A 71,930-nucleotide genomic window follows, 5' to 3' on the forward strand; every position below is an offset into this window, starting at 1 on the left:
CATCATCTTCCCTTCACCTCATCTTCCCTCTTTTCATCATATTTTACACTTTCCAGCGCCTCAGACCTCCCCTTTTCACCTTCAACATCTCCCCTGTCTCCATCCCTTCTCCCTTTTATACTCCTCTTCTCCCTCCCCCTGTCCTACGCCTCTCCCTCTTCCTTCTCCCCCTTTCCTCCTCTCCCCCTCTCCCTCCCCCTTTCCTCCTCCCCCTCTCCTCACCCAGACCGATCTTCTCCCCCGATTGGGCTGGCAGTAGGAACACCAGCAGTGTCAAGGAGGAGATGAGAACACAGGGGACAAGGAGGTTGAGAGCGTAGAACAGAGTTCTCCGCCGTAGGGTCACAACAAAGGTCACATCAGAGTAGGGCTCTGTACAGCACTCATAAAATATCTCATGACGATCACCTGGTACACCTACAAGAGGGGGGAGGAAAGAGGGAGTGAGAGATTAGAAAGTAATATGAAGGAGAGAGAGATACAAGAGGGATGGAAAAGAAAAGGGGTCAAGGAGGAGGGACAACCAGGGTCAGGGGCAGACAGAGCTCTCTCACCCAGCAGTTCCCACTCTCCATTGGACATGTATCCTGACAGGTCAGCCTCCTGCATCTGGAGGTCCAGCAGCCAGCCGTCAAACGTCCACGAGCCAAACTTCAGCTCACAGTGCTGGACGTCAAAGGGAAACCAACGCACATCCACTTCACACGCACTGCTGAAAATACCTGGGACAGGAAGAGAGGGGGGTTGTGAGAGATGTGGGGGAGAGGGAGTGAGAGAAGGGAAAGGGGGAGAAAATAAAAGAGAGATTGAGAGAGAAGTGCATTACCAGTAGGGGAGAGTGGGGTAAGTTGAGCCATTTGTTACATTCAGCTTTAAAGGAAACATAGTATTCTTTCTAATAAAGATATCTACATATTTTTCAGGATGTTGTGTATCGCTGGAAATAATCAGAATTCATGTAAACACTACAGTTTTGAAAACACAGCTTGTCCAAAAAAAGGCTCAACTTAGCGCATGGCCATTGGCCCGACTTACATTTGGATTATATTAGCTCACACAGCTACAAGGGTACCCTTTCATGCTCGGTTTAGGACCTCATATTGAAGGTTATAGACACCCCAACGGATGTATAGAACAATCTTTAAATGTCCTACTTTGGTTTAGATATAAGCATCATGAAACCTCTAACACAATACATTTGTTTGACTTGGTGAAAATACTTTTTTTGGACCTAACTTGCTTACCACTTTTTCCATGTAGTTTCTTCCTTCACAGACTCCTTGAAACGACATATTCCTAAATATTTGATCAAATTATAAATGTTGTGTATGATTTATTAGAAACCAGTGTGGCTCAACTTACTCCTTGTCTCAACTTACCCCACTCTCCCCTATATCTATGTTAAACTATGATGAGAGAGGGGAAGGTCAGGGAAGAATAAAAAGAGAGAAAGGTTGATCTGTAGTCTTACCTGGAGGTAGGTACTCACAGAATCCACTGGAGTTGACCAGCACATAGCTCTTAAAGGTGGCATCAAACTTATCATGGGCACTGAGAAGGCCAAAAAAGAAAGATCAGCAAGATCAGTGTGTGTGTGTGTGTGTGTGTGTGTGTGTGTGTGTGTGTGTGTGTGTGTGTGTGTGTGTGTGTGTGTGTGTGTGTGTGTGTGTGTGTGTGTGTGTGTGTGTGTGTGGGTGTGGGTGTGTGTGTGGGTGTGTGTGGGTGTGTGTGGGTGTGTGTGGGTGTGTGTGTGTGTCCGTCCTACACACCTGTTGTACAGTAGTATATCAGGTATCCAGACCTGGTCAGTAGTGAAGCGAAGGGTTTTCACTCCTGGGTACTCTGACTGGTTCCACTGAAGGTAGTGGTCAAACCATTGCTATACAAATCCAGTCAATAAATGATTAAGGTTACAGAGGCTGTGTTTACACAGGCAGACCAATTCTGATATTTTTCCACTAATTGGTATATTTTTCCACAATCACATCAGATCTTTTCACATCAGATCTTTTTCAGAGCAAAATACCAATAAGTGAAGGAAATATCACAATTGTGCAGCCTGTCTAAACGCAGTCAGGGAGCCACACACACACGCACACACGCACACACACACACACTAGCGGGCATGGACACACATGCAGGGTCATCCTCACCATCTGAAGCCAGGCATTAGTGGTGAGGATCTGGTTTTTCTCATCCTGGAATAAGATGAAGACAGTTAAATTAGTGTGTGTGTGTGTGTGTGTGTGTGTGTGTGTGTGTGTGTGTGTGTGTGTGTGTGTGTGTGTGTGTGTGTGTGTGTGTGTGTGTGTGTGTGTGTGTGTGTGTGTGTGTGTTAGAGAACATGGTAGCGTACCACATTCATGACTTGTAAGAGAGTGTAGGAGAATCGGACAGTGAGTGGTAGAGAGTCGTTGGCAACAGGTCTCTCCATACGGTTATAGTCCCTCAGTAGCTCCCTCAATAGATTACGCTGGTGGGGACCCTGCTCAGACACTAAGAGAGGGGGAGGGAGAGAGAGGGGGAGGGGGATAAGGAGTAGAAAGGAGGGAAAGGGATGAGGATGAGGGAGGAGAGTGGGAGAGAGAGAGGGCAATGACGAGAGGGGAAAAATAGGAAGACAGAGGAGACAAAATTGACAGTTACAAAGAGACAGCTACATTCCTGCAGACAGAATGGACAGTTACAAAGAGACAGCTACATTCCTGCAGACAGAATGGACAGTTACAAAGAAACAGCTACATTCCTGCAGACAGAATGGACAGTTACAAAGAGACAGCTACATTCCTGCAGACAGAATGGACAGTTACAAAGAGACAGCTACATTCCTGCAGACAGAATGGACAGTTACAAAGAGACAGCTACATTCCTGCAGACAGAATGGACAGTTACAAAGAGACAGCTACATTCCTGCAGACAGAATGGACAGTTACAAAGAGACAGCTACATTCCTGCAGACAGAATGGACAGTTACAAAGAGACAGCTACATTCCTGCAGACAGAATGGACAGTTACAAAGAGACAGCTACATTCCTGCAGACAGAATGGACAGTTACAAAGAGACAGCTACATTCCTGCAGACAGAATGGACAGTTACAACGAGACAGCTACATTCCTGCAGACAGAATGGACAGTTACAAAGAGACAGCTACATTCCTGCAGACAGAATGGACAGTTACAACGAGACAGCTACATTCCTGCAGACAGAATGGACAGTTACAAAGAGACAGCTACATTCCTGCAGACAGAATGGACAGTTACAAAGAGACAGCTACATTCCTGCAGACAGAATGGACAGTTACAAAGAGACAGCTACAATCCTGCAGACAGAATGGACAGTTACAAAGAGACAGCTACATTCCTGCAGACAGAATGGACAGTTACAAAGAGACAGCTACATTCCTGCAGACAGAATGGACAGTTACAACGAGACAGCTACATTCCTGCAGACAGAATGGACAGTTACAAAGAGACAGCTACAATCCTGCAGACAGAATGGACAGTTACAAAGAGACAGCTACATTCCTGCAGACAGAATGGACAGTTACAAAGAGACAGCTACATTCCTGCAGACAGAAGGAAAAATGCAGGGGTGAAACTTTGGTGGGGGGGACTTTGGAATGAGATGTTCAACAAGCAGGTGTCCACATACTCTTGGTCATGTAGTGTATATATACTGTATATAAGTCGGAAGTTTACATACACTTTGGTTGGAATCATTAAAACTTGTTTTTCAACCACTCCACAAATTTCTGGTTAACAAACTATAGTTTTGGCAAGTCGGTTAGGACATCTACTTTGTGCATGACACAAGTCATTTTTCCAACAATTGTTTACAGACAGATTATTTCACTTATAATTCACTGTATCACAATTCCAGTTAGTCAGAAGTTTACATACACTAAGTTCACTGTGCCTTTAAACAGCTTGGAAAATTCCATAAAATTATGTCATGGCTTTAGAAGCTTCTGATTGGCTAATTTACATAATTTGAGTCAATTGGAGGTGTACCTGTGGATGTTTTTCAAGGCCTACCTTCAAACTCAGTGCCTCTTTGCTTGACATCATGGGAAAATCAAAAGAAATCAGCCAAGACCTCAGAATTTTTTTCTTTAGACCTCCGCAAGTCTGATTTATCCTTGGGAGCAATTTCCAAATGGCTGAGGGTACCACGTTCATCTGTACAAACAATAGTACGGAAGTATTAACACCATGGGACCACGCAGCCGCCATACTGCTCAGGAAGAAGGCGCATTCTGTCTCCTAGAGATGAACGCACTTTGGTGCGAAAAGTGAAAACCAATCCCAGAACAACATCAAAGGACCTTGTGAAGATGCTGGAGGAAACAGGTACAAAAGTATCTATATCCACAGTAAAACAAGTCCTATATCAACATAACCTGAAAGGCCGCTCAGCAAGGAAGAAGCCACTGCTCCAAAACCGCCATAAAAAAGCCAGACTACGGTTTGCAACTACACATGGGGACAAAGATCGTACTTTTTGGAGAAATGTCCTCTGGTCTGATGAAACAAAAATATATATTTTTGGCCATAATGACCATCGTTATGTTTGGAGGAAAAAGGTGGAGGCTTGCAAGCCGAAGAACACCATCTAAACTGTGAAGCACGGAGCTGGCCGCATCATGTTGTGGGGGTGCTTTACTGCAGGAGGGACTGGTGCACTTCACAAAATAGATGGCATCATGAGGAAGGGAAAATTATGTGGATATATTGAAGCAACAGCTCAAGACCTCAGTCAGGAAGTTAAAGCTTGGTCGCAAATGGGTCTTCCAAATGGACAATGACCCCAAGCATACTTCCAATGTTGTGACAAAATGGCCTCACGACAACAAAGTCAAGGTTTTGGGGTGGCCATCTGACCTCATCCTATAGAAAATTTGGGGGGCAGAACTGAAAAGGCGTGTACGAGCAAGGAGGCCTACAACCCTGACTCAGTTACACCAGCTCTGTCAGGGGGAATGGGACACAATTCACCCAACTTATTGTGGGAAGCTTGTGGAAGGCTACCCGAAACGTTTGACCCAAGTTAAACAATTTAAAGGCAATGCTACCAAATACTAATTGAGTGTATGCAAACTTCTGACCCACTGGGAATGTGATGAAAGAAATAAAAGCTGAAATAACTCAATCTCTCTACTATCATTCTGACATTTCACATTCTCAAAATAAAGTGGTGATCCTAACTGACCTAATACAGGAATTTTTTACTAAGATTAAATGTCAGGAGTTGTGAAAAACTGAGTTTAAATGTATTTGGCTAACGTGTATGTACACTTCCGACTTCTACTGTACATAAGTCAAGAGTAAAGAGTAGCCAGTTTCTGCTCTGCTTGCTTTTACAACTCGGAGAAAGAGCGCAACACATATGGACTGACAGCATCTGCCTCTGTTCAACTTTCCCGTGCTGGTCCATCCAGCCTTTCAGAAGCTTGGCCTTCACACAGCCTGTCCGCCTGCTCTGTAGTGTCCGTGTGGTCCTAAATCCAGCTGTCTTAAACCTACAAACAGCCTACCCAACTGCTCTAAGGTGTCCGCATAGTCCTAAAGCACACAGATGCTGTTTTTCGTATTACAGTGCAATGATAAAACTGGGGGGGACAAAAATACATTTTCAGAATGTGGGGGTGTCATTACCCCTCCGTCCCCAGTGAAAGTTGCACCCCTGGAAAAATGAGAGAGAGAAATATATAGAGAAAGGAGTAGAACGAAAGTGATATGATTGCACAGATAGAGAGGAAGAATATCTAAAACGGGGAAGAGATGAGCTGTAGGAGAAGAAAATGTGAATCCAGAAGCGAGTGAGAATAATAAAAACATGATGAGAAGAAATACACAAAAAAAAGAAGAGATCATCTGAATGGAACGGTTTCAAATCGTTTTAAACAAAGCTGCTTTGAAAACGAGAACAGAGATTTATAGATGACTGGAGGAGGCAGGGGGCGTGGGCGGGGACGTGAAAGAGGAGAATCAAGAGGAGAGAGTGAAGAGAGGGAGAAAGATGAGGCGAGAGAAGGAGAATGAGGAGAATCAAGAAGAGAGAGACTGAAGAGAGGGAGAAAGAGGATAATCAAGAGGAGAGAGACTGAAGAGAGGGAGAAAGATTAATAATCAAGAGGAGAGAGACTGAAGAGAGGGAGAAAGAGGATAATCAAGAGGAGATAGACTGAAGAGAGGGAGAAAGAGGATAATCAAGAGGAGAGAGACTGAAGAGAGGGAGAAAGAGGATAATCAAGAGGAGAGAGACTGAAGAGAGGGAGATAGTATCCAGACAGGCCCATTAATTGTTCAAGGTAGAGTCAGCAATATGACGTAGCTGAACAAAGTAAACAGGATCGTGGGTCAATTTCCGCAACAACTAAGAATGTTGAAGAGTGAGGCTAAACCCCTCTTTTGGTCCAGTGGCTACCACATTGTAATAGCGTGAAGCAAACCTGTGCACAAAAGCAGATACTGTGTGTGACTGTGTGAGAGCAAAGTCTTGCATCTTGCTCATCGTAATATCTGCGGTGCTGCTTGTGCAACGTCATTCCGCTGACTCTACCTTTAAAGGGATTGACTAGTCTTTCTGTGGCCGTTAAAACGTCTGATCTATTCCACACTGGAAATAGTGACGCATTAAACACTAAAACCCTCCACTCAGACAAACACACACAGACAGACAGACAGACAGACAGACAGACAGACAGACAGACAGACAGACAGACAGACAGACAGACAGACAGGAGGACAGACAGACAGACAGACAGGAGGACAGACAGACAGGAGGACAGACAGACAGACAGACAGACAGACAGACAGACAGACAGGAGGACAGACAGACAGACAGACAGACAGACAGACAGACAGACAGACAGACAGACAGACAGACAGACGGACGGACAGGAGGACAGGAGGACAGGAGGACCAGGAACCTCATTTCTAGCAGCTCCATCGTGGACTGACTTCACTCATTCCTGTTTCACAACTGTATCAGACTTAATGTATCTGTGCAGTTGATGAAATTCGGTAGCAATGTCTAACGAAAAATCGAAACAAATTAAATGTTATTGGTCACATACACATATTTAGCAAATATTATTGCAGGTGTAGTGTGTAGTGCAGTAGTATCTAACAATTCACAACAATACACACAAATCTAAAAGTAAAAGAAAGGAATTAAAAAAGTTATAAAACTACTGAATGTAATGTAGACCCACATACAGTAGAGTACAGTCTTTATAACAGCATGTTGCATTTGTATGTAATATGCTATTATGTACCACAATGCTTGTAAACAGCCTTTGTGGAGATTCATTTGTTGTGTTGTATTGCAATGTACTACTCTGGTGAATATCACCCCACAGAAAGAGCATTCCAGGTGGTACCATATCAATATGCAGTCACAGGATGTTAGTCATCTAAGACACTGCTGCTGGTGCAGAGAGGAACAGATCAACCAACACGGATGAAAACAGACAGGAGGGTTGGGTTCTACAACTGTGATGAACAGCATCCTAACCTGTAAGCTCTGTGATCATTCCTCTCCCTTGTCTCTCTTTATTCCTGCTTCTCTTCTCTCCTCCCTCTCTGTTCCTTTCCCTCTCCTCTCTTCTCTCTCTGCTATGCAGCTGGGACTGTGCAGTTGAGTTCTCAAATATCAATGGACTTGCACATATTGTACGTACACGTAGAGACACATACACAACACTCACACACATACAGAGAGAGAGAACATGAAAGTCACTCACCGTGGAGCAGAGCTGAGAGTCCAAACAGACAGATAGCCACAGACTGCCTCATGTTGCACCACTGAACATAGAGAGCAGAGAAAGAGATGGGGAACAACAAAGATGGAGAGAGAGAGAGGCAGGGTAGAGTGGAATAGAGAGGGAGGGAGGCAGAGCAAGTCAGGAGCAAGCCAGGCAGCAACAGACGGGGGGAAGAGAGAGAGAGACAAGGAAGAGAAGGAGGGTAGGGAGGCAGAGGCAAGAAGAAAAACAAGCTGAGTGCATAGGAAGACAGAGAGGGAGAGAAGCTGGCAGCAACACAGGAAGAGAGGTACAGGGAGGGAGAGAGGGAGTGAGAAAGAGGAGAAGAGGCCGTAGTTACTCTTAGTAAAAAGGGTTCCAAAAGGGTTCTTCGGCTGTCCCCATAGGAGAACCCTTTTGTTTCCAGGTAGAACTACACTATATATACAAAAGTATGTGGACACCCCTTCAAATTAGTGGATTCAGATATTTCAGCCACACCCATTGCTGACAGGTGTGGAAAATGGAGCCCATAGCCATGCACTCTCCATAGACAAACATTGACAGTAGAATAGCCTTATTGACAAGCTGAGTGACTTTCAACGTGGCACCGTCATAGGATGCCACCTTTCCAACAAGTCAGTTCGTCACCTGCACACATTTCTGCCCCGGTCAACTGTAAGTGCTGTTATTGTGAACCGGTAACATCTAAGAGCAACAACGGCTCAGACGCGAAGTGATAGGACACACAAGCTCACAGAACAGGACCGGCGAGTGCGGAAAAATCGTCTGTCCTCGGTTGCAAAACACACACTACCGAGTTCCAAACTGCCTCTGGACGCAACGTCGTTGCAAGAACTGTTCGTCGGGAGCTTCATGAAATTAGTTTCCATGGCCGAGCAGCCGCACACAAACCTAAGAGCAGCATGCACAATGCCAAGCGTCAGCTGGAGTGGTGTAAAGCTCGCCGCCATTGGACTCTGGAGCAGTGGAAACATGTTATCTGGAGTGATGAATCACGCTTCACCATCTCACGGATGCCAGAAGAACGCTACCTGCCCGAATGCACAGGGCCAACTGTAAAGTTTGGTGGAGGAGGAATAATGCTCTGGAGCTGTTTTCCATGGTTCGGGCTAGGCCACATAGTTCCAGTGAAGGGATATCTTAACGCTGCAGCATACAATGAATGATATTCTAGACGATTCTGTGCTTCCAACTTTGTGGCAACAGTTTGGGCCCTTTCCTGTTTCAGCATGATAATGTCCCCGTGCACAAAGTGAGGTCCAGAGAGAAATGGTTTGTAAAGATCGGTGTGAAAAAAATTGGCTGGACTGAACCAAAAGGGGTTCTTCAAAGGGTTCTCCTATGTGGACAGCCGAAGAACCTTTTTAAGTTTTAGATAGCACCTTTATTTTCTAAGAGTGTAGAGAGAGGTAGTGAGCCAGGTGTTAGCAGCAACGGTGAATGAGAGGGCAGAGAGGAAAGGGGAAGAGAGGAAGGAAAGCAATAAGCCGTTTTGATACAAATGGAGAGACTATGTTCTGGATGGAAAGACTGTGTGAAAGAGGGAGAATTGCCCTGATACATTTGGTAATTTCCTTGCTAAATTACCCATGAGCACCAACAAGTGAAGTTCATAGGAACATGTCAAATTGGGTGTCAAATGAAAACTATGAGTCTATATTTTTTAGGAATTAAAGCATATATACATTTTTCAACTATTTTCCATCCTAAAAATGTGGAATAAACAAAGGCTTTGATTTCTTGTCTAAAAGATGGAAAAGAAGTCTTAGAAAACTTCTACCAGAAAAAGTCTTAAGACCCCTGCCAACTAATATCAACATTTATATTTAATTTAGGATCATTTCTACCTTCAGTAAGTTTAAGAAACAATGCCCTTGTGCCTTGATATTCCATTACCAAAAACCCACGTATTTTTCAGATATTGTATTATTTCTCTCCCTCGGGAGGATAATAAAAGTTCACAGAAGTAACAAGTAAAGGTAGACCTATCGATGAATTATAGTGTTTTTACTGATATCAAGTTTGTTTATGAATTATTAAGTGACTAAAACTCGAAATTCTATTACTAAATTGGAAAAATCTGTAAAGAAAAGTTGAGTATTGTTCATTGTAGTACAGTAAAGAAAAGTAGAGTATAGTTCAGTAAAGTACATTCCTGTACTGTACTGTACAGTAGAGTATAATAGAGTGGAGTAGAGTACAGTACACAGTACAGCACACTAGAGTTGACTACACTATAATGTACTGTACTGAGCTATACTCTACTTTACTGCACTGTACTGAACTATACTCTACTTGACTATACTCTCCTGCAGTGGTTCCCAACCAGGGGTACTAGGAAGTTCATAAAATAGTTTGCAAGTGCAATTACTCAACAATATCTTAAGAATGAATGATTTTCTTACGATCTCCTCAAATATCTTCTTATGAATCTTCTTAAGATGTTTGTTGCTAGGCAACCAATTTATCTAGTTATCTAGCAAGCGATGGCAATCATGTAAGCATATTTCCTACTGAGATTACTGTTCTAAAACATGGTATTGGGTTTAAAATAATCTATACTGAAACTTTCATATTAAGTTTTAGTGAATTAAACATGTTCAATTTCTTTCATGGGCTTATTCTTTCACTACCCAGAGTTTAAGACAAGGGTTTAGCTATCTTGGAATTAAGAACAAATCCAATAACTTTATTTTCAAGAATCTAATTTCTTCTTAAATGTTTGCTTAAGGAGAAACATAAGAAATTGCACAAGAACATAAACCTTTTGGAGGAATAGGAAACGAATGGCAGTGAAGGGCCCTGAGCTCTACTGTGCTTTTGATGTCCTAACATGTGAAACATTTACATCTATGATTGGTTCAGATGTAGTCCGGTCCAGACAACCAAATATGGTCTTGTTTGGTGGCAGAGCTTATTAAAATAATATCTAGTGTGTAAAATAATAACCAAATATGCAAAGGAAGATATTATATATTTCTATCTTTGTGTACCTATTAAGGATATATCACCATGAAGAGAATGGCATTCATATCCATAATTATTACTCTTGTTATTAAACTGTATATTGTGATGTCACTTTACCCTGCCTTTATTTACATACAGTAAATGTATCTACATGTAATACCTCGTACCCCTGCACAGTGATCTGGTACTGGTACTCCCTGTATATAACTCCACATTGATATGGTACTGGTACTCCCTGTATATAACTCCACAGTGATCTGGTACTGGTACTCCCTGTATATAACTCCACATTGATATGGTACGGGTACTCCCTGTATATAACTCCACAGTGATCTGGTACTGGTACTCCCTGTATATAACTCCACAGTGATCTGGTACTGGTACTCCCTGTATATAGCTCCACAGTGATCTGGTACTGGTTCTCCCTGTATATAGCTCCACAGTGATCTGGTACGGGTACTCCCTGTATATAGCTCCACAGTGATCTGGTACTGGTACTCCCTGTATATAACTTCACAGAGATCTGGTACTGGTACTCCCTGTATATAACTCCACATTGATATGGTACTGGTACTCCCTGTATATAACTCCACAGTGATCTGGTACTGGTACTCCCTGTATATAGCTCCACAGTGATCTGGTACTGGTACTCCCTGTATATAGATTCCACATTGATCTGGTACTGGTACTCCCTGTATATAACTCCACAGTGATCTGGTACTGGTACTCCCTGTATATAACTCCACATTGATCTGGTACTGGTACTCCCTGTATATAGCGCCACATTGATCTGGTACTGGTACTCCCTGTATATAACTCCACAGCGATCTGGTACTGGTACTCCATGTATATAACTCCACAGTGATCTGGTACTGGTACTCCCTGTATATAACTTAATTCTTGTGTATTTTATTCCCCTTGGGTTTTAATAAATGTTTCTGTTTTACTCTGCATTGTTGGGAAGGGCTCATAAGCAAGCATTTCAAGGCAAGGTCTATCTATACCTGTTGTATTCGGTGCATGTGACAAATACAATTTGATTTGGTTTATTCATTTCTGTGTAGTTCAGATCACGGACCCAATATGAAATTCTGTTACTGCAATTATGTTACTGTGTGTACATCCACTTCACTTACTGTTGTTTAATAACCTAAATAGAGGTTTTCAAACTCAAGGTGCCATGTCATAGCTGACACCCCATTTCATCTGCAGACGTCTTTCAATCTTAATTCTGAAAAAATAATTAAGAGTTTGTGGAAAACGTGGTCACATAAAAAAATTGATTTACCTAAATTCTGTTACCAAACTTTGCATCTGCACAGTTCTTCCAGCAAATGTGTTTTTGTAAAATGTTCAGTATAAATTGTTAAAAGTGGTCCTTATGCATATAGTTGGTTCAACTTTTAAAACATTTTATTTGTTTGGCATACATTTTAAGTGAAAGAATTGGAGCCCGTTACCATGGAATTGCCCATTCCCAATACACTACCCATCTCACTCTCTTTACACCCACCTTTCTCCCTATCTTTTGACTCGTCTCACTTTCTCTGTCTCTATCCCTCTCTCCTTCCCCCTCCCCTATTTCACATCGTCTTCAGTTTCCATTGAGAAGGGGAGCAATGAAGTGTGGTGGCTAGCATGAGCGGGGAGAGGGGGATTAAAAAGTAACATATAGAAAATAGTTAGTGAAGGATGGTGGGAAAAGAGAGAGGGCCAAAAAACTAAGGCAGCAGTATTGAACACTGCTCTGATGAAGGTTGGCACAACACTACCTCTCTCTCACACATTATAACTTATAATTACTGTTGTCTAAGGCGCTGTGCCACTAGAGATCCTGGTTCGAGTCCAGGCTCTGTCGCAGTCGGCCGCGACTGGGAGACCCATGGGGCGGCGCACAATTGGCCCAGTGTCGTCCGGGTTAGGGGAGGGTTTGTCCTGCAGGGATGTTCTTGTCCCATCGCGCTCTAGCGACTCCTGTGGCGGGTCAGGCGCAATGCACGCTGACACGGTCGCCAGGTGTATGGTGTTTCCTCCCACACATTTGTGCGGCTGGGCCCCGGGTTAAGCGGGCATTGAGTCAAGAAGCAGAGCGGCTGCTGGGTTGTGTTTCGGAGGACGCATGACTCTCCACCTTCGTCTCTCCCGAGTCCGTAACTACCAATTGGATACCACGAAAAAGGGGTAAAAACAAATAAATAAAAAAGAACTTCTAATTACAGTAAGGAAGTGACACTTTGAACGTAAGCTGTATACTGAACCATAGCTTCTACTTTAGAATCTCATTATACCAACTACCAATATCCAACACACCTGCTAGAGACTCAGTTTGTTAACATATAACTCAACCAGTATCACAAAACACATGCATATATACAGTAGTTATATCATGAACAAGCACCAAACAACAACTGGATTGTCCATTACCAAACCTCCAGTAGGCATGTTTCTAGCGGTAGAGTCTGGGTTTGTTTGAAAATGCCCGTTTGTTTCTATACTTGACTGAAAGACTTCTGATAATATGATGCACTGACTGTAGCCTACTGGACATTACAGTGATGTATTTCAGTTTGATCCGCTGTGACTTTGAGCAGGACAGGGGACCCGAGTTTATGTTTCATGTTTTTTACGTTTACATTTAGTCATTTATGCTCTTATCCACAGCGACTTACGATTTGTGTTTTTTTGTATGACGTCTATGTGGACTTTTGTCTGTGTTCTGTTTCTATATTGTCTATTGCTGGCAGCACATTCTCACTAAGTCAAATTCCAGTTATGAGTAAATGTACTTGGTGAATAAAGTTGATTCTGATACTAAATGGCGTGGTGCTGACACCTACTGGGGGATGTAATAAGTGCAATTTGCAGGAAAGTTTGAACATGGATCCAGTCTGACCCATTGATTGGTGGATAGTATAGCAGCCTATAGCTCTATGGGTTGGTGAGCGTCCAGGCACTGCAGTAGGCTGTGATGTGATGTGCTGATCTGCTCCCACAGCCTCTGTGTATCATGCTGTAAATAGTTCACTAACGTGTTCATTACAAGATACAGGGCTCATGTTTGTATTTTGTTGGATTCCCCCTGCAATATATGGGGCCTTTTTTCTCCACCGCCTTCTCTCACCTCTATCCAGCCAGCCATGCTTTGGGTCTTGAGTCTGGTTCCTCTCAAGGTTTCTTATAGAAAGTAAATCCTTATCAGATGTACTAGCTCTTTGCAGGGTTCATGCCCACTAGGCCGTGTTTGTGGCAAATGGATTTGTGGAAGGTTCTGTAGCATTCTTATATTACATTTGATAGTTTTTTTTATTTGAGACCTGATTAATCCAGTCCCAATCCTAAACAAGGGAATGCAATAGCAGTGGCTTGGAGGTACTGCTATTCTACCATGTCCTATTCACCTGCCTAAATGAATCCAATCGATCTGCCGCAGCAAAGGTATTCCACCTTGTCTGATGTTCTTTTTGGGGGGGACCGCACTCTGCAGTAAAACGGGCGGCGTCACTCCAAATGCGCCAGGTAACTGTCGCAAACTAGTGATGTCATCATGCGCCCCCCTAACCCCGTTGTTTCTTTGTCGACACTGTCGCTATCAAGCAGGAACTCGGACTGATACAAAGCTTCAATCGCAAACCCAGGTAAATTAATTACATTTTGAACTCTATTTTTACCTTTCGTGTTAGTTCAATTGAGATCTATATTTGGTTTCGCGCTAACTGCATCGCTTACAAATGCGACTATGGTTGTTTGCACGCTTGTGCCGCAGTGATGCTCAATCAATGCTAACGTTAGCTAGAAAGCTATATAGCTAGCTAGTCAATCCGCGCTATGCATAATTGTCATTATTTTCACTGCATTTGACGTCGCGTTGCATAGTTGTTTACACTTGGGAGTTGATTGGGAAAGTGTTTCTGGAACAAATCGACAGTTGTGCATGTTATTTGCGATACACAAACGCGGTTCTACGTTACCTAGCTAGTGAACCCGCTTGGAGCCTCCATCTGCGCAATATCTTGTTCGGAACATGCGTGCGCAGTATTAACGACAACCAGTTGAGTTGATCTCTGCGGCGGGTTGCTGAGAGAAATTAAATATTTACCAGGGTATTCAATGTGTAGCGTCAGTTAAAACCAGGATAGCTTAGCTAATTTCAGGTTATATTCATGGAGGACTTCAGTCAGGGGATAAACACCTGTGTGAGAGCGACAGTAAGAAGGGAATTGAGGATTAAGGGGGATTTACTGAAAAACGGCTGTAAAATGACCAATTGGATCCTATGTCCATCCAGCGACAGACATCGTTGGGGGTCGGAGGCGGGATGAAATTGCACACTGATAGTTGATCCTCCTACTGTCCTCCTAGCTAACTAGTTGTGCGGGGTTCACTTTGACTGGGGAGATTGAAAATTGTGTACATCAGAACCGTCCCATAGAAAAAATAAACATGGGAAGGTTATTCAGGGGCGTCCTTAGTTCTACACTCAAGCTGATGGCAGCAGTGATTATTAGTTAAGTTTTATAAACATTTTCAACCGCGCCAGAGATAATTAACAGACATGCTCTCGCGTGGCTGTGTTTGATTGACCATTGAATGCATGCATGCGTATCCCTGCGTGATGGAATTGGGTTTGATGCTGCGTTCATAACTGGGAACTCTGAAATCTCATACCTCAGTGCGTTCAGAGACAACTGGGAACTCGGGGGGGAAAAAAGAGCTCCGACTAGGAAAAAATAGTTTTGAACGGTCATCCAAGTCGGAAACACGGGCATCTTTCTAGAGCTCCGACCTCAAGATTACTGACGTCATTATTTGACCTCGTTTTTTTTTTACCCCTGAGTTTCCAGTTGTCTTGAAAGCACTAATGTCTGGGTACAGTGGCCACGAGCTATATCCGGCAGCTGCTGCTTGTCTCAATTAAACTGTTCTGCTTGTGTTTTTGTCACAACAATAGTTTCACGCAACAGCAGTTGTGAGACATGACAACTAAGAGGCGATCTTGAATGATCATATTTTGTTACTTTTTTTTAGGGGGGGGGGGGGGGGGTTGAATGTTTTGGAGTTTGCCTATGCATATATAGGCATCATTTCTGAAGGCTTTCTTGTCCAGATTGATATTTTCTAAAATGTAATTGTAATTGTCTGTCTGGAGGTGATGCATTTTATAATAAATATTGGCTTACTGGATAATAAATAGAAATAACGATTGCCTCCGCATTTCAATCAATATACTGTATCCTCTAACAAGAAATACATCCTGTTTGACAGAACACTACGGCACATTTTCATTCACATGACAAGGACCGATTATTTTTTAATAATTTGACATAATTATATTATAAAATCCACATGTTGTGATAAAAATAAATTTGATGTACATCCAAGTATTCAAACAGCCTAGGCCTTGGTACCTTGATCTTGCACCAGTTTTGGCTACATTCTTACTCTAGCTAGTGAAACCTATGATAAACTATTGCATCACGTGACTCGCCCAGACTTGCTACAGAGCGTGTCTAGAGAAAGGAAAACGAAACTATTCTGCCCCTTCGTGCTGTTTCTCGTGTTAAGAAACTGTAAATGCAGACTTTCTATGCGTTTATAATAGGCCTATCCATAATTTCACATTGTAACGTCTGGTATAAGTATCTTGAATGGTAGGTACTAGATGTCCCTTTGAAATTGAGAAGCGCTCGTGCGGTATGTAAAAAAACAGTTTTTGGGGGATGGTAAAATACATAGAATTTTGAGAAATATAGCCAACTAGTTGAATTACTTTTGTATTTTGATAGAACGTAACTGTTTATCTCTAGACTGTTTGAAGTGTAGTCAACTTCTGACCCCGGTAGCACGCGCGCAGACCTCAAGATCTCTGCCATTCAAAAGTGACTGAAACCTACTCGCCTTTCAGCCGCCTTCAGGCCAGGTGTTAAGTCTGTGTTTTATCCCTCAAACTTTCAGGTACGTTCATTGAATTAGTTAAAGGCTTTCTACTGTCATGGAGTCGTTTATGCAACCCACTAAGCATGAACTTGATTTATAACACTTTGACCAGGGCGTATACCCTAATTCTGTAATTCAAATAGAAATGACTCATCAATAATCCAGGAACGGGAACATACCGAAAACAAGGCCAAACTGTCTGGTCCATGGGCGAAAGACGTACTAATATTTAATGCGCAGCTCTGAATATTCATATTGCCCATGGAAGGAGCAGAGGCAACTGAATTGAGCCATGCTGGGTTGTTATTTTGGCCGTCAGTTGCCGGCTTGCATTAGGGTCCGCCAGATCCCGCTTTGACCCGGGGGCACCGGACCCAGTGCTGCTGCTGCTGTCCGTTAACATTGCGGTGAAATAACTCGCTCCCGCTCGTCGTTATATTATTATTAATATGGTGGCATTCATAGCAATCGTTTCGGGAGCAGCATGACAGACAAGTTTATGTTGACTAGCACCATGCCTGGCAGGGCTGAAATCTGAGGAGCAGGGTTGAGTGTCTTCCTGTGGTCAGTGACAGATATCATCGAGTGCAGGGAAGAAGCTTTGTGGTACGGCATTTTGAATCAAAATACCCCCCCATCATATTCTATGCCCTACAGATTTATATGTAATTGGCATGAAATTACTAGTGCGTATTAATTATTTTAGCCGAGAAAATAATCAGCAAATTAATGTTTTTTATTGAATGTCAGGTTTGCTGTACTAGAAGGTGCCCATAATATGAAAAGGTATTTAAAATATTCCTGTATGTTCTATGGCAAGAAGTCGGTGCTCAACCAACGTGATCAGAGGTGCAACCTGTGTAGACATCATTGGACTCTCATTAGCACCACCAGCTGAAGAGATTCCCCTAATTGTCTTCCCCATGCCCTACACAAACTTGTCCATTCCCGTTGCGATTATTCTCAAGAAGGCCATTGAAGGCTGAAACGTCAATCTTTTAAAGTTGTCTAATAAAACAACTTATTTTTAATGGTGAGCGAGCGTTACTCCTTTTCCGCTCCAATGTGTGTTCTATAGCCAACCTTTTATCAGGTTCAACATCTATTACTTATTTGCTGTGTGTTTAGTCAGTCAAAAGTTAGTGGAGCAACTCCTGTCCTTCACTGACCACCTTGAATCTTTTCTTTCCTTCTGCCTTTCACTTTCCCTTCCTATGTGAAGCTGCAAATCATCCTTAAACCACAAATACAACACTTAAGCCACAACCATGAATTATAAATTTCTGACCTTTTATACATGGATCTCTTTGCGGCCAATTGGGTCCAACAGCATGTGACAGGATGAAGTACAGTGAGACTGTGTAGTGTGTAAAAACATATATATATTTGTCATAAGCCCTTGATCTACTCTTTCTGTGTTTTTCTCCTGCCCTTTTTCCATTTCCATCAGGATTTTCCACAAGATTTTGACCAGTCTTATGTCCCTAGTTTCTTCTTCATATTGCTTTATATTTGGCTCTTTATTTTTTATTTCATGGCTCTTTTCCTCACCCACTCAGTCACTTTTGCTTTCGCTCACACCCATCTCGTCCTCTCTCTCAGGTGCTGACTGCCACTTTGCAATCATCGCCCACCCGGCTATTCTGCCAGGCTGTGTTGCCTCAGTATCCAACACAGAGACGCATCCTCCTATCTGCTGCGTAACAGGCGGCCCTGGTCCCCCCTCAACCTGCCCCCTGCGCTATGAGCAGAGGACGAGGAGGGCCCCCCATAGAGCATTACCACCGACCCCCTCTTCCCCAACTGCAGGCTAAGCAACAATACTACAGAGCTGGACCCCTGGGATTTCACCCCAGAGCCCCTCCACAACAGGCCCCACACCCAAACGTCCATTCATACCTAGGCCCAGTCCCCCCTCTAGTACCACCCAGTGCCCACTCTCAGCCTCTCTACCCCTCCGCCCCTCCCCCACCCGGTCACAGCCCAGCCCTGAGTCAGCAGAGCTCTTGTCCCAGTGGTCCTAACTCCTTCAGGCAGCAGCAGGTCCACTTCCTGAGGGGACAGAACACTGAGGCTCCCCAGTTTAGGGTGAGCCCCAGAGGGGCGCAGAGCTTGGGTCGAGGGGGACCGAACGGACTCTATAACGAATCAAACCAGGCCCAGGCAGGGTACAGCAGATACTCCCAAAACAGCTCTAGGGGGAGAGGGGGATACAGCAGCGAGCGAGGCAGAGGGAACGGTAGGGACTTCGGGTACCCACCCAGTCGAGGACCAACCGGCCCTAGATTCTGGAACCAGAAGCAGACTTCAAACCAAAAGCAAGGCTTTAACAGACAGTGGAGCCTTCATGCAGACTGTGCTGACAGGCCGTCTTTCTCAGAAGGCTTTCAGAGTTTATCCTTAGACAGGGAGAGGTCCTACAGAGGAAGAGTTGACAGAGGCGACAGCTTTGACAAAGCTTCTGTCTGTAGTAGTAATAATTCAAACAACAAGAGTGCCCCTACGTTTCAGCCACCCGACATCCGAGAGCAAGTTTTGCAAGCCTTGGCAGATTTGAGCCCCGGTGAGAAGCTACAAGCAAAGTGTTTGGCCAAAACGCTGCGGTGCCCCAAAAAGTTTATCAACCAGGCCCTTTACGGTCTCGAGCGTGATAAGAAAGCTTCAAAACACGGTGAAAGTCCTCCAGAGTGGACTGTCTACGTAGAACCACAGGAAGAACCGGAAAGTAGAGATTCTGATCCGGAAAGCCCACGTTCCCTACCGAGGGAACATTCTGTGGAGTCACAGGAAAGGCCTTCAGAAGAAGATTGCTCTCACTTCCTGTCTGTGAAGGAGGAGGACGTTGTCATCGCGGCTGAGATCCAGCAAGTTGAAGCGAAGGGTCCTGAGGGCGACAAAGAAGAAGATTACTACGTAGAATCCGATTCACACTCCTCTTCCTCAGAATCATCTGAGTCATATCGGCAACATTCCCAGTCCCAAACCCAACAGCCCAGTATCAACAGCAGCAGTAACGAAGAGCTTGACCTAGACCTTGACGAGAGCGACATGGCGGACTGCGGCAGTAATCAGAAGGAGTTGATCCTGCAGTATCTGCTGGAGGCAGGGGAGGCCACGGCCCTGGTGATCTCCAAGAACCTGGGCCTGAGGGGCGCCAAGCAGGTCAACCCCACCCTGTACGCCATGGAGAAGCAGGGCGACGTGAGCCGCAACGCAGAGGTGACCCCTCACATCTGGGAGCTATCTGTCCATCGCAGGGAGAGGATGGAGAGGAGCCTCAAGGCCGAGCGCAGCGCCCCTGCAAAGGTCGAAGGAATGGGGTCCGGATTCCAGGCGGTGCCACCCGGATTGGAGTGTCTGGAGGCCAACGCTGAGGCGGTAGGTGGACACTCTCACACAGCGAGGGGGGGGTGGGGTTGGGGAATTCATGGACGTCTTCCTGAATTTGGGAGACCCCCTCCCTCACTTGGAGCCCGTCTCCTACGAAGAGTTGGAAGGGGAGGATGAGTGTGGCAGTTACCCTAGTAACATAATGTTGGTTGTAACATTGAGGGGTGAACATAGCTCTGTAGATTCCGAGCTGAGAATGCCAGGTCTGGAGCCCTTCACCCCGCCTGACACCGATCCCACTGACCCTCCAACTTCTGCTCCACTTCTTTCTTTCCTTACCTACTTCCTCCTCTTCATCCCTCTATCAGGAGGATGAGTCGAACGGAGGGCAGTGGGCGACCGACGATATCCCCGAATTCCTCAACGCCATCAGCCGGGATGGAGGGGGGACAGTAGCAGTCTCCCTGGCAGCGCCCCCACCTCAGAACCTCCGTGCCAAGCTCCAGGAGGTGAGGACCAAGAACCCCGTCAGCGGCCTGATGGAGTTTGCCCAGTACCAGGGACACAATTGCGAGTTCCTGCTCCTCGACCAATCAGGGCCCTCACATGACCCCAGGTCAGTGATGTCATAATGTTCCCAACCAATCATGGTTGGCCGTTGCTGGTATGTCTAAGAGGAAACTAGCTGATTGATTTAGCAAATTCATGAAAAAAATTGCATGAGAAAGTGTGACGAAGAAATATCAAAAAATGTGTTGTCCCTGCTCTTTCTCGCTACCTCACTCCCTTGTATTTTTCTCCCTCTCAGATTCCGTATGCAGGTCATGTTGGACGGCAGGTTGTTTCCTGTTGCTGAGGCATCTAATAAAAAGGTGGCTAAGAAAGATGCTGCCGCAGCAACCCTGAGGATTCTGCTGCGTGAGATAGAGGGGGGAGGGGCAGAGGAGGGGCTCACTGCAGGGGTGGACCAGGCCATGGACCCCACCTCTGACGTCCCTGTAAGTCTGAAGTGTGTTTGTGTGTGTGTGGTTAGTAATAATCAATGTGCTCTGTTGTGGTTGATTGTGTTCTAAAGGGCAAAGATTTATGTCTCTTTTTCAATCCTTTTATAACTCTCTGCTCTCTCCCTCCCTCGCTGTCTCGCTCTCCCTCTTGATCTCCCTCTCTGTCAGGAGGTAGTGGAGGGTCCGCCCCAGGCCCTGTCCCGTTCCCTGCCGGGGGGTAAGAACCCCGTGTCCATGCTGATGGAGTACAGTCAGCGCACTGGAAACCCCATCGAGTTCATCAACACTGGACAGGAGGGCCCACCTCACGACCCACGGTATCCATCTGTCTACATCCTTCTCATCAGGGATGGGGTCAATTCGAAATGAAGTCAGTCAATTTAGGAAATAAACTGACATTCCAATTCAATAATTGAAAAAATAGCATCCATTTCCAATGATTTCTCTATAAACTGAAAAGGAGAAGCTATTTATTTCAAGTTTTTCCATTTTTGAATTTAAATTCAAATCACTTCCTGAATTGAGTGACTTCAATTCGAATTGAGCCCAACCCTGCTTCTCATTTTTCTCTCCCTGGTTCTCTCTTCTATAGATAAATGAATCTTTAGGAAGGTGGGCCTGCCCTCACCTCTCTCCCTCGGGAGCAGTTCTGTATGTCCTGGATGACTTTGATACTGCAGCAGTCTGCTGACTGGATGATACAACAGCACCTCTGTCTCTCTCTGCATATAACCTTCCCCTAGGCACCTACAGTACTGTCCCGCAGTAATCTGATACTGGGAAGTGTGACCATCTTTGTCCCTCTCTTTCCCTCCTCTTCCTGAGTGCTGTAGTCTCTGTGAAGCAGATTCACAGCTCAACTCTGATGCCCCCATGTGGTTAGAGAGGAATGTCCTCTTACCTCTCACCGATGTATGTTTAGGATGTATAAGTTAGTCTCTGCTCCCTCCTCCTCAGGTTCATGTTCAGGGTGAAGATAGGGGAAAGCCTGTGTGCTGAGAGCTCAGCACCCAGTAAGAAGGCTGCCAGGCAGCTGGCTGCAGAGGAGGCAGTCAAGGAGTTAATGGCCGACGGGAGACTGCAGCTCAACAAGGTGAGTAAAGGACTCAAACATGGGACTGAAAGACGTTTAAACTAAATGGATGGGTCCCTGAAAAATACACTACCCCATCTATTTAGGATTTAGGCTTGACAAGCTAGCTAGCTGTTTAGCTATGGACTGGCAGAATGTCATAAGACACAGGCATGTGGCCTTCTCTCATTGTGCCTCCGGGCCGTGATTCTAAGAAAAGATCCTCCGAACACTAAGATCACTCTTCCCTCCTCCTCTCCTCCATCTTTTCACTGCCTTATCTCTCTTCTCCCTCGCTCTCCATTACCCCGTCCTCTCCAGCCCCAGTTTCCCCTGTGTCTGTCTGGTGATGAAGGGGGCTTCATGCCCGCTTGCCCCTCCCTGCCCCCGCTGACAGAGGAGGAGCTGCGTTCTGCCCACGAGGCGGGGGTTGGTGACCTCATCAGCCACCTAAACAACAACGCCGTGTCAGGCCTGCTGGAGTACGCCCGGGCCAGGGGCTTCGCTGCAGAGATACGACTGGTCGGGCAGTCAGGACCACCGCACGAGCCCAAGTCAGTACACACATTCTTGCCCACATACACTAACATACACACTCTAAAGGGTCATTCAGAGTCCACAGCTGCAGAGCTGTGGTAGTCTGGCGGTCCATTGTGACATATATAACACTATGAAAGCTAACGGTTGAATATTGTAAAACGCGGCTGTGCAAACATGGATGTTTAACTCTTCTCTCTCAGGTTTACCTACCAGGCTAAGCTAGGGGGGCGCTGGTTCCCTCCTGTCTGTGCTTCCAATAAGAAGCAAGGGAAACAGGAAGCAGCTGATGCAGCTCTGAGGGTTCTGATTGGAGAGGCAGAGAAGGCTGCCCGCACCGGGGAACTGACCCCTGCAGAGGTCAATTTACCTCTATTACTATAGTACTTTTTAAAACTCTGGGTCAGGACCCACACTGGGCTTTGGGTGTGTTAGAGGTGGGTCGGGAGTGAGGAGAATCACACACTATTTCCTCTTCATTTGGGTTGCTGGGAGATTATTTTGGGTCACGGGAGGACAGTGATTTTCTCATTGGGTCTCGGGCTAAAAAAGTTGAATGCCTGCTATACTATGAATACACTGTTAATACTGTGATTCTGCTAGAACCTACTTCTGTGACTGGTGGGCCGTCCATAACCTGTTATTGTTTCTGTCTCTAGCTGCCACTGAGTGGTGGGACAATCCATGACCAGATCGCCATGTTGAGTCACCAGCGCTTCAACGCCCTCACCACACGCATACAGCACAGTCTTCTGGGAAGGAAGATCCTCGCCACCATCGTCATGAAGAGGGGGGAAGGGCTGGGGACCGTGGTCAGCCTGGGAACAGGTACCTGCCGTGTGTGTGTACGCGAGAGAAAATAACAAGCCTTTTGGGATGATTTTTGTCTCAACCTGTTGAGATAAAATAAATTTATTTATGTTTGTTTTTCTCCTCAGGAAATCGCTGTGTTAAAGGGGAGGAGCTGAGTCTTAAAGGGGACACCGTTAATGACTGCCACGCAGAAATCATCTCCAGAAGAGGATTTATCAGGTAGGAAGTTACTGCTGCTCATTCATCTTCCATTCTGTCCTTTTATATAACCACTCTTTTCCCCTTCCTCCTTTGCTCTTCGTTTTGATTCCTTTATAGCTACTCTCCCTGCCTTTCTGAAACCTCCCTCTCTCTCTACAGGGTGTCATATGTCAGCTGTGAAGTCATTACAGACTATGATGTGTGTTAATGTGTCTGTGGAGTCCATCTGGTTAGTTGTAGTGTATTAATGCCACTTCCCAGATCCTCTTTCTCCACCAGTCTCCCTTTATCTGTGTGTTGGATCCTGGACACTTTCACTGATCTGAATCACTCATGTGGATTCTACCTTTCATGTCACCCCCCCTCTCTCCAGGTTTCTGTATGCTGAGTTGCTGAAGCACTGTGAAGGATCAGAGGACAGCATATTTGAGCCAGCTGAGGAGAACAAGCTCCGGATCAAACCTGACACCACCTTCCACCTCTATATCAGGTGGGCCTACGGAAGATGTCTCTTCCTCGCTGTTTGACCCTTCAACCCATGGCTCATTCTTCTCCACCTACTGTCTTCTCTCCCCTTTCCTTCTGTGCCCTGGAATTCAACTGGGCCACCAACCCACCCCCACACACACGTGGTTCTAGGAGTTTGAGAAGCAAGCGTTTTTTTTTCTGCATAGAAAAGTCTTGGGCGGGCTGCTTAAGTGTTTTCGGGCCACTTATGTCAAAACAGTAAAATATTTTTTTTTATGTTTAGATAATGATTTCCGGGGTGGAAAAACGTTGTCAATGTAAACTTAAGACTAAAACCAGATATAAAGTATGTAGAAAAGATAATGGGGTTATATGTTCTATAATAAGATCTTCTTTGAGAACTAACAATGACCCAAATAACAGCTAGACAGTCAGGGGGAATACAAAATTCCCCAAATGATGCACTCAGGAGGATTTTTGTCGTGGCATGGGGCCACATTGATTTTGTTATAACGTTTGAGTCCCTCAGTTCAAATAAGCCATGAAAAAATGTGTAGAATTGAAAATTGTCACTGGCAAACGGGGGGCTCTAAAAATTAGTTGGCGACCCCGCCGTTGGCCACGCCCACCACCTAAGCCTCATTTTGATCCAGAAAAACCCAGAAAGATACTTCTAGTTAATGAACTGCTCCTATCCACACACGTATATATATATCTCTCTCTCTACCTCTCTCTCGCTCTACCTCTCTCTCGCTCTACCTCTCTCTCGCTCTATCTCTCTACACCACTCTACCCCTCTACCTCTCTCGCGCTCTACCTCTCTCGCGCTCTACCTCTCTCGCGCTCTACCTCTCTCGCGCTCTACCTCTCTCGCGCTCTACCTCTCTCGCGCTCTACCTCTCTCGCGCTCTACCTCTACACCGCGCTCTACCTCTACACCGCGCTCTACCTCTACACCGCGCTCTACCTCTACACCGCGCTCTACCTCTACACCGCGCTCTACCTCTACACCGCGCTCTACCTCTACACCGCGCTCTACCTCTACACCGCGCTCTACCTCTACACCGCGCTCTACCTCTACACCGCGCTCTACCTCTACACCGCGCTCTACCTCTACACCGCGCTCTACCTCTACACCGCGCTCTACCTCTACACCGCGCTCTACCTCTACACCGCGCTCTACCTCTACACCGCGCTCTACCTCTACACCGCGCTCTACCTCTACACCGCGCTCTACCTCTACACCGCGCTCTACCTCTACACCGCGCTCTACCTCTCTCGCGCTCTACCTCTCTCGCGCTCTACCTCTCTCGCGCTCTACCTCTCTCGCGCTCTACCTCTCTCGCGCTCTACCTCTCTCGCGCTCTACCTCTCTCGCGCTCTACCTCTCTCGCGCTCTACCTCTCTCGCGCTCTACCTCTCTCGCGCTCTACCTCTCTCGCGCTCTACCTCTCTCGCGCTCTACCTCTCTCGCGCTCTACCTCTCTCGCGCTCTACCTCTCTCGCGCTCTACCTCTCTCGCGCTCTACCTCTCTCGCGCTCTACCTCTCTCGCGCTCTACCTCTCTACACCGCGCTCTACCTCTCTCGCGCTCTACCTCTCTACACCGCTCTCTCGCTTGGTCTCTACACCGCGCTCTACCGCTCTACCTCTCTCGCGCTCTACCTCTCTCGCGCTCTACCTCTCTCGCGCTCTACCTCTCTCGCGCTCTACCTCTCTCGCGCTCTACCTCTCTCGCGCTCTACCTCTCTCGCGCTCTACCTCTCTCGCGCTCTACCTCTCTCGCGCTCTACCTCTCTCGCGCTCTACCTCTCTCGCGCTCTACCTCTCTCGCGCTCTACCTCTCTCGCGCTCTACCTCTCTCGCGCTCTACCTCTCTACACCGCGCTCTACCTCTCACGCGCTCTACCTCTCTACACCGCGCTCTACCGCTCTCGCGCTCTACCTCTCTCTCACGCTCTTCCTCGTTCTCACTCTACCTCTTCCCCCCCTCGCGCTCTACCTCTTCCCCCCCCTCGCGCTCTACCTCTTCCCCCCCTCGCGCTCTACCTCTTCCCCCCCCTCGCGCTCTACCTCTTCCCCCCCCTCGCGCTCTACTTCTCCCCCTGTCCTCCAGTACTGCTCCGTGCGGAGACGGGGCGTTGTTTGATAAGTCGTGCAGCGAGGACGCGGGGGACGGCCAGGGCCACCAGCCCCTGTTTGAGAACGCCAAGCAGGGCAAGCTGCGCACCAAGGTGGAGAATGGTGAGTTACAGTCAGATGCCATCTGCAGGACCGTTCCATGAGGATCCCCTCTGTTACTGAGGACAAGCACATAGAGCCACCATGTTGCTTAACTCCCCTCTCTGCAGGCCAAACAGAGCAGGACTACATATTCACACATCTGCCTCCACAAACACACCTGCTAGAAAGCACAAATATCCCAATGGATTTGAATGTTCCAATCTAGAGCCTGGACTGTGTGCTTCTAGTGTACAACTATCACCTTGACCACTGGCTCTCTCATACACCCTATTCCTCAAACTGCACGGCTTTGTCTTTGGAGTCAAAAGTATGCTTCAAGGGTGTCTGTGCCATGTGTAGGTGAGGGCACCATCCCGGTAGAGTCATCGACCATCGTGCCCACCTGGGACGGCATCCAGCACGGCGAGCGTCTGAGGACCATGAGCTGCAGCGACAAGATCCTTCGCTGGAACGTCCTGGGTCTGCAGGGAGCCCTGCTCTCCAACTTCCTCCATCCTATCTACCTGGCTTCAATCACCTTGGGTGAGGAGGGAGGGCAGGAGGGAACGATTGGTGGAAGGAGAGATGAGGGAGGGTACAGTTAACATTTGAGGGAGGTTTGATTTGAAAAAGAGTGAGGGAGGATAGATTGAGTGTGGGAGTAAAGGGAGAGGGCGGTCAACGGTCACCGTTGGCTTCAGTCATGTTTAACAAACTCCACTCATAAGTAGACCACAGATCTCAATCCCAAACTACACTGTCCTTATACTGTAGGAATCATGTCCAGCTAACTATCCACCCAGACAGTCCCTGGCTGACACTGTCCTTATACTGTAGGAGTCATGTCCAGCTAACTATCCACCCAGACAGTCCCTGGCTGACTGTCCTTATACTGTAGGAGTCATGTCCAGCTAACTATCCACCCAGACAGTCCCTGGCTGACTGTCCTTATACTGTAGGAGTCATGTCCAGCTAACTATCCACCCAGACAGTCCCTGGCTGACTGTCCTTATACTGTAGGAATCATGTCCAGCTAACTATCCACCCAGACAGTCCCTGGCTGACTGTCCTTATACTGTAGGAGTCATGTCCAGCTAACTATCCACCCAGACAGTCCCTGGCTGACACTGTCCTTATACTGTAGGAGTCATGTCCAGCTAACTATCCACCCAGACAGTCCCTGGCTGACACTGTCCTTATACTGTAGGAGTCATGTCCAGCTAACTATCCACCCAGACAGTCCCTGGCTGACACTGTCCTTATACTGTAGGAGTCATGTCCAGCTAACTATCCACCCAGACAGTCCCTGGCTGACACTGTCCTTATACTGTAGGAGTCATGTCCAGCTAACTATCCACCCAGACAGTCCCTGGCTGACACTGTCCTTATACTGTAGGAGTCATGTCCAGCTAACTATCCACCCAGACAGTCCCTGGCTGACACTGTCCTTATACTGTAGGAATCATGTCCAGCTAACTATCCACCCAGACAGTCCCTGGCTGACACTGTCCTTATACTGTAGGAATCATGTCCAGCTAACTATCCACCCAGACAGTCCCTGGCTGACACTGTCCTTATACTGTAGGAATCATGTCCAGCTAACTATCCACCCAGACAGTCCCTGGCTGACTGTCCTTATACTGTAGGAATCATGTCCAGCTAACTATCCACCCAGACAGTCCCTGGCTGACACTGTCCTTATACTGTAGGAATCATGTCCAGCTAACTATCCACCCAGACAGTCCCTGGCTGACTCTGTCCTTATACTGTAGGAGTCATGTCCAGCTAACTATCCACCCAGACAGTCCCTGGCTGACACTGTCCTTATACTGTAGGAGTCATGTCCAGCTAACTATCCACCCAGACAGTCCCTGGCTGACTCTGTCCTTATACTGTAGGAGTCATGTCCAGCTAACTATCCACCCAGACAGTCCCTGGCTGACACTGTCCTTATACTGTAGGAGTCATGTCCAGCTAACTATCCACCCAGACAGTCCCTGGCTGACTCTGTCCTTATACTGTAGGAGTCATGTCCAGCTAACTATCCACCCAGACAGTCCCTGGCTGACTGTCCTTATACTGTAGGAATCATGTCCAGCTAACTATCCACCCAGACAGTCCCTGGCTGACACTGTCCTTATACTGTAGGAATCATGTCCAGCTAACTATCCACCCAGACAGTCCCTGGCTGACTGTCCTTATACTGTAGGAATCATGTCCAGCTAACTATCCACCCAGACAGTCCCTGGCTGACACTGTCCTTATACTGTAGGAATCATGTCCAGCTAACTATCCACCCAGACAGTCCCTGGCTGACTGTCCTTATACTGTAGGAATCATGTCCAGCTAACTATCCACCCAGACAGTCCCTGGCTGACTGTCCTTATACTGTAGGAGTCATGTCCAGCTAACTATCCACCCAGACAGTCCCTGGCTGACTGTCCTTATACTGTAGGAGTCATGTCCAGCTAACTATCCACCCAGACAGTCCCTGGCTGACTGTCCTTATACTGTAGGAGTCATGTCCAGCTAACTATCCACCCAGACAGCCCCTGGCTGACACTGTCCTTATACTGTACGAGTCATGTCCAGCTAACTATCCACCCAGACAGTCCCTGGCTGACACTGTCCTTATACTGTAGGAATCATGTCCAGCTAACTATCCACCCAGACAGTCCCTGGCTGACACTGTCCTTATACTGTAGGAATCATGTCCAGCTAACTATCCACCCAGACAGTCCCTGGCTGACTCTGTCCTTATACTGTAGGAGTCATGTCCAGCTAACTATCCACCCAGACAGTCCCTGGCTGACACTGTCCTTATACTGTAGGAGTCATGTCCAGCTAACTATCCACCCAGACAGTCCCTGGCTGACTCTGTCCTTATACTGTAGGAGTCATGTCCAGCTAACTATCCACCCAGACAGTCCCTGGCTGACACTGTCCTTATACTGTAGGAGTCATGTCCAGCTAACTATCCACCCAGACAGTCCCTGGCTGACTCTGTCCTTATACTGTAGGAGTCATGTCCAGCTAACTATCCACCCAGACAGTCCCTGGCTGACTGTCCTTATACTGTAGGAATCATGTCCAGCTAACTATCCACCCAGACAGTCCCTGGCTGACACTGTCCTTATACTGTAGGAATCATGTCCAGCTAACTATCCACCCAGACAGTCCCTGGCTGACTGTCCTTATACTGTAGGAATCATGTCCAGCTAACTATCCACCCAGACAGTCCCTGGCTGACACTGTCCTTATACTGTAGGAATCATGTCCAGCTAACTATCCACCCAGACAGTCCCTGGCTGACTGTCCTTATACTGTAGGAATCATGTCCAGCTAACTATCCACCCAGACAGTCCCTGGCTGACTGTCCTTATACTGTAGGAGTCATGTCCAGCTAACTATCCACCCAGACAGTCCCTGGCTGACTGTCCTTATACTGTAGGAGTCATGTCCAGCTAACTATCCACCCAGACAGTCCCTGGCTGACTGTCCTTATACTGTAGGAGTCATGTCCAGCTAACTATCCACCCAGACAGTCCCTGGCTGACTGTCCTTATACTGTAGGAATCATGTCCAGCTAACTATCCACCCAGACAGTCCCTGGCTGACACTGTCCTTATACTGTAGGAGTCATGTCCAGCTAACTATCCACCCAGACAGTCCCTGGCTGACTGTCCTTATACTGTAGGAGTCATGTCCAGCTAACTATCCACCCAGACAGTCCCTGGCTGACTGTCCTTATACTGTAGGAATCATGTCCAGCTAACTATCCACCCAGACAGTCCCTGGCTGACACTGTCCTTATACTGTAGGAGTCATGTCCAGCTAACTATCCACCCAGACAGTCCCTGGCTGACATTGTCCTTATACTGTAGGAATCATGTCCAGCTAACTATCCACCCAGACAGTCCCTGGCTGACACTGTCCTTATACTGTAGGAATCATGTCCAGCTAACTATCCACCCAGACAGTCCCTGGCTGACACTGTCCTTATACTGTAGGAATCATGTCCAGCTAACTATCCACCCAGACAGTCCCTGGCTGACTCTGTCCTTATACTGTAGGAGTCATGTCCAGCTAACTATCCACCCAGACAGTCCCTGGCTGACACTGTCCTTATACTGTAGGAGTCATGTCCAGCTAACTATCCACCCAGACAGTCCCTGGCTGACACTGTCCTTATACTGTAGGAGTCATGTCCAGCTAACTATCCACCCAGACAGTCCCTGGCTGACACTGTCCTTATACTGTACGAGTCATGTCCAGCTAACTATCCACCCAGACAGTCCCTGGCTGACACTGTCCTTATACTGTACGAGTCATGTCCAGCTAACTATCCACCCAGACAGTCCCTGGCTGACACTGTCCTTATACTGTAGGAATCATGTCCAGCTAACTATCCACCCAGACAGTCCCTGGCTGACACTGTCCTTATACTGTAGGAATCATGTCCAGCTAACTATCCACCCAGACAGTCCCTGGCTGACTCTGTCCTTATACTGTAGGAGTCATGTCCAGCTAACTATCCACCCAGACAGTCCCTGGCTGACACTGTCCTTATACTGTAGGAATCATGTCCAGCTAACTATCCACCCAGACAGTCCCTGGCTGACACTGTCCTTATACTGTAGGAGTCATGTCCTGCTAACTATCCACCCAGACAGTCCCTGGCTGACTCTGTCCTTATACTGTAGGAGTCATGTCCAGCTAACTATCCACCCAGACAGTCCCTGGCTGACTGTCCTTATACTGTAGGAATCATGTCCAGCTAACTATCCACCCAGACAGTCCCTGGCTGACACTGTCCTTATACTGTAGGAGTCATGTCCAGCTAACTATCCACCCAGACAGTCCCTGGCTGACACTGTACTTATACTGTAGGAGTCATGTCCAGCTAACTATCCACCCAGACAGTCCCTGGCTGACTGTCCTTATACTGTAGGAATCATGTCCAGCTAACTATCCACCCAGACAGTCCCTGGCTGACACTGTCCTTATACTGTACGAGTCATGTCCAGCTAACTATCCACCCAGACAGTCCCTGGCTGACACTGTCCTTATACTGTACGAGTCATGTCCAGCTAACTATCCACCCAGACAGTCCCTGGCTGACACTGTCCTTATACTGTAGGAATCATGTCCAGCTAACTATCCACCCAGACAGTCCCTGGCTGACACTGTCCTTATACTGTAGGAATCATGTCCAGCTAACTATCCACCCAGACAGTCCCTGGCTGACTCTGTCCTTATACTGTAGGAGTCATGTCCAGCTAACTATCCACCCAGACAGTCCCTGGCTGACACTGTCCTTATACTGTAGGAATCATGTCCAGCTAACTATCCACCCAGACAGTCCCTGGCTGACACTGTCCTTATACTGTAGGAATCATGTCCAGCTAACTATCCACCCAGACAGTCCCTGGCTGACTCTGTCCTTATACTGTAGGAGTCATGTCCTGCTAACTATCCACCCAGACAGTCCCTGGCTGACACTGTCCTTATACTGTAGGAATCATGTCCAGCTAACTATCCACCCAGACAGTCCCTGGCTGACTCTGTGCTTATACTGTAGGAGTCATGTCCAGCTAACTATCCACCCAGACAGTCCCTGGCTGACACTGTCCTTATACTGTAGGAATCATGTCCAGCTAACTATCCACCCAGACAGTCCCTGGCTGACACTGTCCTTATACTGTAGGAATCATGTCCAGCTAACTATCCACCCAGACAGTCCCTGGCTGACACTGTCCTTATACTGTAGGAGTCATGTCCAGCTAACTATCCACCCAGACAGTCCCTGGCTGACACTGTCCTTATACTGTAGGAATCATGTCCAGCTAACTATCCACCCAGACAGTCCCTGGCTGACACTGTCCTTATACTGTAGGAATCATGTCCAGCTAACTATCCACCCAGACAGTCCCTGGCTGACTCTGTCCTTATACTGTAGGAGTCATGTCCAGCTAACTATCCACCCAGACAGTCCCTGGCTGACACTGTCCTTATACTGTAGGAATCATGGCCAGCTAACTATCCACCCAGACAGTCCCTGGCTGACTCTGTGCTTATACTGTAGGAGTCATGTCCAGCTAACTATCCACCCAGACAGTCCCTGGCTGACACTGTCCTTATACTGTACGAGTCATGTCCAGCTAACTATCCACCCAGACAGTCCCTGGCTGACACTGTCCTTATACTGTACGAGTCATGTCCAGCTAACTATCCACCCAGACAGTCCCTGGCTGACACTGTCCTTATACTGTAGGAATCATGTCCAGCTAACTATCCACCCAGACAGTCCCTGGCTGACACTGTCCTTATACTGTAGGAATCATGTCCAGCTAACTATCCACCCAGACAGTCCCTGGCTGACTCTGTGCTTATACTGTAGGAGTCATGTCCAGCTAACTATCCACCCAGACAGTCCCTGGCTGACACTGTCCTTATACTGTAGGAGTCATGTCCAGCTAACTATCCACCCAGACAGTCCCTGGCTGACACTGTCCTTATACTGTAGGAATCATGTCCAGCTAACTATCCACCCAGACAGTCCCTGGCTGACACTGTCCTTATACTGTAGGAATCATGTCCAGCTAACTATCCACCCAGACAGTCCCTGGCTGACACTGTCCTTATACTGTAGGAGTCATGTCCAGCTAACTATCCACCCAGACAGTCCCTGGCTGACTGTCCTTATACTGTAGGAGTCATGTCCAGCTAACTATCCACCCAGACAGTCCCTGGCTGACTGTCCTTATACTGTAGGAGTCATGTCCAGCTAACTATCCACCCAGACAGTCCCTGGCTGACTGTCCTTATACTGTAGGAATCATGTCCAGCTAACTATCCACCCAGACAGTCCCTGGCTGACACTGTCCTTATACTGTAGGAGTCATGTCCAGCTAACTATCCACCCAGACAGTCCCTGGCTGACATTGTCCTTATACTGTAGGAATCATGTCCAGCTATCTATCCACCCAGACAGTCCCTGGCTGACACTGTCCTTATACTGTAGGAATCATGTCCAGCTAACTATCCACCCAGACAGTCCCTGGCTGACTCTGTCCTTATACTGTAGGAGTCATGTCCAGCTAACTATCCACCCAGACAGTCCCTGGCTGACACTGTCCTTATACTGTAGGAATCATGTCCAGCTAACTATCCACCCAGACAGTCCCTGGCTGACTCTGTGCTTATACTGTAGGAGTCATGTCCAGCTAACTATCCACCCAGACAGTCCCTGGCTGACACTGTCCTTATACTGTACGAGTCATGTCCAGCTAACTATCCACCCAGACAGTCCCTGGCTGACACTGTCCTTATACTGTACGAGTCATGTCCAGCTAACTATCCACCCAGACAGTCCCTGGCTGACACTGTCCTTATACTGTAGGAATCATGTCCAGCTAACTATCCACCCAGACAGTCCCTGGCTGACACTGTCCTTATACTGTAGGAATCATGTCCAGCTAACTATCCACCCAGACAGTCCCTGGCTGACTCTGTCCTTATACTGTAGGAGTCATGTCCAGCTAACTATCCACCCAGACAGTCCCTGGCTGACACTGTCCTTATACTGTAGGAATCATGTCCAGCTAACTATCCACCCAGACAGTCCCTGGCTGACACTGTCCTTATACTGTAGGAGTCATGTCCTGCTAACTATCCACCCAGACAGTCCCTGGCTGACTCTGTCCTTATACTGTAGGAGTCATGTCCAGCTAACTATCCACCCAGACAGTCCCTGGCTGACTGTCCTTATACTGTAGGAATCATGTCCAGCTAACTATCCACCCAGACAGTCCCTGGCTGACACTGTCCTTATACTGTAGGAGTCATGTCCAGCTAACTATCCACCCAGACAGTCCCTGGCTGACACTGTCCTTATACTGTAGGAGTCATGTCCAGCTAACTATCCACCCAGACAGTCCCTGGCTGACTGTCCTTATACTGTAGGAATCATGTCCAGCTAACTATCCACCCAGACAGTCCCTGGCTGACACTGTCCTTATACTGTACGAGTCATGTCCAGCTAACTATCCACCCAGACAGTCCCTGGCTGACACTGTCCTTATACTGTACGAGTCATGTCCAGCTAACTATCCACCCAGACAGTCCCTGGCTGACACTGTCCTTATACTGTACGAGTCATGTCCAGCTAACTATCCACCCAGACAGTCCCTGGCTGACACTGTCCTTATACTGTAGGAATCATGTCCAGCTAACTATCCACCCAGACAGTCCCTGGCTGACACTGTCCTTATACTGTAGGAATCATGTCCAGCTAACTATCCACCCAGACAGTCCCTGGCTGACTCTGTCCTTATACTGTAGGAGTCATGTCCAGCTAACTATCCACCCAGACAGTCCCTGGCTGACACTGTCCTTATACTGTAGGAATCATGTCCAGCTAACTATCCACCCAGACAGTCCCTGGCTGACACTGTCCTTATACTGTAGGAATCATGTCCAGCTAACTATCCACCCAGACAGTCCCTGGCTGACTCTGTCCTTATACTGTAGGAGTCATGTCCAGCTAACTATCCACCCAGACAGTCCCTGGCTGACACTGTCCTTATACTGTAGGAATCATGTCCAGCTAACTATCCACCCAGACAGTCCCTGGCTGACTCTGTGCTTATACTGTAGGAGTCATGTCCAGCTAACTATCCACCCAGACAGTCCCTGGCTGACACTGTCCTTATACTGTAGGAATCATGTCCAGCTAACTATCCACCCAGACAGTCCCTGGCTGACACTGTCCTTATACTGTAGGAATCATGTCCAGCTAACTATCCACCCAGACAGTCCCTGGCTGACACTGTCCTTATACTGTAGGAGTCATGTCCAGCTAACTATCCACCCAGACAGTCCCTGGCTGACACTGTCCTTATACTGTAGGAATCATGTCCAGCTAACTATCCACCCAGACAGTCCCTGGCTGACACTGTCCTTATACTGTAGGAATCATGTCCAGCTAACTATCCACCCAGACAGTCCCTGGCTGACTCTGTCCTTATACTGTAGGAGTCATGTCCAGCTAACTATCCACCCAGACAGTCCCTGGCTGACACTGTCCTTATACTGTAGGAATCATGTCCAGCTAACTATCCACCCAGACAGTCCCTGGCTGACTCTGTGCTTATACTGTAGGAGTCATGTCCAGCTAACTATCCACCCAGACAGTCCCTGGCTGACACTGTCCTTATACTGTACGAGTCATGTCCAGCTAACTATCCACCCAGACAGTCCCTGGCTGACACTGTCCTTATACTGTACGAGTCATGTCCAGCTAACTATCCACCCAGACAGTCCCTGGCTGACACTGTCCTTATACTGTAGGAATCATGTCCAGCTAACTATCCACCCAGACAGTCCCTGGCTGACACTGTCCTTACACTGTAGGAATCATGTCCAGCTAACTATCCACCCAGACAGTCCCTGGCTGACTCTGTCCTTATACTGTAGGAGTCATGTCCAGCTAACTATCCACCCAGACAGTCCCTGGCTGACACTGTCCTTATACTGTAGGAATCATGTCCAGCTAACTATCCACCCAGACAGTCCCTGGCTGACACTGTCCTTATACTGTAGGAGTCATGTCCTGCTAACTATCCACCCAGACAGTCCCTGGCTGACTCTGTCCTTATACTGTAGGAGTCATGTCCAGCTAACTATCCACCCAGACAGTCCCTGGCTGACTGTCCTTATACTGTAGGAATCATGTCCAGCTAACTATCCACCCAGACAGTCCCTGGCTGACACTGTCCTTATACTGTAGGAGTCATGTCCAGCTAACTATCCACCCAGACAGTCCCTGGCTGACACTGTCCTTATACTGTAGGAGTCATGTCCAGCTAACTATCCACCCAGACAGTCCCTGGCTGACTGTCCTTATACTGTAGGAATCATGTCCAGCTAACTATCCACCCAGACAGTCCCTGGCTGACACTGTCCTTATACTGTACGAGTCATGTCCAGCTAACTATCCACCCAGACAGTCCCTGGCTGACACTGTCCTTATACTGTACGAGTCATGTCCAGCTAACTATCCACCCAGACAGTCCCTGGCTGACACTGTCCTTATACTGTAGGAGTCATGTCCAGCTAACTATCCACCCAGACAGTCCCTGGCTGACACTGTCCTTATACTGTAGGAATCATGTCCAGCTAACTATCCACCCAGACAGTCCCTGGCTGACTCTGTCCTTATACTGTAGGAGTCATGTCCAGCTAACTATCCACCCAGACAGTCCCTGGCTGACACTGTCCTTATACTGTAGGAATCATGTCCAGCTAACTATCCACCCAGACAGTCCCTGGCTGACACTGTCCTTATACTGTAGGAATCATGTCCAGCTAACTATCCACCCAGACAGTCCCTGGCTGACTCTGTCCTTATACTGTAGGAGTCATGTCCAGCTAACTATCCACCCAGACAGTCCCTGGCTGACACTGTCCTTATACTGTAGGAATCATGTCCAGCTAACTATCCACCCAGACAGTCCCTGGCTGACTCTGTGCTTATACTGTAGGAGTCATGTCCAGCTAACTATCCACCCAGACAGTCCCTGGCTGACACTGTCCTTATACTGTACGAGTCATGTCCAGCTAACTATCCACCCAGACAGCCCCTGGCTGACACTGTCCTTATACTGTACGAGTCATGTCCAGCTAACTATCCACCCAGACAGTCCCTGGCTGACACTGTCCTTATACTGTAGGAATCATGTCCAGCTAACTATCCACCCAGACAGTCCCTGGCTGACACTGTCCTTATACTGTAGGAATCATGTCCAGCTAACTATCCACCCAGACAGTCCCTGGCTGAGTCTGTCCTTATACTGTAGGAGTCATGTCCAGCTAACTATCCACCCAGACAGTCCCTGGCTGACACTGTCCTTATACTGTAGGAATCATGTCCAGCTAACTATCCACCCAGACAGTCCCTGGCTGACACTGTCCTTATACTGTAGGAGTCATGTCCTGCTAACTATCCACCCAGACAGTCCCTGGCTGACTCTGTCCTTATACTGTAGGAGTCATGTCCAGCTAACTATCCACCCAGACAGTCCCTGGCTGACTGTCCTTATACTGTAGGAATCATGTCCAGCTAACTATCCACCCAGACAGTCCCTGGCTGACACTGTCCTTATACTGTAGGAGTCATGTCCAGCTAACTATCCACCCAGACAGTCCCTGGCTGACACTGTCCTTATACTGTAGGAGTCATGTCCAGCTAACTATCCACCCAGACAGTCCCTGGCTGACTGTCCTTATACTGTAGGAATCATGTCCAGCTAACTATCCACCCAGACAGTCCCTGGCTGACACTGTCCTTATACTGTAGGAATCATGTCCAGCTAACTATCCACCCAGACAGTCCCTGGCTGACACTGTCCTTATACTGTAGGAATCATGTCCAGCTAACTATCCACCCAGACAGTCCCTGGCTGACTCTGTGCTTATACTGTAGGAGTCATGTCCAGCTAACTATCCACCCAGACAGTCCCTGGCTGACACTGTCCTTATACTGTAGGAGTCATGTCCAGCTAACTATCCACCCAGACAGTCCCTGGCTGACACTGTCCTTATACTGTAGGAATCATGTCCAGCTAACTATCCACCCAGACAGTCCCTGGCTGACACTGTCCTTATACTGTAGGAATCATGTCCAGCTAACTATCCACCCAGACAGTCCCTGGCTGACACTGTCCTTATACTGTAGGAGTCATGTCCAGCTAACTATCCACCCAGACAGTCCCTGGCTGACTGTCCTTATACTGTAGGAGTCATGTCCAGCTAACTATCCACCCAGACAGTCCCTGGCTGACTGTCCTTATACTGTAGGAGTCATGTCCAGCTAACTATCCACCCAGACAGTCCCTGGCTGACTGTCCTTATACTGTAGGAGTCATGTCCAGCTAACTATCCACCCAGACAGTCCCTGGCTGACTGTCCTTATACTGTAGGAATCATGTCCAGCTAACTATCCACCCAGACAGTCCCTGGCTGACACTGTCCTTATACTGTAGGAGTCATGTCCAGCTAACTATCCACCCAGACAGTCCCTGGCTGACATTGTCCTTATACTGTAGGAATCATGTCCAGCTATCTATCCACCCAGACAGTCCCTGGCTGACACTGTCCTTATACTGTAGGAATCATGTCCAGCTAACTATCCACCCAGACAGTCCCTGGCTGACTCTGTCCTTATACTGTAGGAGTCATGTCCAGCTAACTATCCACCCAGACAGTCCCTGGCTGACACTGTCCTTATACTGTAGGAATCATGTCCAGCTAACTATCCACCCAGACAGTCCCTGGCTGACTCTGTGCTTATACTGTAGGAGTCATGTCCAGCTAACTATCCACCCAGACAGTCCCTGGCTGACACTGTCCTTATACTGTACGAGTCATGTCCAGCTAACTATCCACCCAGACAGTCCCTGGCTGACACTGTCCTTATACTGTACGAGTCATGTCCAGCTAACTATCCACCCAGACAGTCCCTGGCTGACACTGTCCTTATACTGTAGGAATCATGTCCAGCTAACTATCCACCCAGACAGTCCCTGGCTGACACTGTCCTTATACTGTAGGAATCATGTCCAGCTAACTATCCACCCAGACAGTCCCTGGCTGACTCTGTCCTTATACTGTAGGAGTCATGTCCAGCTAACTATCCACCCAGACAGTCCCTGGCTGACACTGTCCTTATACTGTAGGAATCATGTCCAGCTAACTATCCACCCAGACAGTCCCTGGCTGACACTGTCCTTATACTGTAGGAGTCATGTCCTGCTAACTATCCACCCAGACAGTCCCTGGCTGACTCTGTCCTTATACTGTAGGAGTCATGTCCAGCTAACTATCCACCCAGACAGTCCCTGGCTGACTGTCCTTATACTGTAGGAATCATGTCCAGCTAACTATCCACCCAGACAGTCCCTGGCTGACACTGTCCTTATACTGTAGGAGTCATGTCCAGCTAACTATCCACCCAGACAGTCCCTGGCTGACACTGTCCTTATACTGTAGGAGTCATGTCCAGCTAACTATCCACCCAGACAGTCCCTGGCTGACTGTCCTTATACTGTAGGAATCATGTCCAGCTAACTATCCACCCAGACAGTCCCTGGCTGACACTGTCCTTATACTGTACGAGTCATGTCCAGCTAACTATCCACCCAGACAGTCCCTGGCTGACACTGTCCTTATACTGTACGAGTCATGTCCAGCTAACTATCCACCCAGACAGTCCCTGGCTGACACTGTCCTTATACTGTACGAGTCATGTCCAGCTAACTATCCACCCAGACAGTCCCTGGCTGACACTGTCCTTATACTGTAGGAATCATGTCCAGCTAACTATCCACCCAGACAGTCCCTGGCTGACACTGTCCTTATACTGTAGGAATCATGTCCAGCTAACTATCCACCCAGACAGTCCCTGGCTGACTCTGTCCTTATACTGTAGGAGTCATGTCCAGCTAACTATCCACCCAGACAGTCCCTGGCTGACACTGTCCTTATACTGTAGGAATCATGTCCAGCTAACTATCCACCCAGACAGTCCCTGGCTGACACTGTCCTTATACTGTAGGAATCATGTCCAGCTAACTATCCACCCAGACAGTCCCTGGCTGACACTGTCCTTATACTGTAGGAATCATGTCCAGCTAACTATCCACCCAGACAGTCCCTGGCTGACTCTGTCCTTATACTGTAGGAGTCATGTCCAGCTAACTATCCACCCAGACAGTCCCTGGCTGACACTGTCCTTATACTGTAGGAATCATGTCCAGCTAACTATCCACCCAGACAGTCCCTGGCTGACTCTGTGCTTATACTGTAGGAGTCATGTCCAGCTAACTATCCACCCAGACAGTCCCTGGCTGACACTGTCCTTATACTGTACGAGTCATGTCCAGCTAACTATCCACCCAGACAGTCCCTGGCTGACACTGTCCTTATACTGTACGAGTCATGTCCAGCTAACTATCCACCCAGACAGTCCCTGGCTGACACTGTCCTTATACTGTAGGAATCATGTCCAGCTAACTATCCACCCAGACAGTCCCTGGCTGACACTGTCCTTACACTGTAGGAATCATGTCCAGCTAACTATCCACCCAGACAGTCCCTGGCTGACTCTGTCCTTATACTGTAGGAGTCATGTCCAGCTAACTATCCACCCAGACAGTCCCTGGCTGACACTGTCCTTATACTGTAGGAATCATGTCCAGCTAACTATCCACCCAGACAGTCCCTGGCTGACACTGTCCTTATACTGTAGGAGTCATGTCCTGCTAACTATCCACCCAGACAGTCCCTGGCTGACTCTGTCCTTATACTGTAGGAGTCATGTCCAGCTAACTATCCACCCAGACAGTCCCTGGCTGACTGTCCTTATACTGTAGGAATCATGTCCAGCTAACTATCCACCCAGACAGTCCCTGGCTGACACTGTCCTTATACTGTAGGAGTCATGTCCAGCTAACTATCCACCCAGACAGTCCCTGGCTGACACTGTCCTTATACTGTAGGAGTCATGTCCAGCTAACTATCCACCCAGACAGTCCCTGGCTGACTGTCCTTATACTGTAGGAATCATGTCCAGCTAACTATCCACCCAGACAGTCCCTGGCTGACACTGTCCTTATACTGTACGAGTCATGTCCAGCTAACTATCCACCCAGACAGTCCCTGGCTGACACTGTCCTTATACTGTACGAGTCATGTCCAGCTAACTATCCACCCAGACAGTCCCTGGCTGACACTGTCCTTATACTGTAGGAGTCATGTCCAGCTAACTATCCACCCAGACAGTCCCTGGCTGACACTGTCCTTATACTGTAGGAATCATGTCCAGCTAACTATCCACCCAGACAGTCCCTGGCTGACTCTGTCCTTATACTGTAGGAGTCATGTCCAGCTAACTATCCACCCAGACAGTCCCTGGCTGACACTGTCCTTATACTGTAGGAATCATGTCCAGCTAACTATCCACCCAGACAGTCCCTGGCTGACACTGTCCTTATACTGTAGGAATCATGTCCAGCTAACTATCCACCCAGACAGTCCCTGGCTGACTCTGTCCTTATACTGTAGGAGTCATGTCCAGCTAACTATCCACCCAGACAGTCCCTGGCTGACACTGTCCTTATACTGTAGGAATCATGTCCAGCTAACTATCCACCCAGACAGTCCCTGGCTGACTCTGTGCTTATACTGTAGGAGTCATGTCCAGCTAACTATCCACCCAGACAGTCCCTGGCTGACACTGTCCTTATACTGTACGAGTCATGTCCAGCTAACTATCCACCCAGACAGCCCCTGGCTGACACTGTCCTTATACTGTACGAGTCATGTCCAGCTAACTATCCACCCAGACAGTCCCTGGCTGACACTGTCCTTATACTGTAGGAATCATGTCCAGCTAACTATCCACCCAGACAGTCCCTGGCTGACACTGTCCTTATACTGTAGGAATCATGTCCAGCTAACTATCCACCCAGACAGTCCCTGGCTGACTCTGTCCTTATACTGTAGGAGTCATGTCCAGCTAACTATCCACCCAGACAGTCCCTGGCTGACACTGTCCTTATACTGTAGGAATCATGTCCAGCTAACTATCCACCCAGACAGTCCCTGGCTGACACTGTCCTTATACTGTAGGAGTCATGTCCTGCTAACTATCCACCCAGACAGTCCCTGGCTGACTCTGTCCTTATACTGTAGGAGTCATGTCCAGCTAACTATCCACCCAGACAGTCCCTGGCTGACTGTCCTTATACTGTAGGAATCATGTCCAGCTAACTATCCACCCAGACAGTCCCTGGCTGACACTGTCCTTATACTGTAGGAGTCATGTCCAGCTAACTATCCACCCAGACAGTCCCTGGCTGACACTGTCCTTATACTGTAGGAGTCATGTCCAGCTAACTATCCACCCAGACAGTCCCTGGCTGACTGTCCTTATACTGTAGGAATCATGTCCAGCTAACTATCCACCCAGACAGTCCCTGGCTGACACTGTCCTTATACTGTACGAGTCATGTCCAGCTAACTATCCACCCAGACAGTCCCTGGCTGACACTGTCCTTATACTGTACGAGTCATGTCCAGCTAACTATCCACCCAGACAGTCCCTGGCTGACACTGTCCTTATACTGTAGGAATCATGTCCAGCTAACTATCCACCCAGACAGTCCCTGGCGGACACTGTCCTTATACTGTAGGAGTCATGTCCTGCTAACTATCCACCCAGACAGTCCCTGGCTGACTCTGTCCTTATACTGTAGGAGTCATGTCCAGCTAACTATCCACCCAGACAGTCCCTGGCTGACTGTCCTTATACTGTAGGAATCATGTCCAGCTAACTATCCACCCAGACAGTCCCTGGCTGACACTGTCCTTATACTGTAGGAGTCATGTCCAGCTAACTATCCACCCAGACAGTCCCTGGCTGACACTGTCCTTATACTGTAGGAGTCATGTCCAGCTAACTATCCACCCAGACAGTCCCTGGCTGACTGTCCTTATACTGTAGGAATCATGTCCAGCTAACTATCCACCCAGACAGTCCCTGGCTGACACTGTCCTTATACTGTACGAGTCATGTCCAGCTAACTATCCACCCAGACAGTCCCTGGCTGACACTGTCCTTATACTGTACGAGTCATGTCCAGCTAACTATCCACCCAGACAGTCCCTGGCTGACACTGTCCTTATACTGTACGAGTCATGTCCAGCTAACTATCCACCCAGACAGTCCCTGGCTGACACTGTCCTTATACTGTAGGAATCATGTCCAGCTAACTATCCACCCAGACAGTCCCTGGCTGACACTGTCCTTATACTGTAGGAATCATGTCCAGCTAACTATCCACCCAGACAGTCCCTGGCTGACTCTGTCCTTATACTGTAGGAGTCATGTCCAGCTAACTATCCACCCAGACAGTCCCTGGCTGACACTGTCCTTATACTGTAGGAATCATGTCCAGCTAACTATCCACCCAGACAGTCCCTGGCTGACACTGTCCTTATACTGTAGGAATCATGTCCAGCTAACTATCCACCCAGACAGTCCCTGGCTGACTCTGTCCTTATACTGTAGGAGTCATGTCCAGCTAACTATCCACCCAGACAGTCCCTGGCTGACACTGTCCTTATACTGTAGGAATCATGTCCAGCTAACTATCCACCCAGACAGTCCCTGGCTGACTCTGTGCTTATACTGTAGGAGTCATGTCCAGCTAACTATCCACCCAGACAGTCCCTGGCTGACACTGTCCTTATACTGTAGGAATCATGTCCAGCTAACTATCCACCCAGACAGTCCCTGGCTGACACTGTCCTTATACTGTAGGAATCATGTCCAGCTAACTATCCACCCAGACAGTCCCTGGCTGACACTGTCCTTATACTGTAGGAGTCATGTCCAGCTAACTATCCACCCAGACAGTCCCTGGCTGACACTGTCCTTATACTGTAGGAATCATGTCCAGCTAACTATCCACCCAGACAGTCCCTGGCTGACACTGTCCTTATACTGTAGGAATCATGTCCAGCTAACTATCCACCCAGACAGTCCCTGGCTGACTCTGTCCTTATACTGTAGGAGTCATGTCCAGCTAACTATCCACCCAGACAGTCCCTGGCTGACACTGTCCTTATACTGTAGGAATCATGTCCAGCTAACTATCCACCCAGACAGTCCCTGGCTGACTCTGTGCTTATACTGTAGGAGTCATGTCCAGCTAACTATCCACCCAGACAGTCCCTGGCTGACACTGTCCTTATACTGTACGAGTCATGTCCAGCTAACTATCCACCCAGACAGTCCCTGGCTGACACTGTCCTTATACTGTACGAGTCATGTCCAGCTAACTATCCACCCAGACAGTCCCTGGCTGACACTGTCCTTATACTGTAGGAATCATGTCCAGCTAACTATCCACCCAGACAGTCCCTGGCTGACACTGTCCTTACACTGTAGGAATCATGTCCAGCTAACTATCCACCCAGACAGTCCCTGGCTGACTCTGTCCTTATACTGTAGGAGTCATGTCCAGCTAACTATCCACCCAGACAGTCCCTGGCTGACACTGTCCTTATACTGTAGGAATCATGTCCAGCTAACTATCCACCCAGACAGTCCCTGGCTGACACTGTCCTTATACTGTAGGAGTCATGTCCTGCTAACTATCCACCCAGACAGTCCCTGGCTGACTCTGTCCTTATACTGTAGGAGTCATGTCCAGCTAACTATCCACCCAGACAGTCCCTGGCTGACTGTCCTTATACTGTAGGAATCATGTCCAGCTAACTATCCACCCAGACAGTCCCTGGCTGACACTGTCCTTATACTGTAGGAGTCATGTCCAGCTAACTATCCACCCAGACAGTCCCTGGCTGACACTGTCCTTATACTGTAGGAGTCATGTCCAGCTAACTATCCACCCAGACAGTCCCTGGCTGACTGTCCTTATACTGTAGGAATCATGTCCAGCTAACTATCCACCCAGACAGTCCCTGGCTGACACTGTCCTTATACTGTACGAGTCATGTCCAGCTAACTATCCACCCAGACAGTCCCTGGCTGACACTGTCCTTATACTGTACGAGTCATGTCCAGCTAACTATCCACCCAGACAGTCCCTGGCTGACACTGTCCTTATACTGTAGGAGTCATGTCCAGCTAACTATCCACCCAGACAGTCCCTGGCTGACTCTGTCCTTATACTGTAGGAGTCATGTCCAGCTAACTATCCACCCAGACAGTCCCTGGCTGACACTGTCCTTATACTGTAGGAATCATGTCCAGCTAACTATCCACCCAGACAGTCCCTGGCTGACACTGTCCTTATACTGTAGGAATCATGTCCAGCTAACTATCCACCCAGACAGTCCCTGGCTGACTCTGTCCTTATACTGTAGGAGTCATGTCCAGCTAACTATCCACCCAGACAGTCCCTGGCTGACACTGTCCTTATACTGTAGGAATCATGTCCAGCTAACTATCCACCCAGACAGTCCCTGGCTGACTCTGTGCTTATACTGTAGGAGTCATGTCCAGCTAACTATCCACCCAGACAGTCCCTGGCTGACACTGTCCTTATACTGTACGAGTCATGTCCAGCTAACTATCCACCCAGACAGCCCCTGGCTGACACTGTCCTTATACTGTACGAGTCATGTCCAGCTAACTATCCACCCAGACAGTCCCTGGCTGACACTGTCCTTATACTGTAGGAATCATGTCCAGCTAACTATCCACCCAGACAGTCCCTGGCTGACACTGTCCTTATACTGTAGGAATCATGTCCAGCTAACTATCCACCCAGACAGTCCCTGGCTGACTCTGTCCTTATACTGTAGGAGTCATGTCCAGCTAACTATCCACCCAGACAGTCCCTGGCTGACACTGTCCTTATACTGTAGGAATCATGTCCAGCTAACTATCCACCCAGACAGTCCCTGGCTGACACTGTCCTTATACTGTAGGAGTCATGTCCTGCTAACTATCCACCCAGACAGTCCCTGGCTGACTCTGTCCTTATACTGTAGGAGTCATGTCCAGCTAACTATCCACCCAGACAGTCCCTGGCTGACTGTCCTTATACTGTAGGAATCATGTCCAGCTAACTATCCACCCAGACAGTCCCTGGCTGACACTGTCCTTATACTGTAGGAGTCATGTCCAGCTAACTATCCACCCAGACAGTCCCTGGCTGACACTGTCCTTATACTGTAGGAGTCATGTCCAGCTAACTATCCACCCAGACAGTCCCTGGCTGACTGTCCTTATACTGTAGGAATCATGTCCAGCTAACTATCCACCCAGACAGTCCCTGGCTGACACTGTCCTTATACTGTACGAGTCATGTCCAGCTAACTATCCACCCAGACAGTCCCTGGCTGACACTGTCCTTATACTGTACGAGTCATGTCCAGCTAACTATCCACCCAGACAGTCCCTGGCTGACACTGTCCTTATACTGTAGGAATCATGTCCAGCTAACTATCCACCCAGACAGTCCCTGGCTGACACTGTCCTTATACTGTAGGAATCATGTCCAGCTAACTATCCACCCAGACAGTCCCTGGCTGACTCTGTCCTTATACTGTAGGAGTCATGTCCAGCTAACTATCCACCCAGACAGTCCCTGGCTGACACTGTCCTTATACTGTAGGAATCATGTCCAGCTAACTATCCACCCAGACAGTCCCTGGCTGACACTGTCCTTATACTGTAGGAGTCATGTCCTGCTAACTATCCACCCAGACAGTCCCTGGCTGACTCTGTCCTTATACTGTAGGAGTCATGTCCAGCTAACTATCCACCCAGACAGTCCCTGGCTGACTGTCCTTATACTGTAGGAATCATGTCCAGCTAACTATCCACCCAGACAGTCCCTGGCTGACTGTCCTTATACTGTAGGAGTCATGTCCAGCTAACTATCCACCCAGACAGTCCCTGGCTGACTCTGTCCTTATACTGTAGGAGTCATGTCCAGCTAACTATCCACCCAGACAGTCCCTGGCTGACTGTCCTTATACTGTAGGAGTCATGTCCAGCTAACTATCCACCCAGACAGTCCCTGGCTGACACTGTCCTTATACTGTAGGAATCATGTCCAGCTAACTATCCACCCAGACAGTCCCTGGCTGACTCTGTCCTTATACTGTAGGAGTCATGTCCAGCTAACTATCCACCCAGACAGTCCCTGGCTGACACTGTCCTTATACTGTAGGAATCATGTCCAGCTAACTATCCACCCAGACAGTCCCTGGCTGACTCTGTGCTTATACTGTAGGAGTCATGTCCAGCTAACTATCCACCCAGACAGTCCCTGGCTGACACTGTCCTTATACTGTACGAGTCATGTCCAGCTAACTATCCACCCAGACAGTCCCTGGCTGACACTGTCCTTATACTGTACGAGTCATGTCCAGCTAACTATCCACCCAGACAGTCCCTGGCTGACACTGTCCTTATACTGTAGGAATCATGTCCAGCTAACTATCCACCCAGACAGTCCCTGGCTGACACTGTCCTTACACTGTAGGAATCATGTCCAGCTAACTATCCACCCAGACAGTCCCTGGCTGACTCTGTCCTTATACTGTAGGAGTCATGTCAAGCTAACTATCCACCCAGACAGTCCCTGGCTGACACTGTCCTTATACTGTAGGAATCATGTCCAGCTAACTATCCACCCAGACAGTCCCTGGCTGACACTGTCCTTATACTGTAGGAGTCATGTCCTGCTAACTATCCACCCAGACAGTCCCTGGCTGACACTGTCCTTATACTGTAGGAATCATGTCCAGCTAACTATCCACCCAGACAGTCCCTGGCTGACTCTGTGCTTATACTGTAGGAGTCATGTCCAGCTAACTATCCACCCAGACAGTCCCTGGCTGACACTGTCCTTATACTGTACGAGTCATGTCCAGCTAACTATCCACCCAGACAGCCCCTGGCTGACACTGTCCTTATACTGTACGAGTCATGTCCAGCTAACTATCCACCCAGACAGTCCCTGGCTGACACTGTCCTTATACTGTAGGAATCATGTCCAGCTAACTATCCACCCAGACAGTCCCTGGCTGACACTGTCCTTATACTGTAGGAATCATGTCCAGCTAACTATCCACCCAGACAGTCCCTGGCTGACTCTGTCCTTATACTGTAGGAGTCATGTCCAGCTAACTATCCACCCAGACAGTCCCTGGCTGACACTGTCCTTATACTGTAGGAATCATGTCCAGCTAACTATCCACCCAGACAGTCCCTGGCTGACACTGTCCTTATACTGTAGGAGTCATGTCCTGCTAACTATCCACCCAGACAGTCCCTGGCTGACTCTGTCCTTATACTGTAGGAGTCATGTCCAGCTAACTATCCACCCAGACAGTCCCTGGCTGACTGTCCTTATACTGTAGGAATCATGTCCAGCTAACTATCCACCCAGACAGTCCCTGGCTGACACTGTCCTTATACTGTAGGAGTCATGTCCAGCTAACTATCCACCCAGACAGTCCCTGGCTGACACTGTCCTTATACTGTAGGAGTCATGTCCAGCTAACTATCCACCCAGACAGTCCCTGGCTGACTGTCCTTATACTGTAGGAATCATGTCCAGCTAACTATCCACCCAGACAGTCCCTGGCTGACACTGTCCTTATACTGTACGAGTCATGTCCAGCTAACTATCCACCCAGACAGTCCCTGGCTGACACTGTCCTTATACTGTACGAGTCATGTCCAGCTAACTATCCACCCAGACAGTCCCTGGCTGACACTGTCCTTATACTGTAGGAATCATGTCCAGCTAACTATCCACCCAGACAGTCCCTGGCTGACTCTGTCCTTATACTGTAGGAGTCATGTCCAGCTAACTATCCACCCAGACAGTCCCTGGCCGACACTGTCCTTATACTGTAGGAATCATGTCCAGCTAACTATCCACCCAGACAGTCCCTGGCTGACACTGTCCTTATACTGTAGGAGTCATGTCCTGCTAACTATCCACCCAGACAGTCCCTGGCTGACTCTGTCCTTATACTGTAGGAGTCATGTCCAGCTAACTATCCACCCAGACAGTCCCTGGCTGACTGTCCTTATACTGTAGGAATCATGTCCAGCTAACTATCCACCCAGACAGTCCCTGGCTGACTGTCCTTATACTGTAGGAGTCATGTCCAGCTAACTATCCACCCAGACAGTCCCTGGCTGACTCTGTCCTTATACTGTAGGAGTCATGTCCAGCTAACTATCCACCCAGACAGTCCCTGGCTGACTGTCCTTATACTGTAGGAGTCATGTCCAGCTAACTATCCACCCAGACAGTCCCTGGCTGACACTGTCCTTATACTGTAGGAATCATGTCCAGCTAACTATCCACCCAGACAGTCCCTGGCTGACTCTGTCCTTATACTGTAGGAGTCATGTCCAGCTAACTATCCACCCAGACAGTCCCTGGCTGACACTGTCCTTATACTGTAGGAATCATGTCCAGCTAACTATCCACCCAGACAGTCCCTGGCTGACACTGTCCTTATACTGTAGGAGTCATGTCCTGCTAACTATCCACCCAGACAGTCCCTGGCTGACTCTGTCCTTATACTGTAGGAGTCATGTCCAGCTAACTATCCACCCAGACAGTCCCTGGCTGACTGTCCTTATACTGTAGGAATCATGTCCAGCTAACTATCCACCCAGACAGTCCCTGGCTGACACTGTCCTTATACTGTAGGAGTCATGTCCAGCTAACTATCCACCCAGACAGTCCCTGGCTGACACTGTCCTTATACTGTAGGAGTCATGTCCAGCTAACTATCCACCCAGACAGTCCCTGGCTGACTGTCCTTATACTGTAGGAATCATGTCCAGCTAACTATCCACCCAGACAGTCCCTGGCTGACACTGTCCTTATACTGTACGAGTCATGTCCAGCTAACTATCCACCCAGACAGTCCCTGGCTGACACTGTCCTTATACTGTACGAGTCATGTCCAGCTAACTATCCACCCAGACAGTCCCTGGCTGACACTGTCCTTATACTGTAGGAATCATGTCCAGCTAACTATCCACCCAGACAGTCCCTGGCTGACTCTGTCCTTATACTGTAGGAGTCATGTCCAGCTAACTATCCACCCAGACAGTCCCTGGCCGACACTGTCCTTATACTGTAGGAATCATGTCCAGCTAACTATCCACCCAGACAGTCCCTGGCTGACACTGTCCTTATACTGTAGGAGTCATGTCCTGCTAACTATCCACCCAGACAGTCCCTGGCTGACTCTGTCCTTATACTGTAGGAGTCATGTCCAGCTAACTATCCACCCAGACAGTCCCTGGCTGACTGTCCTTATACTGTAGGAATCATGTCCAGCTAACTATCCACCCAGACAGTCCCTGGCTGACTGTCCTTATACTGTAGGAGTCATGTCCAGCTAACTATCCACCCAGACAGTCCCTGGCTGACTCTGTCCTTATACTGTAGGAGTCATGTCCAGCTAACTATCCACCCAGACAGTCCCTGGCTGACTGTCCTTATACTGTAGGAGTCATGTCCAGCTAACTATCCACCCAGACAGTCCCTGGCTGACACTGTCCTTATACTGTAGGAATCATGTCCAGCTAACTATCCACCCAGACAGTCCCTGGCTGACTCTGTCCTTATACTGTAGGAGTCATGTCCAGCTAACTATCCACCCAGACAGTCCCTGGCTGACACTGTCCTTATACTGTAGGAGTCATGTCCAGCTAACTATCCACCCAGACAGTCCCTGGCTGACACTGTCCTTATACTGTAGGAATCATGTCCAGCTAACTATCCACCCAGACAGTCCCTGGCTGACTCTGTCCTTATACTGTAGGAGTCATGTCCAGCTAACTATCCACCCAGACAGTCCCTGGCTGACACTGTCCTTATACTGTACGAGTCATGTCCAGCTAACTATCCACCCAGACAGTCCCTGGCTGACACTGTCCTTATACTGTAGGAGTCATGTCCAGCTAACTATCCACCCAGACAGTCCCTGGCTGACTCTGTCCTTATACTGTAGGAATCATGTCCAGCTAACTATCCACCCAGACAGTCCCTGGCTGACCCCCTCAAAACATCCATCTCTTTACGTTACTCACCTCTCCTTGTCAGAGTACTATGATGTAAATGATCATCCTTGTTAACATGAAAATACACTGACTCACACACACTTCTGTTATTCTCTCCCTCTTTCTTTACCTGTCACTCTCTCGCCCCCCCACTCCTCTCGCACCCCTTCCTCTCGATCTTCTGTTTTGTTTTCCCTGTTCTTGTCTCTTATATTTGTCCCTCCAGGCTACCTGTACAGCCATGGCCACCTGACACGTGCTGTCTGCTGCCGATTGGCCAGAGACGGCGAAGCCTTCTCCAAGAGTCTACCTGCTCCCTACACACTCAACCACCCCGAGGTACAGAAACACACAGTACACATACAGAAACACACTCAACCACCCCGAGGTACAGAAACACACTCAACCACCCCGAGGTACAGAAACACACTCAACCACCCCGAGGTACAGAAACACACTCAACCACCCCGAGGTACAGAAACACACTCAACCACCCCGAGGTACAGAAACACACTCAACCACCCCGAGGTACAGAAACACACTCAACCACCCCGAGGTACAGAAACACACTCAACCACCCCGAGGTACAGAAACACACTCAACCACCCCGAGGTACAGAAACACACTCAACCACCCCGAGGTACAGAAACACACTCAACCACCCCGAGGTACAGAAACACACTCAACCACCCCGAGGTACAGAAACACACTCAACCACCCCGAGGTACAGAAACACACTCAACCACCCCGAGGTACAGAAACACACTCAACCACCCCGAGGTACAGAAACACACTCAACCACCCCGAGGTACAGAAACACACTCAACCACCCCGAGGTACAGAAACACACTCAACCACCCCGAGGTACAGAAACACACTCAACCACCCCGAGGTACAGAAACACACTCAACCACCCCGAGGTACAGAAACACACTCAACCACCCCGAGGTACAGAAACACACTCAACCACCCCGAGGTACAGAAACACACTCAACCACCCCGAGGTACAGAAACACACTCAACCACCCCGAGGTACAGAAACACACTCAACCACCCCGAGGTACAGAAACACACTCAACCACCCCGAGGTACAGAAACACACTCAACCACCCCGAGGTACAGAAACACACTCAACCACCCCGAGGTACAGAAACACACTCAACCACCCCGAGGTACAGAAACACACTCAACCACCCCGAGGTACAGAAACACACTCAACCACCCCGAGGTACAGAAACACACTCAACCACCCCGAGGTACAGAAACACACTCAACCACCCCGAGGTACAGAAACACACTCAACCACCCCGAGGTACAGAAACACACTCAACCACCCCGAGGTACAGAAACACACTCAACCACCCCGAGGTACAGAAACACACTCAACCACCCCGAGGTACAGAAACACACTCAACCACCCCGAGGTACAGAAACACACTCAACCACCCCGAGGTACAGAAACACACTCAACCACCCCGAGGTACAGAAACACACAGTACACAAACAGCCGCTCCATGCCTCCAGCATAGACATTAACGCAGACACAAACATTGCTTTCCGCCCTGTTTAAAATGGTTGATTCATCTGAAAGGACTTATTTAGTCTAATTTCAAATCAAATGTTATTGGTCTCGTACACATATTTAGCAGCTGTTATTGCGGGTATAGCGAAATGCCTATAATTGAACACACTCTTCCTCTCCCTTTACTCCTCTCCATCACTCCATCTCTGTCGCCCTTCAGGTGGGCAGGGTGAGTGTGTATGACTCGACGCGTCACACAGGGAAGACCAAGGAGTCCAGCGTGAACTGGAGCCAGCCAGACCACATCACTGTGGAGGTGCTGGATGGGACCAAGGGCAAACTGGACGGGTACGCACCCCGCACCACAACTAGAACCAGACCCTCAGACCTCATCCACCCTCATCCAGATAGCAGCACCAGGTGGTTAACCTGGGCTACACAGGGCCCCATTTCAATAGAATAGCTATCACTATTTCTACTCCATATCGAGTAGTGGCATTTAATTCATATGAAAAACCATGTTGAAAATGTTTCACTCCCAGCGCAGTAGCTTCTGTGTTTTCCTAAACCCTGTTTGTCTTCCCTCTAGCCCCAAACTGGACGTGTCGCGGGTCTCCAAGTCCAACATCTTCCGGCAATTCCGGTCTTTATGCCAACAGTACGGGCGCCAGGACCTGCTGGCTCTCCCGTCTTACGCCCAAGCCAAGATGGCCGCCATGTCCTTCCAGGTCGCCAAGCAGCAGTTCTTCGATGCGCTCGGTAGCCATGGTTACGGAGCCTGGATTGGCAAGCCATTGGAGGAGAAGAGCTTTGACGAAGCGGCGGCCTCCGATGGCCATGGGGCAGGAAGTGTTGCTAATAGCAACCAGGGGTACAACAACAACAATAGCTATGGAAGCACAACCACTGACTATAACAGCAGCCAGTGGGGTAGTAGTGCGTACACACAGGCCATGTAGAAGGGAGGGAGAAGGGAGGGTTGGCTAGAGATGGAAGGACATGAGCCTGGAGGACAGGGGGGGAAGGGAGGAGAGGAAAGAGGAGCTAGCAGCGAGTACTGTATCTTCTTGAAAGAAGGGGTAGAGGTCAGACAGAGATTGGAAAGGACAGAGATACTGAGATGGAGGGAGGGAAGGGGATAACAGGCCAGCCCAATGGGTGAGGGTCAGACAGCAGCAAGAGAGATGGAGAGAGAAGGGGTTGCTACTGCTACACAAAACTAACAGAATATAGAAAGGGGGGGGAGAATAGGGGGCTTAGTAAACATGATGACTATGTGATGTAGTGACATTCAGAGCTGCATAGCATGCACTACTGCTCCACTGTAACAGTAGCCCCAGTACACTCTATCTTCACATTTACATACAGGAAAAACCCTCCCTGCCCTTCTCATACGCACACAGCCCTGTCTCTCTAGTTCAGACACCCTACACCTGACCCTGTCCTACTCGCCAGCCAGCCATTCAATCACGCATGACTAGTTTAATCTGTACCTATCGGCCTGAGCATGGATAGTAGTGATCACACTTTATTTATATATAAACCAGCCTTGTAACGTTTAGCTACTCCCCGACCTAGTAACCCACCCCTTTACACTGTTGTTAATGCTATGGCTACGTCTACAGGTCCCAGCCTGCTCCATCCCATAACTCTTGACTGTAACATAGATTTGATGATGACTAACTAGCCTAGATCATAATTCTTCTGTTATTGTTGTGTCCTATGTGGTGTGTATCGCTATTGTTCTTCGAGTTTTTTGGTGTTGTCACTCGAGGGCCACGTCAGAAAGGACAACGGTGACGTTGAGAACTGCTGAGAACAAGTAAATCAGCTACTTGTTCTCATTTTAGGATTCATGTTAGGGGGGGTCAAAGTTGAGGTTTAGGATAAGTGATTACTCGTAGTTGTGATAAAAAAGAGAAGAGAAAGGCTTTGCACTCTTGTCCTTCCTAGCGTGGCCAGAATGTGGCCGGCGGGTTTTATGCGGACAGGGAGAAAGACTGGTTTGTTTTTATGTTTTAGTTCAGTCTGATCAAATACATTCAAGGGTGAAGCAATATATACATCATGTACATACAAATACATAAATACACAGATGTATATGCAATAACAATGTTTGTGTAGGGTATGTATATATCTCTGTGTGTGTATGTATATGTATATATTATGTATATATTTTGTAAGTCATGCCTAAAATTGATTTTCTATTGACAATTTTTTTGAAACGTTTTAACAAGTTAAAAAGACAGAAATTTGTTTAAATTTTTTTTTTTTAATGGATGGAAATTCTGTCAAGTTTTAAGTGATTATAAAGACCGGCTTTGTGAAAGCTGAAATGTGTGTTTGTCTTTTTTGAAATGTATACTAAAGCCCTCATAACCGTGGGTACAGACTGTTAGCCAAGTATAAACACTACAGTCACAGTGAACACACTTTTGAGAATGTTTATTGGGTATTTCTTCAGTCTTGTTTGTCTCTTGTGCAGAAAGAGTAATTGGTCATTTAAGCTATGGACTCCCTAGTGGTGTGTGTGTTATGGATTCTGTTTGTCTTCAAAGAGGATGTTGTCTGGTGGAGGGTTGACCTTTACACAACACTGATGTAGGGAACGGAATAACAGTGCTGTGTGTGTTTACCAGTTATTCAGTCCCTCAGTGGGACAGTGAGGGCACGTTACATCAGCGTCTGTCTAGTTGATATTCTCTGACAGCGGAGTATTGCCAGGCTAGGCCCGGGGAGCTGTGAGTCTGGCTGAACTGAGTATTGCCAGGCTAGGCCTGGGGGAGCTGTGAGTCTGGCTGAACTGAGTATTGCCAGGCTAGGCCTGGGGGAGCTGTGAGTCTGGCTGAACTGAATATTGCCAGGCTAGGCCCGGGGAGCTTTGAGTCTGGTTGAACTGAATATTGCTAGGCCTGGGGGAGCTGTGAGTCTGGTTGAACTGAATATTGCTAGGCCTGGGGGAGCTGTGAGTCTGGTTGAACTGAATATTGCCAGGCTAGGCCCGGGGAGCTTTGAGTCTGGTTGAACTGAATATTGCTAGGCCTGGGGAGCTGTGAGTCTGGTTGAACTGAATATTGCTAGGCTAGGCCTGGGGAGCTGTGAGTCTGGCTGAACTGAGTATTGCCAGGCTAGGCCTGGGGGAGCTGTGAGTCTGGCTGAACTGAATATTGCTAGGCCTGGGGGAGCTGTGAGTCTGGTTGAACTGAATATTGCCAGGCTAGGCCCTGGGAGCTTTGAGTCTGGTTGAACTGAGTATTGCCAGGCTAGGCCTGGGGGCGCTGTGAGTGACCAGAGCAGAGACGTCATGCCCATAAGGGCCACATGATTTGTCCCCTCAGATTTGTCCTGTTTAAAATATAATTGTTAAAGTTTTGTTGCTCTGTAATACTAGCAATTTTATGAAGTTGGTTTTAGCTAGCTCAGATAGGTTCCCACCCCCATAACTAGCTACCAAGAAGCCATTTCCGGCTGTTCCAGTTAGAGTAGCTGGTGTCTCTATTTAGCTGACATGCCTGCTGGCAAGATTGATAGACTTTAGAAAAGCAAACAATTACTAAATTAACTGAGTAAGACATTCCTTTCAATCTTTTACCCAGATTTTAGCAGAGAGGCATATTTAGTTTCTTAAAAACAATAATCACCAGTCCGAAGGTTACAGACTGCTCAAGAGGTATGATTAGATATGCAAATATATATTTTTGTACATATAATGATTCAGGAGTGTGGCTCTAGGTTGCAGGAAAAAGCTGTTTCAGGTGTATAAAAAATGATCCAACTTCCATACACTGGCCTAGCCCCCCTTCAGACCCCACCCACCAGGCGTCCTCAAGTACTTTGTGCCCCCTCAGATTTTGAAGGTGCTTTGATGCCCCTACAGAAAATATTTAAATGTTGTCAGGGCTGGGGAGCTGTGTGAACTGAATGTTGTCAGGGTAGGTCTGGGGAGCTGAGTGAACTGAATGTTGTCAGGCTAGGTCTGGGGAACTGTGTGAACTGAATGTTGTCAGGGTAGGTCTGGGGAGCTGAGTGAACTGAATGTTGTCAGGCTCGGTCTGGGGAACTGTGTGAACTGAATGTTGTCAGGCTAGGTCTGGGGAACTGTGTGGGGAGCTGTGTGAACTGAATGTTGTCAGGCTAGGTCTGGGGAGCTGTGTGAACTGAATGTTGTCAAGCTCGGTCTGGGGAACTGTGTGAACTGAATGTTGTCAGGCTAGGTCTGGGGAGCTGTGTGAACTGAATGTTGTCAGGCTCGGTCTGGGGAACTGTGTGAACTGAATGTTGTCAGGCTAGGTCTGGGGAGCTGTGTGAACTGAATGTTGTCAAGCTAGGTCTGGGGAACTGTGTGGGGAGCTGTGTGAACTGAATGTTGTCAGGCTAGGTCTGGGGAGCTGTGTGAACTGAATGTTGTCAGGCTAGGTCTGGGGAGCTGTGTGAACTGAATGTTGTCAAGCTAGGTCTGGGGAACTGTGTGGGGAGCTGTGTGAACTGAATGTTGTCAAGCTAGGTCTGGGGAACTGTGTGAACTGAATGTTGTCAAGCTAGGTCTGGGGAACTGTGTGAACTGAATGTTGTCAAGCTAGGTCTGGGGAACTGTGTGAACTGAATGTTGTCAAGCTAGGTCTGGGGAACTGTGTGAACTGAATGTTGTCAATCTAGGTCTGGGGAACTGTGTGAACTGAATGTTGTCAAGCTAGGTCTGGGGAACTGTGTGAACTGAATGTTGTCAAGCTAGGTCTGGGGAACTGTGTGAACTGAATGTTGTCAAGCTAGGTCTGGGGAACTGTGTGAACTGAATGTTGTCAAGCTAGGTCTGGGGAACTGTGTGAACTGAATGTTGTCAAGCTAGGTCTGGGGAACTGTGTGAACTGAATGTTGTCAAGCTAGGTCTGGGGAACTGTGTGAACTGAATGTTGTCAAGCTAGGTCTGGGGAACTGTGTGAACTGAATGTTGTCAAGCTAGGTCTGGGGAACTGTGTGAACTGAATGTTGTCAAGCTAGGTCTGGGGAGCTGTGTAAACTAAATGTTGTCAAGCTAGGTCTGGGGAGCTGTGTGAACTGAATGTTGTCAAGCTAGGTCTGGGGAGCTGTGTGAACTGAATGTTGTCAGGCTAGGTCTGGGGAACTGTGTGGGGAGCTGTGTGAACTGAATGTTGTCAGGCTCGGTCTGGGGAGCTGTGTGAACTGAATGTTGTCAGGCTAGGTCTGGGGAGCTGTGTGAACTGAATGTTGTCAAGCTAGGTCTGGGGAGCTGTGTGAACTGAATGTTGTCAAGCTAGGTCTGGGGAGCTGTGTAAACTAAATGTTGTCAAGCTAGGTCTGGGGAGCTGTGTGAACTGAATGTTGTCAAGCTAGGTCTGGGGAGCTGTGTGAACTGAATGTTGTCAGGCTAGGTCTGGGGAACTGTGTGGGGAGCTGTGTGAACTGAATGTTGTCAGGCTCGGTCTGGGGAGCTGTGTGAACTGAATGTTGTCAGGCTAGGTCTGGGGAGCTGTGTGAACTGAATGTCAGGCTAGGTCTGGGGAGCTGTGTGAACTGAATGTTGTCAGGCTAGGTCTGGGGAGCTGTGTGAACTGAATGTTGTCAGGCTAGGTCTGGGGAGCTGTGTGAACTGAATGTTGTCAGGCTAGGTCTGGGGAGCTGTGTGAACTGAATGTTGTCAGGCTAGGTCTTGGGAACTGTGTGGGGAGCTGTGTGAACTGAATGTTGTCAGGCTCGGTCTGGGGAGCTGTGTGAACTGAATGTTGTCAAGCTAGGTCTGGGAAACTGTGTGGGGAGCTGTGTGAACTGAATGTTGTCAGGCTCGGTCTGGGGAGCTGTGTGAACTGAATGTTGTCAGGCTAGGTCTGGGGAGCTGTGTGAACTGAATGTCAGGCTAGGTCTGGGGAGCTGTGTGAACTGAATGTTGTCAGGCTAGGTCTGGGGAGCTGTGTGAACTGAATGTTGTCAGGCTAGGTCTGGGGAGCTGTGTGAACTGAATGTCAGGCTAGGTCTGGGGAAAGTCTGACCAGAAGAGAGATCTGCAGTGCCATCACTCACCACCAGATGGAGCCTTATCACCGACTGCAGGCCCAAGGGGTGTGTATACGTCTGTCTGTGTGTGTGTGTCAGTATGCATCCGTCCCGGGTGATCTGTTAGCTAAGAACCTGTTAGAAACAGGCATAATTTGTGAGAGACTTGTCTTATGAGTACCTTGACAGTGTTTTCGGCATATTACATCAGTAAACCAGATTACGCCGTGTTATGAAGCCCTATTTGGCTTGATTTGAATTCATTACACACCTATTTTTCGCTTCAAATAACTCATAAAACAATTATAAAAATGTTCTGTTGGTGAGTCTGTTTGCTCTATCAAGCTGCTCTGTGTGTGTGTGTGTGTGTCTATCTGTTCACTTTGTCTGGTCACTGACGCTAGGACACCTACCTCGAAGCGCAGTATGAGACAGAAAAGGCCTTTAGTGTGTGTGTTTCCTGACCTCCTGTGTCAAGTCTATGTGCGCTTGTGAGGGACTACTTAAAATGTTATATATAATATACTTCCACCACAATCTCTTGACCTGTCAGTTGGATTTATTCTGTCAATCAGTCTCTCCAATCCAATCAGTCACCTTTAGAGGGGAGGAAGGCGTGACTAATGAGAGAGAGGGAGAGAGCTGGGGGGAGAGAGTGAAATATTAGTCCAGACTGAATGGCTTATCAATGCACTCAGATGGAAATAAATGAGAGAAGGGAATATGGGAATACAAGAGGGAGAAGTAGACAGAAATGACCAGAAAGAATAGCAAATAATAAGAGAGGAGAAAAGTGTGTGTGGTAGTCATGGCTACAGTGGTGAAGAGCATGAGAGAGGGATCACTTTGTAGGAACGATGAGAGGATGAGAAAGAGAGTGTGTGTGTGTGTGTGTGTGTGTGTGCGTGCGTGCGTGCGTGCGTGCGTGCGTGCGTGCGTGCGTGCGTGCGTGCGTGTGTGTGTGTAGATGAGAGAGAATCTGTCAGTGTCACCCCCGTGTACGCTCACACACACTCCACCCCCCGTGTACGCTCACACACACTCCACCCCCGTGTACGCTCACACACACTCCACCCCCGTGTACGCTCACACACACTCCACCCCCGTGTACGCTCACACACACTCCACCCCGTGTACGCTCACACACACTCCACCCCCGTGTACGCTCACACACACTCCACCCCCGTGAACGCTCACACACACTCCACCCCGTGTACGCTCACACACACTCCACCCCGTGTACGCTCACACACACTCCACCCCCGTGTACGCTCACACACACTCCACCCCCGTGTACGCTCACACACACTCCACCCCGTGTACGCTCACACACACTCCACCCCCGTGAACGCTCACACACACTCCACCCCGTGTACGCTCACACACACTCCACCCCGTGTACGCTCACACACACTCCACCCCGTGTACGCTCACACACACTCCACCCCCGTGTACGCTCACACACACTCCACCCCCGTGTACGCTCACACACACTCCACCCCGTGTACGCTCACACACACTCCACCCCCGTGTACGCTCACACACACTCCACCCCCGTGTACGCTCACACACACTCCACCCCCGTGTACGCTCACACACACTCCACCCCAGTGTACTCTCACACACACTCCACCCCCGTGTACGCTCACACACACTCCACCCCCGTGTACGCTCACACACACTCCTCCCCCGTGTACGCTCACACACACTCCACCCCCGTGTACGCTCACACACACTCCACCCCCGTGTACGCTCACACACACTCCACCCCCGTGTACGCTCACACACACTCCACCCCCGTGTACGCTCACACACACTCCACCCCGTGTACGCTCACACACACTCCTCCCCCGTGTACGCTCACACACACTCCACCCCCGTGTACGCTCACACACACTCCACCCCCGTGTACGCTCACACACACTCCACCCCCGTGTACGCTCACACACACTCCACCCCCGTGTACGCTCACACACACTCCACCCCCGTGTACGCTCACACACACGCATCATAGCTGCATTAGTGGGCTTGTGTCAGCAAGTAGCAAGAATAAACTGGACATACAAAATATATTCAGCTGCTTTGAGAGAAATAATCAGTGTTGCTTTATGATCAAAAACCTGGAATAATAAAGAATCAGATACTCAAACTGGTGCATGAGTCTGTTGACAAAGTTTGGCAATAGAGAAGACTTCTATGACTGGCAAATCAAATCAAATGTATTTATATAGCCCTTCGTACATCAGCTGATATCTCAAAGTGCTGTACAGAAACCCAGCCTAAAACCCCAAACAGCAAGCAATGTAGGTGTAGAAGCACAGTGGCTAGGAAAAACTCCCTAGAAAGGCGGGAACCTAGGAATAAACCTAGAGAGGAACCAGGCTCTGAGGGGTGGCCAGTCCTCTTCTGGCTGTGCCGGGTGGAGATTATAACAGAACATGGCCAAGATGTTCAAATGTTCATAAATGACCAGCATGGTCAAATAATAATAATCACAGTAGTTGTCGAGGGTGCAGCACCTCAGGAGTAAATGTCAGTTGGCTTTTCATAGCCGATCATTCAGAGTATCTCTACCGCTCCTGCGGTCTCTAGAGAGTTGAAAACAGCAGGTCTGGGACAGGTAGCACGTCCGGTGAACAGGTCAGGGTTCCATAGCCGCAGGCAGAACAATTGGCCAGGAGGACTGGGGACAGGTGGACTCGGGACAGCAAGGAGTCATCATGTCAGGTCGTCCTGAGGCATGGTCCTAGGGCTCAGGTCTTCCGAGAGAAAGAAAGAGAAAAAGAGAGAATTAGAGAGAGCATACTTAAATTCACACAGGACACCGGATAAGACAGGACAAGTACTCCAGATTTAACAAACTGACCCTAGCCCCCCGACACATAAACTAATGCAGCATAAATACTGGAGGCTGAGACAGGAGGGGTCAGGAGACACTGTGGCCCCATCCGATGATACCCGCGGACAAGGCCAAACAGGAAGGATATAACCCCACCCACTTTGCCAAGGCACAGCCCCAACACCACTAGAGGGATATCTTCAACCACCAACTTACCATCCTGAGACAAGTCCCACAAAGATCTCCGCCACGGCACAAGCCAAGGGGGGGCTCCAACCCAGACAGGAAGATCACGTCAGTGACTCAACCCACTCAAGTGACGCACCCCTCCTAGGGACGGCATGAAAGAGCACCAGTAAGCCAGCATAGCCACTGTATCAATTAATCCCATTATCAGCATACAAAACCCTTTGTAACTTGACTACTATTCACTAAATCATTGGGAATTGGACTATATTCACTACTGGCGTACTGCCAAATAGCTGTGACTGTGTCTCCCTGTTCACTGACGCTATGACACCTAGCTCAAAACGCAGTATGAGAATGGGAGGGCCTTTAGAGTGTGTGTGTGTGTGTGTGTGTGTGTGTGTGTGTGTGTGTGTGTGTGTGTGTGTGTGTGTGTGTGTGTGTGTGTGTGTGTGTGTGTTCCACTTAGATGGGAGCAGGAACACATTACGGAGAGCTCTATCCCTCCATTCTCTCCTGCTCCCACTCTCATCCTTCACTATATTTTCCCTACCTCTATTTCTCTCTCCCTCTCTTTATATTTTCTCTATCATTTCACTGTCTCTGTTCTCTCCTTCGTCTCCCCTCTCTCTCTCTCTGTTCTACTTGATTAGGCTATCAGATCGAGAGCAGAATGCTGGGCTGTGGCTGTGGCTGTGGCTGGATCCATCTGCATACAGTGATTAGTATGAAGCCCTGGGTGAGCCCACACAGCTCTTAGGCCACTAATGCAATCACAACCATTAGGATATGATGGAAGCTGTGTAGCTCAGCTATTACTGACTGTCTGATGGACTGAGGCCCTGTCTAGTGCTTTATTGAGGAGGTCCTATACTTCACTTGCTCATCAGTTCACATTTGATCTGTGGCCATCTGCTCAGTGACACTGTTTGTTCGTCATGACGACTTAGTCAAAGGTGCTGGAACATGATCATTCAGGGTTAGTTGTTAAGGCCTGTGACAAGGTTAGAAGGAAGGAAGGAACGGGCCTTGCACAAACAACACTGTGTGCTTGTGTGTATTTGGGGGGTACTTGTGCCTCTCATCACGCTTCTAAAGGTTGAGGGGACTACGAGAGATGGAGAGATTGGAGGAATGAAAGAGACAGAGGGAAAGTGAACGAATGTGTGTGTGTGTTTTATGGCTGATCGGATCCATGGATGGGCTGATCTCTCTCTCCCTTTTGTCTGTCAATCTCCCCCTTTCTCTGTTTCGTAGCTAAATCCGTATGTAATTTGCTGTCCTTAGAACACAACAAAGCTGTGTTGCTTTGTACACGCTTTTATAGACAGAGAAGGGGGAGAATGAATCTGTATACTGTGGGGTTGGCATAGCAACTGCCTTTCCAACCATTATTGCACTATGTGTTGTATTATTCCTCTGTCACATCTGTTTCACACCATGTCTGACATATGCTTCAGAGGTGTGGCCTAACCTTTCCAATACAAAGCACCCAAATCACTTTTTCTCAAGGTCTTTACACCAATCTATCCATCTTTCTTGCAGACCCCTAACCTTTATGGGGGGCATAGGTATCCCCCTCCATCTTTCTGTCTTTCCCAATTTCCCTCTTGATCACTCACCTCTCCCCACCTCTCTCTGGGCCAGCCCTCTCCTTCTGGGCCAGCCCTGTCCTTCTGGGCCTGCCCTGTCCTTCTGGGCCTGCCCTCTCCCTCTGACCACTGATTGTCTCCGTCTAGTTTGTCTCTCTCTCTCTGTCTGGTAAAGTTGTATGGACAGCAGCGTCCCTTGACGTCACTGTCTTCTTCCTGAGATGCCTCTCTCTCCCCGTGACCCTCAACCTTTCCCCGAGGCTTTTATTTTGGTCACGCGATCGCTGGACCCGCCACTCTCCAGCGGTGACCTGTCGCCCCGACCCCAGAGCATCCTCGCTCCACACTCCTGCACTTTCCCTCCTCCTCTTCCCCTCTCCTCTCTCTCTCTCTTTCCCAAGCTGTGAATTCAGTGACATCTCCTCTCTTTCTCTTATCATGACTGTTCAGTTCACTGTTAAGGTCTGGAAGTTTTGCCCCCATCATCTCCATTACAATGACTATGGTCGGTCGGCGATGAGGCACTGGTTGTGATACAGGGAAGGAGAGTTGACATATGGCAGGTGCCGTAATAGTTTAGTAATCCGTTGGAATCGTACCCCAGACGACATGATGCGCTTTATTATCTGCAATATTCCCTAATCGCAAAGAAGATTATTAGGCTACAGGGAGAAAAGGTGCTGTCACATTTCATAATCTTCTCCTACACAACACAATTCCACGCGCACGTTACTCCCTCATCCGGTTAGAGCGCATAGGCTTAATATTCTATGTAGAAAAAGCACAATATGGAAAACACATGAGAGTGTGTGTAGCCCTACACTGTGCATAATCATAGGCTCATGGTTGAAAATAAGAGAATTACTTAGATAATATGCTATGACATCAAAACTCCTAAGGCTGGTTGAGGTAGCCTATGTGAAGGGAAAACTAGGCTGTAACACCATGGCTATACTATCCTATCAGCCTATAAGCATGGCTCAATCTAGTAACATTTATATTAGCGCTTATTGTTTTTGCATATAAATGGACCTGCAATCTGATGATAGGCTAGGAGGCTATAGCCCTATCATAAGCATCATGCACTATAGGCCTATGTAGGTTTATTATGACTCTTGATGTAGGCTATCAGCAGTGGCGTAAAGTATTGAAGTAAAAATACTATAGCTACTTAAGTAATTTTTTTGTGCATCTGTACTTTACTATTTATATTTTGTACTTTTACTTTACTACATTCCTGAAGAGAATAATGTACTTTTTACTCCATTCATTTACCCTGACACCCAAAAGTACTTATTACATTTTGAATGCTTAGCAGGACAGGAAAATGGTCCAATTTATGCACTTATCAAGAGAACATCCCTGGTCATTCCTACTGCCTCTGATCTAGCAGACTCACTAAACACAAATGCTTCATTTGTAAATTATGTCTGAGTGTTGGAGTGTGCTGCTGGCTATCAGTAAATAAAAAAATAAAAAATTGTGCTGCCTGGTTTGCTTAATATAAAGAATTTGAAATGATTTGTACTTTTACTTTTTGTATATTTTAGCAATTGCATCTACTTTGATACTACTGAAGTATATTTAAAACCGAATAGTTTTAGAATTTTACTCAAGTAGCTTTTTGCTGTGTGACTTTTACTTGAGTCATTTTCTATGAAGGTTTCTTTACTTTACCTCAAGTATGACAATTGGGTACTTTTCCCACCATTGGCTATCAGATAGGTGGGCTAACAGTCGCTCCTCGGTCAAACTCTGATTGGGAACAGGTCTACTATTACGCGTCTCTAAGTCTCCTGTGTCGCTCTGCAAACTCGGCACCTTCATTTCCCTCATCCTGATTGCGATGTCTTATATCGCACTGACCACGGACAATTTACCCCACGAGAAGGTAGACTCCAGTTGCCCTAAGTGACCACAATCAGAGACCGCAGGAAACTTACCGGAGGCGGCCTCATCCGCCGGCCACTTAGCAGAGGCGCGCCCCTCTATATCTCCCACTCTCTTGACTATTGAGCTCTCTTTGTTGTCTTTGTTTACTAGCGAACAATGAATTGTTGTCGAGCAATGACCCGTTTTCCAGCATTCAATTAGGCTGATCTTAATTTGACAGCGTTTGTTGACATTAGCTTAAAGGTCGAAAAGCCTATTGGTTTTCACCTGTAGCTGTCCAATTCTGCCCGTCAAAATAAGACTTGTCTATTGTTTTTGTCTGTGTATGTTTTTGTTTATTGTAAAAAAGAAAAAGTTAAATAAAATATTAGAAAATAAGATTTATTTTTGTAAAAAAAAAAAAAAAAACGTGTTCACCCATGCTCACGAGCTGCTGAATAATAAATACAAAGTTGTGTGTAGGCTACTCACAAGAACGAATTCCGCACGCTGTCAGAGAGGATGTAGGCTATATTACACAGTTTCCCGGAGAACTGTGAGCAAATGTAACAGTTGCATTACATAAGCTAGTAGTAATATTAGCCTATATGATCATGATCCATAATAGCGTAATATATTTTATATTCGCGTTGTTATTATGGGGTTCAACGGGAAAGAACGTCTGGATGGCTTGATAAAAATGTATTTGTAGTTTTTCTTGTCTTCATAATTACCCACTGACTGTCCAATGAGAATTACAGGGAGGGGAGGCAGAGCGCGAGAGCAAGCGAGAGAGTGAAGTTGAGAGAGATATATTCGTAGACAGTGTGAGCGATAGAATGAGTGAGTGAGGTAAAGGAAGAGTTGCATAGTAAATCATATTTGTCATTTATAGGCTACCTTTCTCCGTTTAGCATGTTTGCATGTAGATGTCGGGTAGTCTAGCGATTCAGTTATTTCATATGGTGAGAATGCTGACGGAGATTTTCATATCAACAGTAGGTTCATAATATAATCATGAAATATTATTCAGTTCTTTCATTTTTAAGGACATTTGAAATAATCGATATGGGTGATATCAATTTATTGATCCCTGGACTGACGGAGATAAAGACTGATTGATTTTACAACGGCGAATTGGGGGAAGGAATCATCCAGCACAGAGAGAAGGAAGGGAACCAGTGAATTGGGAGAAATCAAGGCGCTCTGTTTCCTGTGAGGACCTGTCGCTGGTCTAGCACATAGAAGAAGGGAAGCAAAAGAGGATGGAATGGCCGTGACAACATGAAAAAGAAAAAGTGTGGGGGTCTATTTTCATCCAGCCAGTGATTCAACACGACTGACCGGGGGACAGAGAAGGGGAAGAGAAGGTAGGAGGAGGAAGAGAGAGAGAGGGGGGGTTTGGGGAGAGAAAGACAAAGAATGCATGGTGTTTGGGTGTGAGATAATCTGTGAGATTTTAGGAAGGTAGTTTAAGAATGATTAAAAGTGAATTGAAAGATCCTTGCCATGTAAGCTATAGCATACATATAAACACAGATTTGACGGAAGCATGCATTCTAGGGGACCAGTATTCAACTGTGCGCTCAATAAAGTAAATACTTTGAAAATAATCATTTTTCATTAATGATCGGATTTGCCTTGTACACGTTCAGATAATTTGCTATAGTCTATCCTATCTGAATGTAGAACAGATTACATTAGTATGACAGAGATTGGTGGAAGGTGGGAGAAAGAGAGAGAGAGAAAGGGAGGGGGAGATGTGAGGATGACAGTTGACTCAGTGCAATAGGGAAATCAATATTCTCTCCGAAGCTGATCAGTTCTCTACTAATTTCAACTTCTCATCCATCATGTGCTCCCTCTCTTCCACGCCCCCTTCCTCCATCTCTCTCTTCCATCTCTCTCTTCATTGTTTCATAATTAAACCTATCTCTCTTCTAATTCTAATGTTTCTTCTGTACTTCTCTTTCCATTTTTCTCTCTCCTTTTCCTCCCTCTGTCTCTCCGTTAGGTAGAGAGTGGCCTGTCGCCCTCCAGCCCCCACCATGGAGCCCCCTCCCTCTCTGAGCTTGACTCTCCTGGGAGGCAGTGAGGACGAGGACCCGCGGTTCCCCCTCCCTCTGAGTGGAATCTCCCACTCCTCCATGACCGGCAACTACCCGGGATCAAACCACTCCAACCACAGGGGGGGATCCAGCCTGGACCGGCTGAATGGGTCCCCCACCACACCTAACATGCCCAAGGCCTCCCTCCCCAAACTGCCTCTGTCCTCAGTGGGGGGTCAACCCCTGCCCCCCCTTCCCAATGCCCTTCACCCCACCAGCACCCCTCTGTCCTCGTGCCTGGGTTCCCAGCACAGCCTGAGTGGAGACAACTCCCCAGTCTACAACGCCCTCTTCTACTCCTCACACTCCCCTTCCATGGAGAGAGAGAGGGACAGGGATAGAGAGAGGGACAGGGATAGAGAGAGGGACAGGGATAGAGAGAGGGGATGTAAGCACCGCCAGGCCAGCCCTCTGGTCCATCGGAGAGACAGCAACCCTTTCACGGAGATCGCCATGAGCTCCTGTAAATACACAGGCGGCGTGATGAAACCTCTCAGTCGCCTCAGCGCCTCCAGACGCAACCTCATCGAATCAGACAGCGGCAGCGACACCAAAGAGGGCGGGGCAGCACCTGTTACCGGCTCAACTGCCATTGGAGGGCGGGACCGGGACAGAGAGGCTCCACCCACTTCCTCATCCTTGCCATCCTCCAATCAACCAACCCAGAATCCTCCAGAGATAGTGATCTCATCAAAAGAGGACTCGCCGTACGCGAGGGGTTATGATATCACTGACTCATCCTCCAATCAGATGTCAATATACCATCAGAACCATGCCTTGGCGGGGAGTAGGGGAGGTTTAAGCAGTGCAGGGGGCACAGGAGGGGGGGTAGGGGGCAGCAGGCAGGGAGGTGTAGGAGGTGTTGGGGCTGTAGGGCCGAGGGGGAGCTGCTCCAAGGCTTCTAGTTCTAAACGTAAGAACCAGAACATTGGTTATAAACTGGGCCACCGGAGGGCGCTGTTCGAAAAGAGGAAGAGGCTGAGCGACTACGCACTCATCTTCGGAATGTTTGGCATCGTCGTCATGGTGATCGAGACAGAGCTGTCCTGGGGCGTTTACAACAAGGTGAGCCGAAGGGGAGGGGTTCATCTGACCCAATGGGTTTGCTTAATAATGGGTGTGTCCACTGTCATGGTGCTGTAGGCTTAAAAACGGTTGTCCAATAACTTGTCCAATTAGAATTATGATTTCTGTTTTCCATTTCAGAATGTTTTCTCATTTGTACCTGCTGAACTTGATGGCAGAAATGGTTGGCTTTGGGGGCTGTGTGATTGGTGGGCAGTAATAGTGTTAGGGTCAGTATTTGGTAGGGTAGTGGGCGGGGCTAGTGTTAGGGTCAGTGAATGGTGGGTTAGTGACTCCTGGGCAGGGAGGCAATAAGTAGCTCAGCTGTTGGGTATGGGTAGTGTGTTTGGGTCAGTGTGAGGCAGTAGTAGCAGTAGCAGCAGCAGTAGCAGCAGTAGAAATAGCAGGCAGCAGTAGAAGTAGCAGCAGTAGCAGCAGTAGCAGCAGTAGAAGTAGCAGCATTAGAAGTAGAAGTAGCAGCAGTAGCAGTAGAAATAGCAGCAGCAGCAGCAGTAGCAGCAGCAGTAGAAGTAGCAGCAGTAGCAGCAGTAGAAGTAGCAGCATTAGAAGTAGAAGTAGCAGCAGTAGAAGTAGCAGCAGTAGAAATAGCAGCAGCAGCAGTAGCAGCAGTAGAAGCAGTAGCAGCAGCAGTAGAAGTAGGAGCAGTAGAAGTAGCAGAAGTAGCAGCAGTAGAAGTAGCAGCAGTAGAAGTAGCAGCAGTAGAAATAGCAGCAGCAGCAGCAGTAGTAGCAGTAGCAGCAGCAGTAGTAGCAGCAGTAGCAGCAGTAGCAGCAGCAGTAGAAGTAGCAGCAGTAGAAGTAGCAGCAGTAGAGGTAGCAGCAGTAGCAGCAGCAGTAGAAGTAGCAGCAGTAGAATTAGCAGCAGTAGAAGTAGCAGCAGTAGAAGTAGCAGCAGTAGAGGTAGCAGCAGTAGCAGTAGCAGCAGCAGTAGAAGTAGCAGCAGTAGCAGCAGTAGCAGCAGCAGTAGAAGTAGCAGCAGTAGAAGTAGCAGAAGTAGCAGCAGTAGCAGCAGTAGAGGTAGCAGCAGTAGCAGTAGCAGCAGCAGTAGCAGCAGTAGAAGTAGCAGCAGTAGCAGCAGCAGTAGCAGTAGTGTAACCGATGTGAAATGGCTAGCTAGTTAGTGGTGGTGCGCGCTAATGGCGTTTCAATCGGTGACGTCACTCGCTCTGAGGCCTTGAAGTAGTTGTTCTCCTTGCGCTGCAAGAGCCGCGGCTTTTGTGGCGTGATGGTTAACGATGCTTCGTGGGTGTCAGTTGTTGATGTGTGCAGAGGGTCCCTGGTAGGGGTGAGGAGAGGGATGGAAGCTAAACTGTTACAGTAGCAGCAGTAGTAGCAGAAGTATCAGCAGTAGCAGTAGCAGCAGAAAGAAGTAGTAGCATCAGTAGCAGCAGAAAGAAGTAGGAGCAGCAGTAGCAGCAGTAGAAGTAGAAGCAGAAAGAAGTAGTAGCATCAGTAGCAGCAGAAAGAAGTAGCAGCAGCAGTTGCAGCAGTAGAAGTAGAAGCAGAAAGAAATAGCAGCAGCAGTAGCAGCAGTAGCAGTAGAAGCAGAAAGAAGTAGTAGCATCAGTAGCAGCAGTAGAAGTAGAAGCAGTAGCAGCAGTAGTAGTAGTAGCAGTAGTAGTAGCAGTAGCAGCAGTAGAAGTAGCAGCAGTAGCAGTAGCAGCAGTAGAAGTAGCAGCAGTAGAAATAGCAGCAGTAGCAGTAGTATAAGTAGCAGCAGTAGCAGCAGTAGAAGTAGCAGTAATAGCAGTAGCAGCAGTAGAAGTAGCAGCAGTAGAAGTAGCAGCAGTAGAAGTAGCAGCAGTAGAAGTAGCTGTAGCAATAGCAGCAGTAGAAGTAGCAGTAATAGCAGTAGCAGTAGCAGCAGTAGAAGTAGCGGTAGTAGTAGTAGCAGCAGTAGAAGTAGCAGCAGTAGCAGCAGTAGAAGTAGAAGCAGTAGAAGTAGCAGTAATAGCAGTAGCAGCAGTAGAAGTAGCAGCAGTAGAAGTAGCAGCAGTAGAAGTAGCAGCAGTAGTAGAAGTAGCAGCAGTAGAAGTAGCGGTAGTAGAAGTAGCAGCAGTAGCAGCAGTAGAAGTAGAAGCAGTAGAAGTAGCAGTAATAGCAGTAGAAGTAGCGGTAGTAGAAGTAGCAGCAGTAGAAGTAGCAGCAGTAGCAGCAGTAGAAGTAGAAGCAGTAGGAGCAGTAGAAGTAGCAGCAGTGAGAGGTTACTGATATCTCATCTGTCTGGGTAATGGTGAGGGTAATAAGGCTAGCTGGACTGGCCTCTGGCTGTGTGTGTTTGTGCGTTTAGATTTCATTTGGTACCGTTTGTGTGTGTGTGTGTGTGTGTGTGTGTGTGTGTGTGTGTGTGTGTGTGTGTGTGTGTGTGTGTGTGTGTGTGTGTGTGTGTGTGTGTGTGTGTGTGTGTGTGTGTGTGTGTGTGTGTGTGTGTGTGTGTGTGTGTGTGTGCATGGCCCTTTGGGAGACCTGGAGCACGTTGTCCTTTTGCAAGCACTGGCCATGTTCCAATACTACGTCTTCCTTCCTTCCTTCCTTCCTTCCTTCCTTCTTTCCTTCCTTCCTTCCTTCCTAGCACAGCAAAGATGAAGGATGGGGCAGAGGGGTGTGTGGGGTATTTGTTCCGAGGGGTCAGTTGATGGCAACAGTAGTCAGTAGTCATATTCCTGGAAAGTTTCTGGATATCAGTTTGGTGACGTCAGTTTGGTGATGTCAGTGTCTGTATGTGTTGACTTGTGTCTGATATTTTGTGTGTGTTGTGCGTCATAATCTCAGGGGAAATCTTTCCCTCAGCGCACCTCTATTCACCTCTTGATACTTTCCTCCTTTTCCCTCTGCTACCTCTCTCTCTCTCTCTCTCTCTCTCTCTCTCTCTCTCTCTCTCTGCTACCTCTCTCTCTCTCTCTCTCTCTCTCTCTCTCTCTCTCGCTCTCTCTCTCTCTGCTACCTCTCTCTCTCTCTTTCTACCTCTCTCTCTCTACCTCTCTCTCTCTACCTCTCTCTCTCTACCTCTCTCTCTCTCTCTCTCTACCTCTCTCTCTACCTCTCTCTCTACCTCTCTCTTTCTACCTCTCTACCTCTCTCTTTCTACCTCTCTCTCTCTACCTCTCTCTCTACCTCTCTCTTTCTACCTCTCTACCTCTCTCTTTCTACCTCTCTCTCTCTACCTCTCTCTCTACCTCTCTCTCTCTCTTTCTACCTCTCTCTCTCTTTCTACCTCTCTCTCTCTCCCCTACTCTCTCTCTCTCCCCTAATCTCTCTCTCTCCCCTAATCTCTCTCTCTCTCTCCCCCCTCTCTCTCTCCCTCCCTCTCGCTGTCTCTTCCTCTTTCTCCCCGAAGACTCCTGTCTCGCTTTCTTGCTATCCTCTTTCTTCTTGATATTCTTGGTTTGAATCTCTTTCTTTCTCCTCTTTTTAATAGCCTGAAGGAAGCTGTCTCCCCTCTTCATGCTCCCACCCATCTCTCTGCTCCTCTGTTCTTCCAGTGGTAAACCGGGGAAGTGTGATCGGCAGTGAGGATGGAGGAAGAGAGAGATAAATAAAAGGCTGTAGAGAGAAAAGGAGAAGCGATAATGAAAAGGCTGATTTAGGTTCTTATCCCAGCTCCAGACATGTCTTCTCTTCTATGAATCAGACACCATTGGGTGTCACAACTCGAACAGACATGGATCAGCATGGACGCCATTGTGTGTCAGATGCTTTTGTTTAAGAAGTAAATTCTAATTTCATAAACAGAATAGGGATTTGTAGTAGCGA

The 71,930-nt window shown here is 48.0% G+C and overlaps 3 protein-coding genes across 9 annotated transcripts in view; 2 read left to right on the plus strand and 1 right to left on the minus strand.

Moving 5' to 3' along the window:
* LOC129857140 (neuronal acetylcholine receptor subunit alpha-7-like) overlaps positions 1-8,066 on the minus strand; it is a 13,482-nt gene extending 5,416 nt beyond the window's left edge. The window contains exons 1-7 of one of the 2 annotated variants that reach the window (XM_055925093.1): positions 7,749-8,066; positions 2,357-2,485; positions 2,154-2,198; positions 1,770-1,879; positions 1,472-1,551; positions 555-722; positions 223-417 (exon numbers count right to left, since the gene is read on the minus strand). In XM_055925093.1, coding sequence (XP_055781068.1) covers positions 223-417; positions 555-722; positions 1,472-1,551; positions 1,770-1,879; positions 2,154-2,198; positions 2,357-2,434 — 676 coding nt within the window. In that variant the 5' untranslated portion in view covers positions 2,435-2,485; positions 7,749-8,066. Of the gene's footprint in view, positions 1-222; positions 418-554; positions 723-1,471; positions 1,552-1,769; positions 1,880-2,153; positions 2,199-2,356; positions 2,497-7,748 lie in introns of both variants that reach the window. The other variant, XM_055925092.1, reaches the window with a different exon arrangement.
* Positions 8,067-14,268: 6,202 nt separating this feature from the next.
* Positions 14,269-54,822, plus strand: LOC129857141 (double-stranded RNA-specific adenosine deaminase-like). 5 transcript variants are annotated; one of them, XM_055925096.1, is made up of 16 exons: positions 14,269-14,374; positions 18,124-20,051; positions 20,372-20,619; positions 20,812-21,001; positions 21,176-21,324; positions 21,965-22,100; positions 22,401-22,633; positions 22,820-22,976; positions 23,276-23,444; positions 23,555-23,648; positions 24,004-24,120; positions 26,215-26,342; positions 26,682-26,864; positions 51,191-51,303; positions 52,707-52,906; positions 53,076-54,822. In XM_055925096.1, the coding sequence occupies exons 2-16, from the start codon at positions 18,417-18,419 to the stop codon at positions 53,443-53,445; spliced, it is 4,122 nt and encodes a 1,373-aa protein (XP_055781071.1). In that variant the 5' UTR covers positions 14,269-14,374; positions 18,124-18,416; the 3' UTR covers positions 53,446-54,822. The 5 variants fall into 5 exon arrangements, with proteins under 5 accessions (XP_055781071.1, XP_055781070.1, XP_055781074.1 ...); XM_055925095.1 differs by having other exon boundaries at positions 18,276-20,051; XM_055925099.1 differs by having other exon boundaries at positions 18,276-20,051; positions 52,707-52,834.
* A 10,925-nt stretch (positions 54,823-65,747) lies between these two features.
* Positions 65,748-71,930, plus strand: part of kcnn3 (potassium intermediate/small conductance calcium-activated channel, subfamily N, member 3) — a 101,242-nt gene continuing 95,059 nt past the window's right edge. For both annotated transcript variants that reach the window (XM_055925100.1, XM_055925101.1), the window contains exons 1-2: positions 65,748-66,354; positions 66,999-68,157. In XM_055925100.1, coding sequence (XP_055781075.1) covers positions 67,033-68,157 — 1,125 coding nt within the window. In that variant the 5' untranslated portion in view covers positions 65,748-66,354; positions 66,999-67,032. The remainder of the gene's footprint in view (positions 66,355-66,998; positions 68,158-71,930) is intronic.

The sequence above is a fragment of the Salvelinus fontinalis genome, chromosome 6 (assembly GCF_029448725.1).
Source record: "Salvelinus fontinalis isolate EN_2023a chromosome 6, ASM2944872v1, whole genome shotgun sequence".
In the NCBI taxonomy this organism is placed as follows: domain Eukaryota; kingdom Metazoa; phylum Chordata; class Actinopteri; order Salmoniformes; family Salmonidae; genus Salvelinus; species Salvelinus fontinalis.

What these genes read in the sequence shown, in the direction of transcription:
- LOC129857141 (XM_055925096.1), top strand. Translation starts at nt 18,417, where the DNA reads ATGAGCAGAGGACGAGGAGGGCCCCCCATAGAGCATTACCACCGACCC. An exon ending in GGGAACTGACCCCTGCAGAG is followed by an intron (nt 22,977 to 23,275) that starts GTCAATTTACCT and finishes TTCTGTCTCTAG; the next exon opens with CTGCCACTGAGTGGTGGGAC. An exon ending in CGTGGTCAGCCTGGGAACAG is followed by an intron (nt 23,445 to 23,554) that starts GTACCTGCCGTG and finishes TTTTCTCCTCAG; the next exon opens with GAAATCGCTGTGTTAAAGGG.